The sequence below is a fragment of the Siniperca chuatsi genome, linkage group LG12 (assembly GCF_020085105.1).
Source record: "Siniperca chuatsi isolate FFG_IHB_CAS linkage group LG12, ASM2008510v1, whole genome shotgun sequence".
Classification (NCBI taxonomy): Eukaryota; Metazoa; Chordata; class Actinopteri; order Centrarchiformes; family Sinipercidae; genus Siniperca; species Siniperca chuatsi.
In genome coordinates, this window is record NC_058053.1 from 28,857,484 (window position 1) to 28,924,887 (window position 67,404).

At 45.0% G+C, this 67,404-nt stretch overlaps 3 protein-coding genes across 15 annotated transcripts in view; all 3 read right to left on the bottom strand.

Moving 5' to 3' along the window:
• Positions 1 to 3,128: 3,128 nt before the first annotated feature.
• Positions 3,129 to 45,234, bottom strand: ccdc141 (coiled-coil domain containing 141). 5 transcript variants are annotated; one of them, XM_044216166.1, is made up of 27 exons: positions 45,087 to 45,234; positions 42,703 to 43,316; positions 39,702 to 39,824; positions 38,157 to 38,378; positions 35,645 to 35,741; positions 34,736 to 34,869; positions 33,148 to 33,336; positions 29,447 to 29,529; positions 29,139 to 29,268; positions 28,727 to 28,846; positions 27,703 to 28,050; positions 26,302 to 26,490; positions 25,958 to 26,125; positions 25,589 to 25,711; positions 24,701 to 24,913; positions 23,798 to 23,971; positions 22,987 to 23,136; positions 14,659 to 14,799; positions 13,550 to 13,738; positions 13,170 to 13,353; positions 12,311 to 12,423; positions 11,199 to 11,348; positions 10,886 to 11,052; positions 9,698 to 9,974; positions 8,634 to 8,968; positions 5,951 to 7,693; positions 3,129 to 4,143 (listed from the first exon to the last, which is right to left on the bottom strand). In XM_044216166.1, exons 2-27 carry the CDS (start codon positions 42,862 to 42,864, stop codon positions 3,861 to 3,863), a joined length of 6,207 nt encoding a protein of 2,068 aa, XP_044072101.1. In that variant the 5' UTR covers positions 42,865 to 43,316; positions 45,087 to 45,234; the 3' UTR covers positions 3,129 to 3,860. The 5 variants fall into 5 exon arrangements, with proteins under 5 accessions (XP_044072101.1, XP_044072100.1, XP_044072102.1 ...); XM_044216165.1 differs by having other exon boundaries at positions 34,733 to 34,869; XM_044216167.1 differs by lacking the exon at positions 39,702 to 39,824 and having other exon boundaries at positions 34,733 to 34,869.
• Positions 44,725 to 49,931, bottom strand: LOC122885295 (trace amine-associated receptor 4-like). The gene is made up of 2 exons (XM_044216192.1): positions 49,757 to 49,931; positions 44,725 to 48,939 (listed from the first exon to the last, which is right to left on the bottom strand). The coding sequence occupies exons 1-2, from the start codon at positions 49,918 to 49,920 to the stop codon at positions 48,129 to 48,131; spliced, it is 975 nt and encodes a 324-aa protein (XP_044072127.1). The 5' UTR covers positions 49,921 to 49,931; the 3' UTR covers positions 44,725 to 48,128.
• A 7,362-nt stretch (positions 49,932 to 57,293) lies between these two features.
• si:dkey-230p4.1 (trichohyalin) overlaps positions 57,294 to 67,404 on the bottom strand; it is a 32,989-nt gene continuing 22,878 nt past the window's right edge. For 2 of the 9 annotated variants that reach the window (XM_044216155.1, XM_044216156.1), the window contains 8 exons: positions 66,003 to 67,404; positions 63,902 to 64,033; positions 62,796 to 63,374; positions 62,619 to 62,693; positions 61,509 to 61,661; positions 61,216 to 61,368; positions 58,351 to 58,536; positions 57,294 to 58,266 (listed from right to left, as the gene is read on the bottom strand). The exon at positions 66,003 to 67,404 is cut by the window's right edge and continues 1,441 nt beyond it. In XM_044216155.1, coding sequence (XP_044072090.1) covers positions 58,039 to 58,266; positions 58,351 to 58,536; positions 61,216 to 61,368; positions 61,509 to 61,661; positions 62,619 to 62,693; positions 62,796 to 63,374; positions 63,902 to 64,033; positions 66,003 to 67,404 — 2,908 coding nt within the window. In that variant the 3' untranslated portion in view covers positions 57,294 to 58,038. The remainder of the gene's footprint in view (positions 58,267 to 58,350; positions 58,537 to 61,215; positions 61,369 to 61,508; positions 61,662 to 62,618; positions 62,694 to 62,795; positions 63,375 to 63,901; positions 64,034 to 66,002) is intronic. The other 7 variants (XM_044216164.1, XM_044216162.1, XM_044216160.1 and 4 more) reach the window with 7 other exon arrangements.

A 67,404-nucleotide genomic window follows, 5' to 3' on the forward strand; every position in this document is an offset into this window, starting at 1 on the left:
GAGTTTCCCCTCTGGGATCAATAAAGTATTTCTGATTCTGATTCTGATTCTGAGTGAATGAGCCGGAGAGGAAGACTCACTCTCAGGTCTGCCTGTGGATCTGGATCGATTAGCCGACTGACAGAAAACGAACCTGCAGCTAATCTGGTTTTTAACTTCATGCTCCCAGAAGATTTTGGTTTTTTTCTGTGATGAGAAACTGAGTATCTTTGGGACTGTTTCTCTGTTTTCTCACAGTTCATGGACCAAACGATCAGTTAATCAAGAAATCAATCAGCAGATGAATCGATCGGCATTGTGTTTGTGTTTAACGATCTGTTGTCTCTGTGGAGCGAGCAGTGAAGTACGAACTCCTGTGTCTTTCACTTTGTGTTCGATTAAAAGTAATAAAAGTGGTTGTTCCGAAGAGAAACCCCGGCTGACGTTTGACCAACAGACTCACAACGGAGAGTTAATGAATGTTTGCGCTGTTGTTAAACTATTGATCTTTTAGCAAAATAACTGGCAATTCATTTTCTTTCCACCGTCTAATCGATTAGTCGACACGTTGTTTTAGCTGAAGAGGAAATTCCGGATTAGAGGAGCCGGAGACAAAAACAAGCAACACAAATGAAACTGAGAAGAACGGTTTGGCCCTGAAGGCACCAGAGGTCGAACTGAACCTTTAGTCCTCGGCATCACCAAGAACATCAAGTAAACCACTGCCGTACCTGCGCCTGCAGGACCGAACTGAGGGACAGCTTGCTCCAACACGGGGCCAGTCTGCAGTAAAAACCACACCCTCTGGTGATCAGCTCCCATGATCCTCCGCTCTGCCGGCGGCAGTGAAATACAGAGTCATTATATTATTATATATTACTCTTCGTCATCCTTCGGCGTCTTCTTCGATTCGAGTTGTGGACTCGTGTTGAACCGGATTCTGTGTAGATCCGTTGATCCGTGTCACAGCAGGAGCTTGCTGGATCGGTCCAGCGTCGTGATAGCAGTTATTATAACCCACCTGGGACATCACGCAGTTTCCCAGCATGCATGTGGTGGCCCCCTTCCTCTGTGCTCGTGTCAGAACCCCAGACCAGCCAATCAGATCGCTGCTCAGCTTACGGCGCTGACCCTGTCAATCAAAGTGACACGCAGACAACACAGAGGAGCAACGAGCCAATCATCTTTCAGATCCTCCGGCAGCTGCAGTCCCTGGTGACTTCACGCCTTTAAAACACGACGCAGAGCTTCCACGTGTTCGCGTCTCCTCGCCACGTTTCAGTCCGGGCTGTCGTCACTTCCTCCACAGACTCTGCTCTCCTCACAGAGCAGAGCAAAGTCCAAGAAGTGAAAGTTTGTGAATCAGACCTGCGTTTCTTCCTCGTTCCTCTCCCGTCAGTCAGTCATGTGGTGACCTTTGGAGGAATCAATATATCAATCAATATATTTATGTATTTATGCAGGGCCTTGTGATTTCTGCTTAGCTTATGTCAGACTGTTACTAAAGAGGACGCGTGTCCTCTCTGTCCACTAAATGTAAAGTGATTCCAGCGCGTTGAAGAGTTTTAAGCGGATTTTGATGATTATCGGATGGTTTGAGGATAAAATCTCTGACCGGGCTGAAACGCCTCGTTTCTTCGTCACTCGTCTACGTCGCACAGTGGCACGATGCCTGCCGTGGTTACCATAGCTACAGGTGTGTCCAGCTGATCGGGTAAGGGGCGTGACTTTCCCCCAAACACCCAGAGCAGACGGTGAACAGTAAAGCATGTAAACATATTGTAGCAGACCTGAAAATGAGCAGAAAACTGCCTCTTTTCTCTGCTGATCCTGTAAACTTAGACTTCTTGAACCTTAACGAGTCGAATGCTTTAGGGGTTAAACACTGTTTGACTACAACATACAGAAGAAAATGAGCCTTTTATCACTTTTAGTACAATTAACCTTTCAGTCATGTGAGACAGTGAAACTTTTAAAAGCTATTTAAGCTCTTAATCTTAAAATTAAGAATATGTACATTCAGAGACAATAATTAATAACAAAACTAACATAAGTTACACTAATATACAGACAAGTGTGAAATCCTGCCAAGGTTTGACCTTTTGAAATAGTTTAAAGTCAGAAAACAGAAGATAAGTGCCGTGTTTCCCTGCAGGTGTCGGCGTGACGGAGAGCCAGCTGAAGCTCACGAAAAGCTTCCAAAGCGAACCTGAAGAGTTTAAATGGAGACGTGACGGGCAGCTACAGCAGCAGTGTTTACTGCGAGCGAGACACTGGCTTTCCCACTCCAACCCTAGGGGACAAGTCAAAAAATGTCTTTTTTACCTGTTATCCAACAGGACAGTCACTATTTAAAGATCCCACAAATGTCTTGTGTCATTGTTTGTCAGCGTTTAGCTAACTGAATCCAATATTTCCGCAGACTACGCTCCAGAGAAAAAGAGCGCAGAGGAGCGGTGCGGTCTGTAGAAATATTGGATTTAAACGTCGGCCTTGTTTCGGACGAACATCGTGTCACACCGGGCAGAGAGGAAACGTTCACGGCATCACGCAGATACCCCTGAAGACGCGAGTTGCTGCTGGATGAACAGGTGAAAAATAAATGTTTTGAATTTGCCCCGAGATTTCTGGGGGAAACGCCATGTCACCGAATCACGGAGGCACGCGCGTTTGTTGGTGATTGATCGGGAATTCCTAACCTTTTCACTGACACCAGCCGTAATGTCCCAAATGGGAATCAAAAGGGGACACCAGTATTATTAATTACAAGCTGAACTGTCAGTATTATGGTTGGTTTGGTAATACTACTACCACTGCCATTACTTTTAGCTATTTCAACATTATTTACATAACCTGGGCATTGTTTTTGGAGACCGCCTTAAAAAAAACACTTCATTCTTGAAACTTGCCATTAAAACTCAATTTATCCCAAAAAAACCTTATTTCTGAGTTTCAGGGTTTATTAAAAAACATCAAACAAGAAATGTGGGTGAATCTTTCATTACATTCACATTAATGATCCTGTTCACCATGTGCATCGGAAAATCCCCTAATTACTGTGAAGCTGTAGCCTTTTAATTAAGAATTCATCTGGATTCACCTGAGAATTACCTGCCGAGTCAGTGATAATCAATGATACGCAGCACAAACACATTCAAGATGACTTTATTCAACAGTTATATTCGACTGAAGTCAGGACGTAGTGGCTTTACATAAGTCTGTTCTACATATTTGAAACCAGATTACATTGTTTTTCAGGTGAGGTGAGATTCTGAGAGCAGAGAGAAAAATCTTTATTAACACCAGCTATGATCAATGCCGGTTATTATTAGGATTCATCATCAGTGCTCTATTCAGATATGTAGACAGTATTAATCGAATAAATGATCGTTGTGATTGAGTCAGAGTGTTCAGCTGCTGATCCTCTATCGTCCACTAGATGCTGCTGTGATAAAACTTAACTGTATTGAAGTGAATGAGAAAACCTCCAACTTCTCTCTACAAATACAAAGTTTTCACACAAGTTCAGCTCTGAGGAGACAATTCTTCTAATGCGAGTCTGAGAGGAGATTTTCAGAATGAAAGCATCGTCCCATTGAGAGGAAACAGTATGGAAGCCCATTTCTGCCAAGAAGAAAAAGGCAAAATTTTAATAGAATTTAATTATTATTTAGTATAACTTACTTAGAAAGTCAAAACTATGAGATATTTAGTCTTAATTTTGAGATTGGTCCAAATTTAGACTTTTTAATGGCATTTTTTATGACGTATATCCACGGTGGAAACACAAGGCAAAACCCAGAACCAAAGGCTTACAGGTTCTTATAAGTTCAGGTAATGAAAGCTGCAGGTCGTTAAGTTCCCGTAGGGGGAAAGAGTTATTAGAGCACTATCAGGTAGAGCAGCCACAGCAGAACACACAGTGTACCAAACCAGGTCTGCCAGTCCACACTGATGATATCAAACACTTCGGCCACCAGCCACTTGTCACTGCTGCTGCTGCTGTTACCAGCTGCCCGCCGCGGGCCATGATGGTTGGCAGCCCGGGCCTCGTATAAGCCGCCATCTGAGTCCGACGCGTCTGGGATAAACAGGAAGTGTTTCTCGTCCTCGCAGGCCGGTGCTCGGCCCGGGCCGGTGGCTGACACCTCTCCATCTTTAAACCTGAAGCGACCATGATGACAGGAGGTCAGACAGCACACAGCCTCACTCTGGGCCAGGGGGGGCCTCTACACATGATGGACCCCCTGACAACAGCTCTGATATAATAAATATTTATGAGTCCTGTTACGTTACAGGACGCCTGACTGCGTCACCAGACAGCCAAACTAAAGATGTGAGGGTATTATAAATGATGTGATGTGTAACATAGTATGACCTGTTCATGCAGCTGTTGGATTGTATTTCAGCGTTCGCTTCACTGCCTTTGTTTTGTTACTGTGCGCACACACAAAATAAAACTATTACAGGAATCACAGAACACACTGTTAACTAGCAAACTTATGTTAATCAATTAATTATTAAAGTAAAAGTCAGAAACAACCAGTGACTTACCATGATGAAATGTTATTATCAAACTGCAATATAACATTAATACACATTAAAATCACTTCACCTCCAAACCACGGTGATTGATGAATCGGTGATACAATTAGTTAAAAGTTAATCAGTGGCGTGTGATGCATGGTGCGTCCACTGTTTGCTACGAGCCTCCACCGAGGGCTGGAACATGTTTCTCTGTCTGCACGTCAGTGAACTTGCACAGGTGTCATTCAGAGTCTTTGGGTATTGTTAACATTTTGAATCTACCTCCTGACAAACGCTGGATTAACCAATCGGCTTGTTTGACACGCAGGGCTGCACAGCACGTTGTTGAGATTTGGGGGTTACGTGCCGAAAACAATGAATCAAAACAACTTGGTACCACTGGAATACAAACTGCACTTGGTGAGCAAGCTAACATTAGTTAGTACTTGCTAGCTATTGTTAGTGCAATGTCTTCTAAAAAGCATGGCTATATAACATGTTAGCATGTTAACATTATCTGTTTCCATAGCTTTTGTTGTAGATATTTTACTTAAGCACATAGTTGCGCATGTGCAGTATAGATAATACCCCATTAACTGAGAGATAGCCGTAGAAAGGTATAATCTCTTAGGGACATAACCTTTCCAGCTAAGCTAATTCTAGCTAGAAATGTATTTTTAACTCATTAAACTTAAGTATTACTGTGTGGATGAAAACGGGACAAATGTTTCAATGCCTTACACCTGCATTAGCATGGGTCTTGATTGATCAGCTTTGTCACTCATAAGGCTATGCTCAAGGTGGGGTACAAACCACCGTGCAGAGGCAAAATGTAGTGTAGGTTTACATCACCAATGCACGCCGGGTAGCAGGAAAGTGCAACGAAATTTGAAAAACAACGAATGTATGATGTATTTTAGTTTAATGCAAAGATAGGCACTGGACGTTATGTTACTTTTGGAGAAGATGCGTAAGAACCAGAAGATCAAGATTAATTATGAGATCATGGGAATACAGAGAATAAGCTTTATGTCCATCGTCTCTTTCAGTTTACGCCATGGACAGCTTTACTCTCACTTGTTACCCATTACATGGTAACTGACAAGGTTGTCAAGGTTGAAACTGATTGTACTTTGAGCGCAGCTGCAAGATTAATAATCCAATCAGCACGAACTGTTGCCCCTGATGTTGTGTGGAGATCTTATATATTAATGTAATGTGCTCACTGTCACTAAATAGACAGTGCATGACAGTCATGTGAGGGAGACAAATTGGATAGTGGGACACACCTTAATGCCAGGTATAAATATGATCTAGATTTAGACATAATCCAGCTACAGGGCACGTGTAAATGTAGGTGTAAAGGGTGCCTCAAGGTAAATTGTATAGTTAATAATCTCATAAAGCGTGTGTGTTATCATGGAGCTGGTTATATGCTACCCACCAGGTGAGCGCGGGCTCTGGGTGTCCCGTCACCTCCACCTCTAGCGTCACTGGAGAGCCCTCCATGACGGTAGCTCTAGACAGGGGCCTGGTGAAGCAGGGAGGTTCAGGTTTAGAGGCTTTTCCCTGGGGAAGAGACTCTGCCTGGGCCTGGGCAAGAGGAGGAGGAGCAGGAAAGGCAGGGCCTTGGATCTGAGGAGTAAGCCTGATCTCCTCACGAATGGCCATGGGCTGACAAATGTTTGGGTCTTGGTCTGGAGTTAGTAGATGAGATGGAGAGGAAAGGGGGGTGACATGCAGATTAGCCTGCTGAGCCAAAGCTTGGGTCTGTGCTTCAGGCTGAAGAGGAGCAGTGGGCTTGGCAGGGCTGCAGGGGGTCATGCCAGGGTCATGCACACACTGCTGGGTACAAGTGGAAGTCAAGGACTTTTGGAGGGAGTAGACTGTCTGGTGGCTCTGCTTGCTGCTGAATCTATTATTGCTGGTGATGGTACTGCTGGATGTACTGCTGGATGTGCTGATGTTGCTGATGCTGTCTGGCTCTGGAAGAATGGGTGCATGGACCTCAGGTAGACCTCCACTACCCTGGGAGAAAGGGCTTTCTTGCTGTGACCTGAGATTGCTGCTAGCCTGTGGCACATTGCAATGACTGTTTGGAGGGAAGGACTGACAGTAAACGGTTTGTTGGGTGACAGTGGTGGTTGTGGTAAGGCTGCTGCTTTGGGGCATGGAGACTGTGGATGTTTCCTTGCTGGTTCGGGAGGAAAGTAAATCCTGATCAAGGCCTTTGCTGGAATCCAGGTAAGACTGTGGAAGATTGCTGTCTTGAGGGATGCTTGTGCTGGTTTGCGGGCAAGTTGCACAGGATTTGAGGAGCCCAGTGTCTCGGGTTCTGTCTTTGTGGAAAACAGAGTCTGTGAGGCTGGGGCTCTGAACAAACCCTCTGGCCTGGGGGACTGGATCTATCTGTGGCAAGGTCTCACTCTGGGATACGGAGCATTCTTGGGGTGAACTGAGGCTGGTGCAATGACTGTCTGAAGGTGAGGACTGAAAGTAGATGGTCTGCTGGCTAATTGTACTGGTGCTGGTGTTGGTGAGACTGTCCCTTTGAAGTTTGGTGACTGGGAATGTTTCCTTACTAGTTTGGGGGGAATTTATGCCACTCTCTGAGTAAGGGAAGGACTGTAGGAAACTGTTGTCTTGCCAAATGGCAGTTCTGGTTTGGGGAAGAGTAGTGCTGCATTTGAGAAACCTGGTGTCTTGTGGAGGGGTCTTGTCCTTGTGGGGATCAGGGCCTGGGCCTTTAAAGGACTGAGGACAATAGCTGGACTGGGGGAGGGTGGGGCTGTGATTGAGCTCTACAGCCTGGGGAATGGGATCAGTCTCTGGCAAGGTCTCACCTTTGGATGCAACATTTTGGATGATCTTACCCTGGGTATCTGTACTCATCTTATACTGACTGTTGTGCTCCTTTAATAAGGGCTTAGTTTGTGAGGGGCTACTCTGCTCAGGGACATCGTTGTCCTTGTTGGAACAACTGTCTTGAGTGTTGATCTTGTGGACTAGGTTAGATCCAGAGGGGAAGCTCGGTTCAAGGCCGCCCAGGAAATGGTCAGCACTCGTCGGGACGTTGGCTGTGCCGCTCTCTCCAGTCCTCAGGATGCTGCACAGAGTGCTGCTGAGCAAGCTTGGAGCAGGAACCGTCAACGGACTCTGGACAAACGAACTGGACCCTGATCTGAACCTGTAACACACACGACAGGAACAAACTCTCATATCTAGACGACCTCTTGGTGGATTAGTGGGCTAGTTTATTACAAGAAACTGCCACTTTCAGAATTCAAATGTAGCCTGTGACTTTTGTTACATGTCCTCACTGTCCTTCTCCTGCCTCACGTAAACATTAGATTATCTATTACTTTGGCTAGGTATCTAGTATTTAGTGGCAACTAGCAGTGAAATGGCAGATTGCAACCATTTGAATACTGCTCGCCTCACCCTCCCCTTCCAAGCGTGTAGGAGAAACGAGCCAGTGTTTAGTTTGTCTGTTCTGGGGATTCTTTGTTTGTCTGTTTTCTATTTGGGGATTTAGTGGACGGGTTAGCTACACTCTTTGGCCAAATGTATGTGGACACCCCTGTCCACATACATTTGTATACTTTTGGTCTGGGCCTGTTTTCCCTGGTTTGGTCAAGACCTCTTGGTTCTGATGAAGAGAAATGTGCAACATGACAATGCTCCTGTGCACAGAGCCAGGTCCATAAAGAAATGGTTTTCCCAGTTTGGTGTTAAAGACCTTGAACAGCCTACACAGAGCCTTTTCCTCAACCCTATCCAACACTTTTTGGGCTAAACTAAAACACCAACTGTGAGCCAGACCTTATCACCCAACATCTGTGTTGGACCTCACTAATGCTCTTGTGGCTTAATGCAGATTCAAAATCTGGTGAAAAGTCTGAAACCAGAAGAGTGGAGGCTGTTAGAGCAGCACTTTAATGCCCACGTTGTCACAATCACATGCTACTCTGTCACATATGGAGGAAATGTTCGGCTGTCCACATACTCTTGCCCACTTAGTGTAGCTTGCTAGTGATGTGGATAGCTCGCTGTTGGTGCCTAGAACCATAACAACATACAAAGGAATCTTGTTCTGATGTGAGTCTGTGATTTGTCCTAATACAGACCTGGTGCTGTTGTGAAAGCTGGTGGGAGGAGTTGGACAACTCTGGCTGGACTCTCTCTGTTGTCGGACTGCACCAGTAGCAGTACCAGTCCCACTGTGCTCTGACTGGGCACGGTACTGGTGGCTGTACTGGTTGACGTGGACACTGTGGGAACTGAAACAGAAGCCCTCCTCAACATCTGATTGAACCATGTAGGACTCTGGTGTCTCTGCTAGTGGCGGCAGGGAAATGTCGTCAGGTGACGCACACTCGTATTCATCATTGGAGAGAGAATCCTCAGTCATCACTTCCGGTTGCTGGAGCTCCGCCTCCAAAAGCCCTCCTTGTGATGCATCCTGGGTAAAAAGGATAGAGTATTAGACTGATGTATCACTGCTGCTTATATGTACTGCTCACTGTCACAGGAACAAGGATGCTTGTACTTTGACCATATATATCTGACTTGTTTAATTTATAGTTTGTACACTAACTCAGATATACTCATTGAAGTGGCTAACATTGCAGCTAAGCTAACGAGGGGAGATTTCTGTTTCAAACTCAAAGCCAGTCAGAGCTCATCAAGGTCTTGTTATCCCACAAATTTTACTGAGGATTTCTGCAGACCTTCTCAGTTTTACACAGATAATAATACTAGTACTACTAATAATAATGATAATATAATAAAAATAAATAAAAATATTTTTATTTTAGCTATCGTCCTCAGCTAAAGGAAGCATCATTTTACCACACTGGAATCTTAAATATAACCCAAGCAGACTCCTTTATATTAACCAAGTTGGGATTACAGAGGATCTGTCGAAGGGGGCAAAATAACAGAAGTTCAGGCTTTGATTCATTTACTTGCAGAAACTCTGAGCCTTTCAGCTCTTAGCTGAGGAAGCAGGCTACACTTTACAGTGTCACCAGGTTAAATGGCAACATACAATTGTGTATCATCAGCGTAGACATGAAAATTAAAGTTGTGTTTTTGAAATATGTGACAGCATGTTAATGGAAAATAAAAGAGGATCTCAAATCGCCCCTTGGGGGACACCACATTTGAAATTAACTCTTTGATAATTAACCTGAAGTGGTGCCATGTTTGATCCACAGGAAGCGGAGACCGCCTGCTGTCCCGTTTCTTGCGTCTCCTTCCTCTGAAACTCTCTCTGGATGTCAGAGAACGATGGGCCAATCACAGAGGGAGGGGGCGTGGCCTGAGACTCTATGGCGAAAGGCTGTAATTGGCTGTGGATGGTGTGGACCCGTCGGTTGGCCTCCACCGGGGAGCAGGAGAGGCTGAAGGTGTGGGTGGAGCAGTAGGAGGAGGTGAACCTCTCGCTGAGTAACTGCTGCCTGTGACTGAAGGAGAGACGACATGATGAACCTTTATTTATACAATCCAGTTTGATAAAGACAAGACTCGAGCCAAATGTTATTCTCCTTCTATAAACAAATAAAAGATTACCATATTTCTGTTTGCTTTAGCCAAAAGCAACTTCCAGTAAGTGCTTCTATCTTTTATGGTCTTTCTTCTATGTTCCCATTTATTTTAGTCTACATGATGTAAATAATTACATCAAATAACAGTTTTTATTAGCCATGCAAGCAGCATGGAATTTTGTACAGAAATCCATGGTTCCCAGAGGAATAATAATGATTACCTGACATTTAGTCTAGCGCCACCAGCAGGTCAAGTGTTTTTACTTATGACCTTTACTTATTTTTACTGTGAAATATCAACATCTACTTGATGGCACACAATTTGGTGTTGTTGTTCATGGTCCCCAGAGGATGAATCATACTGACTTTGGTGATCCTCTGACTTTCCATCTAGCGCCACCATCAGGTTGACATGTTAATGTGTCCAATACTTTGGTTTATGACCAAACACCTGCAGAGCTGATGTCAGCTCAGACGATGGAAACATGATAGAAACATGACGTTTCTGTCGGCTTCATGTGTTCATGTGAGGAAGGCTCCAGCCTCCTCATCGCTCCACACACATCTGATGCTTTCAGCTCTTCATGGACGTCAGCAGTTATTCATTCAGTCTGCTTCCTGTTTCATCCACAACCAGCTTCCACGCCTCAGACAGGAAACTCTTCTTACAGATATTTAGAGTTTTTTTTATTTCCTGTGTTTTCAGTCAGATTGTTTTATGTGCAAATTGAAAATGCGAATAAAAGCAGGCGGATGGAAACAAACTTATTGCCACCAGAGGTCATGTGATAGAAACCAGAGGGTTCTTCCTCTGGGGAGCCGGAATATACCTGCTCTCTGAGGTGACGGTCTGTCTGTCCGTCTGTCTGTCTGCTTCCTGACTGCGGCTCTTCCGTAATGGAGGCTTCCTATTGGCTGCAGTCTGCTTCACCGGAACCTCCTTCCCATCATGCTCGGCGTTCAGTTCGGGGGTGTGGCCTGTCTCCTTCAGCTCGTACTGGAAGCACAGGACAGATTCACATGAGCCTCAATATTTTAATAATTATGATATAATATTTTTATTGCAGCCTTACAATATCACTAAAAGTCAGACAAAATATTCTCTCTCATGTTTGTTTAGTTTTTCAGTTTGTGTGATGTTACCATGTCAGCCTCCTGTGTGCTGCGGTTATCTGTCTGCTCCTTCGTTTTCACCTTTCTGTTTTCCTTCAGCTTCGTCTCTGTCTCTTCGTCTGTCTCTTCTGTCTTTATCACTTTCTCTCCATCGCTCTGCTGCTGTTTGAGACTCTCCAGCTGAAAACACCAGAGTGATATTAGTGTGCATTTAAACATTCGTTAAGGTAAATAATCTGTAGCTCTTGGACCAGGACACATTTACCAAGTGTCTCAGAGAAGGAAATCACTCCTAACTGGCCGATAATTGAGGTCTAACACTCTTGTTGAATGCATTTCCCTACGCAGAAAACATCTGCAAAGCCCATTGTTTACAGTATTTTAAATCCAGCAGTTTACATCCATGTCTTCTTCCTCCCTGTGTTTGTTGGTGCACTGCTGGATATACTGGCGTGTTACCTCCACCTGGAATAATGTGAAACCATTGGCAGGACAAAACGGGGACTCGCTCATAGAAAAACAGCTCCACAGCGCGGCTACAGGTCAAAACCTCCACAGGGAAGCTTTAACTGTTCGATTCATTTGATTTAATTTGATTTGAGTGATGATTCTGTCAGAAGCAACACGTTTGGAAGTCATAAATCACACTTTGATCGTGTCAGCGAGAGCAGACTAATCATTTCATTTTGAACACAATCACGTCACCGGGTTATTGTCATGAAGGATACAACAGGTAAAATCAAATATAGGCTCTTGTGTCTTATTCATTTATATATTTCAAATAATAGCAGATCTTTAATGTTTGAGAGATGTGTGCATATTGTTATGGTGTATTTCCCAAAACTAATCGTCATCACGGAAAAAAAATATGAATAAAGATTTCGTGTTCTTCAGCCCACAGAGAGCATGTGACGCATGACGCAGCATGTTTTCACTGTAAAACAATGTGATTGGACGTTACCTAATATTTAAATGTTCATATACATTTATTGTTTTAAACCACGCGAGTAATTGCCAGTGTCTACTTACAGTCTACTAATGGCGTATTGGTAAACATTATGAGATGAAGTTATTTATTGTTTTTGCATGTATAATTGTTAATAGTTAAGTTATTTGTCTCTATGGTATGTTCTGTGTTTTACCTTCAGTTTGGCCTCCAGCTCCATCAGTCCGTCACTCAGCTGTCTGATGGACTCCACCATCTCTGAGTGTTTACTCACCGTCTTCTCTATGTACCTCCGCCCCTCCTCCACCCCTGAAACACACACACACACACACACACACACACACACACACACACACACACACAGTTTGTGTGTGATTATCAGATTTTATTTTGATTCAACTCAAAGTTTTACTCACAGAAGCCTTAAAGTCATCGTCATTAAGTAAAGCACTTTGTACTTTGTTTTGATAAGCGCTCTATAAATAAAGTTTTATTATTGTTATTATTATAATTTTAGATTTTAGTTATAGAACAGTTAGAAACAGTTACATCAAACAAGTTTCAATCAATCTGTGACATTTAAAAAACTGCTATGTGCTGATTGTCTAATGTGCACGTGTTAGTGACCCCAGCACAACAGCATTATAGAAACAAAATAATGGACCAAAATAAATCATTTTCGATGGAATCACTGCGATCAGATGATTCTGACTCGAGCGGTGATTCCCAGCCAGGCGAAGGAGAGGAGCTCAACCAGTTTGGAACCACAGTAAAAAGGATTTGATTACATATTATTACAGAAACATATTCGCATGTTGAGTCAGCTGTAACACCTGAATACTACGTGTTGCGATTAGTGTATGAAAACTAGTTAGCAAGCTAGCAGAGAAGTCTAAATAGTTCAAATAATAAGGTGAATGTAATGGTTAACAGTCAGGTAAGGGTAACGGATAAATGGTTGAAATAATTACTTAGCTGGTTAATTAACATCCGACTGAAGCGAATACTTGATTGAGAATAAAAGCAGCTGTTCCTCCAGCTGTGTTGCTACTCACCGTGCAGCCGGACAGCCAGCTCCGTGATCTGACTGATCCTCTCCTCCTGCTGAGGAACCGTCGGCCAGACGAACTTCTCAAACTGCCGGTAGAGAACAGAGGCGGCTTCTGTGCTGCGACACTCTGAGGAAAACTTCCCGACGCGAGCGATGGTCGAACTCGCCTCCTCGCACCAGAACTGATACTGTTGATACAAAACCACTCAATAAATCCCATATACGCACACAGTGATAACTTTATATATTTGTACAGGTGTTTAAACTCTACTGTGGATTTAACCCCCCGCTAACTACAAATACTATCATAAACAGTCTCATGTTTGGTCAAAATAATAATAATAATACAATTTAAAAAGAAAAACTGTAACCGGTCTTCATCACCTCCTCCATGGCTTGCTGCAGTCTGCAGGTCATCTCCAGTGTTTTTTGGTGTTCGCCGAAACTTCGCCCAAACTCTCCCATCTGTCTCTGCAGCTCGTTGACGGCGTCCTCCGCCTCCCGGGCCACGCGCCCGTCTTTGACCTCCGACCCCAGCCGGGCCGTCACAGCCTGCAGACGTTTCCTGAGCGCCTGCAGGGCCAGACAGAGCAGAGCATGACAGACCCGCCTCTCTCTTCTCAACTGCTACATTTAAGTTATTTATTCCATAAATAACATCAACAAAATCAGGTCAGGAAGATGTATGTAACGTTATAATTTGGGCATAAACAAATCTGAGTGGAAACGCCAGATATTTCAAGAGAACCCACAAACAATGCAAAAAAGTTGGCTGAGGTGGAAGAGTTGCTGTGAGACGTGAGACGCCCTGATGGACACAGATTTTTCTGATACACCTTGACATTGTGATACCTGTTTCTTCTTCTACTGTGCACAAAACATTGACGTCCTGCTGCCACGCACCTTTAAAGCCCTCCACTCCAACAGAAAGACCAAAAAATAAAGACGAAAAGATCGGCGCTGTCAGGACTTTACATAACCACAACGTCCCTAGTTTTAGTCCCTTGCACTTTCAGGAATTTGCTTGGAAGACTAATTACATATAACTTGCTCCTGAACCACAGAGATCTTTGAGTCTCTGGATGCAGTCGAGGTGCGGGGAGCGTCCGGTATGGTGGCCTCAGGATTGCACGTCTGCTTTTTCGAATGACGCGAATGAAGTCTTGACACTCTGGGTTTCAGAAAGACAGAGTGCCAAGACATGAAGGAAATGATAATACATGAGAGGCCCAAACTGGGGCTGTTCTTTCATTTTTGCCTTTACTGGCTTGATAACAGAAACAAGTTACACAGGAAACATGGAGAGAGAGCGGGGCATGATATGCAGCAAAGGTCTCGAACCAGCCACGCCGCTGATATGTGGCATGCACCCTGACCACTAGGCTACCGTGTCTCCCCCAAACTGGGGTTATTTTGACCATCCTTTTGCTTTCTAATGGAAAACCAGTTGCATTGTGTCCACATCACAGGCTCAGATCAGGAGCCGGACTCACCTGCAGCTTCTCCTCGTACAGCTCCACCTGCTGCAGCTGGTTCCTGACGGCCTTCATGTTCCTGGTCCTGTCGTTTCTCTTCACGTAGTTAAACTTCAGGTTGCTGAAGCGCTTCTTCAGCTCCTTAAACGAGTCACGAAGCTGAAAAATTAAACATCAGAAAATCAGTCACCTGAGTCCAACAGCTGGTTTTACAAAAAGACGGTCCTTGTTTGAACATCACGCATCCATCTGCCCAAATAGTTTTATGTTGACAGAAGGACTTCCAGTGGTTGGTTATGTAATTAGATCTGTGGTGCAGTCAGTAAAATAATTGATTGTTTTATTAATAAAATGTCAAAATATTGGCAAAGGCCAATTACAGTTTCCTTAAGCCAGAGGTTCCATGTTAAGATGTCTTACTTGGTCTACTAAGAGCAAACCCCAATGTATTCATTTCATAGCTATATAAAACAAAGGCACACAAGACGATCTTTGCATTTTTGAAGCGGTTACAAACAAAGGTTTGCTATTTTTAGCCATGCAAGCGTCATGGCTGTATGTATGGTAATGTCAGCGGTCGGTCCTCCAGATCAGAGCAGACCATCAGATAGTTGTTCACATATTTCAGACACTGCCATCCCTACAGACATGCTGGTAGCATGACTAAAAATAGTTTTTCGCATAATATCTTATTGTACACATCCTTTATCTTATCTTTAGTCAGAGCTGTTCTAGCTGCGTTTTGCTCATCTTGGTGTTGATGTAACTGCAAGTAGACAGAGCTTTCATAAGATTATTTTTAGAGCAGGAGGGTTTAAATCCAGAGGAACATTTCTGCCTCTGATGGGAGGAACAGCAGTGTCAGATGGCTGATCTGTCAGCTGAGGACAGCTGAGAGAGAGTGAAGCAGACCGAGACGGTGTAGTCTATTCGTTGAACAGATGAAGAAATTGAAATCAGAGGCTGAGGAGGGTAGACTGTTTTTCTAACAGTGAGGTGGAGGAGGAGTAAGGTTGTTGTTTCAAAAGTCATCTGGGGAAACCCTGGATTGAGCAAGAGTAAGGAGCACTAAAATAACAAAGGTTACAATCAATCAAGTTTATTTGTCACATGTAATCATATAACATGGAAGATTACCCATAACTACCAGGAAGTACCAGGAGGTAATACAATGAGTTTACCATGAAGTGCCTTAAAATAATGCTGAGAACCATGAGGTACCTCGGAGAGTTTACCTCCAAGAAGTACCACAAAGTAACATGAACTATCCCAGACTATCATGTAGTACACCAGAAGATCATTAATTACTCCAAAATGATTAACTCAAAGTACTACAAAATGTCCCAAAGTACCATGACGTAACCATAAAGGACCCCAGAAGATCGTGAAGTACCCCCAAAAGATTACTACAAAGTACTGTAAAAAAAAAAAAACAGAGTACCATGAAATATCTCCGAAGACCATGAAGTACATTGAACTACCACCCAAGGACCAAGGGACTCCAAAAGAGATTACCATACAGTACCAAGAACTACCACAAAACCATGAAGTACCCCAAAGAGATTACAAGATTACAGAAAGTACAAGAAAGTGCAGCAAAGTATCATCAATATCCTACAGTACCATAAAGTACCAGGAAATACCAAAAGAGATGACCAAGTATCATGGACTACACCTGATAAAGCACCCTATGCAAAGCACCCAATGGCACACTGTAATATCCAAAAGAGATAATCAGTATTTACCCCAATGTACCATGAATTACCAGGACGTTTACCATGAAGCATCATAAAGCTGTACCCTGTAGTACCTCAGATAACTATAACATGAAGTAACATGGAATACCCTCTTTACTGTACCCGCAGTGAACACTTTGTATACAAACATAATTCAAATATATTTCAGAGTTCAGCTGACGGACTCTGTGATGAAGTACTGTACCTCTGGGGACCCTTAATGAGAACCAAAAATACTCTGAAAGTCTGTGGTGAGAATAACCAACCCACCAATGAACAAAAATAGAACCAGTCCTCAACAACAAGACATGTTTTAAAAAAAAAAAAACACCTCATCACTTCCCTTCAGGTGACTCTGCAGTGTGGACACAAACAAGTCCAAAGGGTCATAGTCATTCTGCGTCTCACTTCTTCTATTTACCCTCGAGCTCACCCCTCATCCCTCTGATTGAGTGTTCATGGTAGGCCTAGTGGTGGTGTCTCATTACAGAACTTCCCAACTTCGCTCTGCGAAATGACAGTTAAGCCCTCCAACTGGAAATTTTTCACCACTGATCTTGTCATCGAGGGCTTCCCATAACACCTTGAGAAAAGTTCAAGAAAAAAGATGCAGCAGGTCGTAAGTGCACATCACCATCCCTCCAAGTCTTCAAGCGCGCTCGGCCTGAGATGAAACTGGAGACTTCACTCGTTGTCATGGATACTATCAATCTCAATCTCTCGACCCTGTAAGGAGTGTTTTACTGAATGCTTCTCAGCGTGATTCACATTGGCAATCTGTGCGCAATTTCAAACCTAACTACATAAATAAACTAAACACATCAAAACTGGGTCATTTGTGCATTTTAATTATGGGTAATCTGAACAAAGCCTGGTGAAGTCTACACCCGGACTGGACTTTCTGGAAGTCCATAGAAAGCCTGCATAAAGTGCAGAGACACTTTGCGGTCTTGATGAAAAAGTTTGTCAGACTCTTGACAGACCTTCACGGGTACAGGCCTGTAAAGTCTTCAAGTCTGCAAGTGCAGGGAAGTCCAGGATTCACCCTTTAGCTGTGTCTCAATTCAGACTTCACCTCCGCCAAAGGGCATGGTCTAGGAAGGTGTGTCCTTCAGAGGACTGAGTGCTGAAGTTGCCTCTCCTCATCCCCAAATGAAAAAGAAGAAAATGACTGATCCGCATGCATTGGATTTTGGGATACTGTAGACAACAAATGACACAGAAGTTGTGTCTTCCAAATGCAGGCAAAGGTCTTGACTTCGTCTTGACATATTGACTTGAAAAGGTGTGGTCCCTGAAGCTATGACACTGAATGATGCTGAATGATGTTTCACAAGCATTTCCCATTTTGTACTGAAGTTATCTGACCACAAACCCTCGTAGCTCTGTGACTGAAGGACCAATCCAAACCAAAAGTGACAAGGCCAAAGGTGACAAAGCCTTATTCTGAGCCTGCATTGAGGACATTTACTTTGGCAGTTTAATTGCAGTCGGGGACCTTTGTTGCATTTGTTGCAGCTGCTATCATGCTTACAGCTGAATCCACTGTACGTCCCTGCAGAGGGAGTGAATCTCTGCTAAGGTTCAGCCAAGGTCCAGTCTGGCTTCTGCCCACCATTCCCAAACTGAAACTTTGGACGCCACCACAGAGATGGTGCAAATCATGTGACCACATAATCATCATTGCTGATTTTTTTGAAAGTTTTATAACCTGCATCGCTTGAATTCACGTTTACATCAGCTAGCAGTCTCCTTTGCTGCGTTTTGCTGGCGCATTGCTTGCTACTCTCGATGCATCAAGGGTTTCACATAACACCTTGAGAAAAGTTATTTTTTTAAATGCAGAGGGTCATAATACAACAATAAACAAGATACGATATTAAACAAAGTTAAAAGTTCTTCTTACTTGTCTCTTAATGACGGCGCATCATTAAGTTTCTTGGTGTGTTATCGCCACCAACTGTTGATCAGATGAATAGCGTGAAATGTTGGCATGGTACTCCTGGGATAGTTTAAGTGCGGCCTTGTGAGTGTTCTGGTGGAACACAAGATACAAGAAAACATGGACCTGCTCATCAAAACAGCTCCATAGCACCACTAGAGTATCGTTAATTAGGTCCCCGGTCAGTACTGTGGTGCTTTAAAGGGGCAATATGTAAGAATTGAGGCTACTTTCCACCTATCGAATTCATACTCCAAATCAATAGGGGGCAGCATATCACGAGCAGGCAACGGACCGGGATCAACAGCCTCCCAGTGAACACGTCCAGACCAGGACAGAGATGATTTATGACCAGGACTCTGACTGCGGGGACGACGGAGACACACCGGGTTGAGGCGGGGACAGGAGAGGCGTCAAGCAGCAGAAGAGTGAGAGGAAGGCCGGGCAGAGAGGCAGTGACAACCTGTAGACCCAGAATATTTTTCACATCAAACGCGGTGGATTAAGGATTTATTTCGACCAAACCAGAGTTGGTGAATGTTGGAGTGGAAAGACTAACAAAGACGGTTTTGGTGAGTTTTATTGTGTTTCTGTCGAGTTTGAATGATGTGTGTTTTACGATGAGTTAACAAGGCAGCTGGTCTTAGTTCGGTGAAAGAGAGAAACGTGAATTCAGAAGGTGTACGCTTGTATTTTTCTGTTTGATAAGGAAAATAGGTGTAAGAATATTTCCTTTGACATTTTGTGAGTTTATTTTGTTTATTTATTAGACTAAAAAAGCTAAGAGCGTTTGTGTAACGTAGCGAACTCGCCGCTCGCACACATCTCCCAGCTGGAACTACCTGAGCTATACTTTCAAGTGGTATTACAACACGGGACGGGCCGGGGCTAGCTGGTTAGCATGCTAATTTCAGTTTATATCTCTGCAACACAATATGACGTCAGCACTGTTACTTCTTCACACTCTGTTGATCAGGTTAGTTCATTTTTTTTAACATTTTAAACTAAAATTCTGGCCAAATCTTACATATTGCCCCTTTAAAGACTGTGGAAGATCTGCAAACTTCAAGATACTTTGAATTTAATTTGAAAGCTGTAAAAACAACAAGCCATTCAGTTCCAGCACCCTGTTCTGTGAGTGGCTAGTGGCATTAACACAACACATGTTTCTCTGTTCCAGCTGCAAGCAGCAACACAACTTAAAGCTCCACAACAGAAAACCCTGCCAACAAGGCGGCTTATTTTTAACATTTACATAAATGTCACCGACAGTGTTTGGCAGAATACGTGAAAACATAATGAACGTGGAATACTTCATCCTAAATGTTATCAGTACTGTGCAGGTGTGGCCCAATGATAAGAGATTATCCACTCTGACTCTTCCACTGGACGGTGACATACTGACACACTGTCATAAAGCATGAAGAAGCCCAAACTACACGATGATTTCATAAATCCTATAATCTCCAAGAAACAAGTCTGTTGCTGCGTAGCAGTGAGCCTCTCATGTCCACCCCAGCTGCTCCTGCGGGTTTCAGTGTGCTGGTGACATGCGGCACCAGGTGCATGATGGGAAATACCCGTTGGCTGACTCGGCCTGTATTTCTGATCTGTCCAGCTGACGCTCCCTCTCTCTGTCATTCCCCCAACAGCTGCTGCTCCGCTGTTCAGTGACACAGCAGAGTGAACCGGTAACACCAGTGAAACCAGCAAAATGTCAAACTACTGAAAGTTTTACATTTTACAATTTCACAATTTACCTAATAAGGACGGCAACACATTTGGGTATATCACTCGCCACCATCTTTTCCTGGAGCCAGAAAATTGGTGCAAAGAGGGGTGGAGGCTGGGTGGTACTGAGGTGGGACGAGCGAGCAGCAACCCCTACCTGTGATGTCAGCCAACACAAACGCACCCCGGGGATAATTATTAAAGGCCTTGAGGCCTGGTCACACCAGAAAGTGGCACAGCAAAGTTCATCTGATGCCAGAAACTTGGTGATGTAGTGACCACTTAGCAAGGCTTGTAGGCAAAGCAGGCCGACTGTAGCTAACACGCTAGCCACCCGGGAACACGCTACTAGTACGAGTCAGTCACATTAGCTATCCAAGCTAGCTAACTGGCTTGCTAAATCGTTCACAAGCAAAGAGTATGTTTATCCAACACGTATTTGACTCCTTGTACTCTAACAATACATAACACAGACAAACAGTAACCGTTAGCCTGTACGCTGTTTACATGTACTGGACTTGCTGACTTTGCTGCTGCTAATCACATCACACCACTGTCACTTTTGCCTTGTAATTTTGTCTTTAATTACTCTTTTAATTACTCACAATTGAGAATGACTTCCAGATGGGAGCCGAAACGTCTTGATTCTGAAAACAGTGTCCAGACGACTACGACTGAAACCTTTTCTACGATTACTCTTGTATAGTTTCTATTTTTATTTCTCTTCTTATTTTAGTTTTATATACCTATTATCTATTTTGTACTTTCTCTAGTTATCTGTACTTATTTGTGTCCTCGTGCTGCTGCAACAACCGAATTTCCCCTCTGGGGATCAATAACGGCTCCTCTTATCTCACTGTATCGTATCTTAAACAGAGCAGGGTTAAATACAAAGCTCACAGGCCATGATAGTTTCCATTTTGGACTCTTCGGCTTTCTGTCCGGTCAAAGTTCACCAAAGTTGAAAAATGTGTTTGGACTCATTTCACCCCCGTGAATCGAATCCACTGATTATTCCAGTGGAATTAATTTAATTTGCTGCGAAATGTCACCATTTTAAATGCTGGTGTGACAAGACTTTAACCCTGCTCACTAACTGCCTGTCTTTCAACAATGTTCTCAACTGTTACACTCCGCAAATACACACAACAATGTCTACAGGTCACAGTAAAAAGCTATAAAGTACTGTAACCGTAACTGCTGGGGTGGACTACGTCAACCAAAGATTTGACCGTGCTTTAATGACTCTAAATGACCATTAATGCTAACCAGTAACTCCTCTATTGCGCTAATGCTACCAGCATATACACATATTTAAGCCTCGTGTGTAAACTCAAATTCACAGTATTATCTGGGAGCCGAGAGGTCTTTAGTGTTTACAAGACTTTACACTATATTCTGTTACTGTCACAGTTACAGTCTGATCTGTGCACAACATATTTATGACATCAGTCAACAACCCTGTTCATATCAGCGTTTGGTGTTAAGTCAATGTGCATCTTCTGAGGGATGAACTTGAGAAAAAAATGTATTAACTTTTAACTTTTTCATAGAAAAGTTTTCCATTCACTTCAGTACAGATGTCTTGGAGCAGCATCTAGTGGACATTAGAGGAACTGCAGCTGAACGCTACAACACAAACACTACTAACTTACTAACCCACCACAACTTTTAATTTTGCTCTGATAACGGCAAAGCCACTGCAGGAAAGTGAACCATCGGGTCCAGTTTATGATGCAGCGGAGACACTTTCTGGACTCCAGTCCAATCTAAATGCGTCCTGCTGACTTCAGTTATATTTAGACTCTGATAAACCCGAGCGAGTGGCTGCCTCAGATCAGTGTCCAAGTCAGGGCTGGTAGAAAGGTTCACTTAAAAAACTATCAGTCCATTTGGAGAAACATGTCTACTTGGAATTCAAACAATTTTATTGAAATCAGCTGTGCGGGGTTAAATTAGCTCCAAGGTGTTGAATACATCAGTTTAATTTATCGTCTAAGAGTCAGAGTATCTACAGAGTCAGCGAAACTCATTTGTACACGAGTCTAAAACATTTCAGTAGCGGTTTCTAACTTGGTACTAACTTTAATGAAAACAGAGACAGTGTTTCATTTATAAAATTGCAAGTTTCCGATAATAAATAATAAATAAATAATGAAAGAATATTTACTGGGGTTTAAATTGAGTTTTTATTAAGTTATTTCCTTCAAATCTTTCCAGGAAACACCCTATGAGGAAATTATTAAGAAACTATTTGGAAATTATAGACCTGTAAATAAAACAACATTTCATCAATCAATAATAAAATGAGAATGAATCTAAGTGATCAGAGTGTATACTGATTGTGCTACAAAGGGCTTGGCATCAGACTCCCACTCAGACTGTCAGCAGCCCCCTCTGCTGGTCATACTGATGAATAACGACAGAGTCAGTGGTTACCTGCCCAGGTACCACATGAAGGTAAGCTGACTCCAGGAAGGAGGGGTCAGTTATCATCACAGCTGAAATGTCCATCTCATTACCCATAATGCAGAAAATGTTGCATTTTACTTACTTTTTCTGCAATTCAATGTATTTAAATGTAGTAATTATCTCGCTATAAAGAAATGTTCACTGTTAGTGGCGGACTCAGATTACCTTCACAGGAAAACCATGCAGCCTGTAATCCACTGCTACTGTCAGCCTCTCAGTTTACTGTCCCTCTCCTACAGTCACATCGGAGCAGGGTTACAGTAAATTACTGCTAATGCTAACACATTTGCTACTGCTGCTGCTTCAAATTACAAGACTTTAACTGGACAAAACGAGTGGATGCCATCTCCCCGAAATGACGCGGTCCGAGGATGTCCCATTTGATAAATACCCCTCCATCCTTGCGCCCCCGCTGGAAAACAGCCACACTGTACGGTAACGCAAACCTGCGACAGGTGACCTCACCTGGTTGATGTCATCGATGAGCAGACGGGCCAGCAGCTCTCTGCGGAGTTTCTCCTCACGTCGAGCCGCTTCGTTCAGCCACGAGACACAGAGAGAGTCCAGAGAAAGAAGACGAGCCTCCAGCTGCTCCACTCTGAAACATGTCCAACCCTAACAAAGACTTCAGACCATTACTGAAGTTCAAATACTGCAGTGGAAAAATACTCTATTTCCAGTAAGAAAGTCAAAGTACAGAAGTATTTTCAGCTTCATGCAGTAAAAGTTCTGGTTCTGCAGTAAAATCTCCTGTGACTGATTCTGATTCTGTCTGACATTATTAGATTGTTAATATAAAGTTCACAAATCTGTTTTCAGTTTTTGGGCTTTTCTCTAATCTTTGATTTTTAGTGAAATTGTTATTGAAATGAAACCATGGGAGAAGTTTAGAGGAGAAATGTCGCTTTGGAGGAACTGATGACGACTCAGAGACTCTGAAACACGACTACGCACTGACTTTATAGAAGAGAGCCAGAAACCAGAACCACTGGTTTAAACCATGTGTTGTGTTTTATAAGCTTATCATGCTTTTTGTGTAAAATCTTAATTTGTAAAGTAAACAGCATCTAAAGCTGTCAGATAAATGTAGTTAAGTAAAAAGTACAATATCTCTCTCTGAGCAGTGGAAAGTAGCATAAAGAGGAAATACTCAAGTACAGTACTTGAGTAAATGTACTTATTTAGGATAGTAATGTTGTCTAAAGTGTGTGTGTGTGTGTGTGTGTGTGTGTGTGTGTGTGTGTGTGTGTGTGTGTGTGTGCGTGCATGCTCATACACTGTGGTTGATGGCGGTACAGATGTCTGTCTTCAGTGTTGAAGCCGTTTCAAACAGACTCTGGATCTGCTGCTGTTCCTCTCTGTGTCGACTCAGATCAGCCTCACTGGATCCACATAAACCGGCTGAATCAGTCAAAGGGCTCGCAAGGTCCGACTGCAGCAGCGCCTCCAGCTGGACACGTAGAAAACAGCATTTATTTATGTAACACATTTGAAAAAAGTCAGTTAGTTTTCCACAACACTGATTTTCACTATAAATGAATCTGTCGGGCGCCCCGGTAGCTCACCTGGCAGAGCGTGGTCCATGTACGTATAGAGGTTTGGCGACACAGTGACGACTCACATGGCTACGAGTTGGTAAACTACTGGAGCTGGTGAGCTAACCAGTAACACGCTAGCCAGGCAGGAACATGCTAGCACTAGTCAGTCACAGTTTCTCTCTGAGCCGTTTAGTCCCCCTGATATTTTGTTCATCATTTCAGTCAGTAAAGAGTTAATGAAGAGGGGAAAAAGCTCTGTCAGGACGGCTTGCGTGTCAAAAGTCACCGAAGTTGAACATGACGCGAGAAATTCATGCAGATTTACTTCACTCCTGCAAATGAATGTGCTGATTGCAGCAATTACATTGAAATTAATTTCTTTCCCCCGAAATGTAGTAGTTTTAAATGCTGTTGTGACTCAAGATCGACATCCTCAGGTCCACTTTTAGCAGTGATCATTCAGGATGTAGATCATTCAGCGATACTCAAGACTCGAAGGGTGTTTTGTCATAGGGCGGAGGTTGAAAGATTTAGTTTCTGAGTGTGTGATGCTAAAAAAATCAATTATCTGTAACAAATACTTGTAAAATGAAACATCTTCCTTACTGATGCATCTTGGCAGAACAACTTCCTCCACTGACCTGTTTGGATGTGAGGTGGAAGCTGCTGGTCAGGTCCAGGATTGACTCGCTCTGATGGATCTTGTTCTTCACTTTCTCCCGGAGCTTCAGCAGCTCTGACAAATCCTCCTCCTTCGCCGCTCTTCCCTTCAACTCCTTCACCTCCAGCCTGTCCTGGACTCGTCTCAGAGTCTCCCAGCTCTTCTCCATGTACTCCACCTCAGCGTCTAGTTGCTGGGGAAAGCAAGAGAGTGCGTCTGATGCTTGTAACACTGCAGCAATGAAATATTCACAACAGTGATGTTCATGTTTGTCGTGGTTCATTAGTAGTTGGTTTGCATTTCCAGCTTTACGTACTCTGTATCCAGAAAGATCAAAGTGACAGATGACAGTATGAACACATTGCAACACCTTGTTCACAGTTCAGTCATCAGCCCCGGAACAAGTCCCAACAGTCCCAGTGGTTCCAACAATCGCAGTAGTCCTAGGAGTCCCAATGGTCCAGAACCACTACCACTGGGACTCCTACACAACCAGTAGTTCCTGCAGTCGAAAGGACCCAATGTTCCCAAAAGTCCCAAAAGTCCCAGGAGTGCAAAAGTCACAGTGGTTACAGCAGTCTCCAAAGTCCAAAAGACCCAATCGATCCGACAGTCTTCACAGTCCCCATAGTCCAAAAGACCCAGTAGTACTAACTGTCACAGTCCCAATGGTTCTAGCAGTCCCCACAGTCCAACTTTCCCCAATGGCCCCAACAATCCCAGTGGATCCAACGATCACACCAGTCCCAGCAGTCACAACACCACCCCTCCCCACCCCACCAACAGTACAAAAGTTATAATGCAGTCCTCGTGATCAAAAAGTCTTGATAGTCCTCTATGTCCTGGCAGTTCAAGTTACAAGACTCACGATAAAATGTGGTCTGGCCTGGCTGAAGCGCTCCAGCAGCCTGGAAGTCTGCAGGTCTGAACCCAGATCCATCAGAGTGCAGGAGTCCAGCAGCTCAGAGACACAGTTCAAGTCCTGCAGGGTCTGAAAACAAACAGCATTCCAGTGGTGGAAAGTAAGTAAGTACTGTACTTAAGTAAAATGTTGAGGGACTCGAGCTTTACTTGTGTATTCCTATTTTATGCTATGTGATACTTTCCATCAATTAACTCCATTTTAAAGGAAAATATACTTTTTACCTCACTTCATTTATTTCCCAGCTATGGTTACCAGTTACTTTGCAGATACATCTTCACTTTTCTAGACTTTCTGGAACAGTGTAGTTAGTACCTTGAGCAGTCTCTCCCGGTATTTCCTACAGTACTCCTGCTGCTGCTGGATCTGGATTTTCTGGTGACTCAGCAGCTCGTTCACTTCCTCTTTGGTTCTGCTGAGTCGCTCCACCGTCTGCCGCACCACCGACACCACAGATTGCAGGTTTAAGCCTGCTCCCGACACCTGACAGACACAAAACATAAATATCACGCTTTTTTTCATCCACATAAGAACAGCAAAATTATTCTACATGATTCACATAAATGTACATTTATATTGTCCTCTTGCCATGTACTAATTCATGTCATCTCATCAAAAACAATTTAGTCCGAACCCCTGATTCCTGACAGTCTAGTTACCATGGTAACAGCATGGACGAAGTTGTTTCCCAGTTCCTGAACAGCGAGGAACCTCTGTAGTGGGGGTGACCTGGAACTGGTGGTTGTCCTGATGTTACTACTACCAGCTTCCCTCTCCTCCTCCTCCTCCTCCTTTTCCTCTGGTCTCTTTCTGTAGATCTCCTTCAGTTCTTCCAGCTCCTCCTCCACCTGGAGAACAGCAGCACCATTAGCAAAGTTACCTTCGCCTTCATCATAGACTTCTCTGACAGACTCCGTCAGAGCTCTATGCAATAGTGATGTGAGATGTGGCATATTTATGGATCAAATGCCAACACTTTGGTCCACAACAGGATGTTGACCTGCCAGATTTCCCTGCAAGCGCCCCCTAGAGGCTGCAATGTTCATTACAGCCCAGTGGTGCACAGAACAAACAACATACTGATGATTTAGATATTCTTAGAGCCCTTTTACACTCATTCTGCATACTGAGTACTTTTACTGTTAATACTTCTGTACTTTTAGTAACATTTTGAATGCAGTACTTATATTTTATATTTTTACACTGTAAATTTTAGATAGGCCGACTTTACTGAAGGTCTTATGTCCACTGGATCCGGCTGCGCACCGCCTCAGTCTAGGCTCTGTCGCAGTGTTCATCATTAAATATTAATCTTAAGTAAAATTGGCAATAAATACAGGCATTTATATACATTCACAAGTGAATTTCACACTTCAGAAACCCAAACTGCTCATGCAAAAATAAATATGGTACATAAAGATACACACTGAAAATCAGTGGGTCAAAACTGACTCAATTGGGGCGTCCCGGTAGCTTGCCTGGTAGAGCGCACCCCATGTACAAGGCTACCGCAGTGGCCTGGGTTCGAATCCAACCCGTGGCCCATTGCTGCATGTCAGTTTTACCCAGTACTCATGGGTAGAAAACCACCAAAGAAAGTGGTTTGTTTTAATCCAGTGCTGTTTTTTTTATTACTGTTGGGTTAGTTACCCAAACTAAAATATGGTTTGGATGCGAACTGTTATATTTTACTTGTTGCCACTATTTGTTACTGATTGTTAATACTATGTGTATCCTTTGCAGTTTTGAATGTCATGTGCGCATTGTTTTGTACGACTAACAATACATTTCCTGATAGTTTTAGAGTAAAACTTGAGCTTGTTGTGTAAATAATATTTTAGTTTGTGTAAATGGGTAAGGTATAGGTACTGGGTAAAGGACCCAGTGATATGTAGTGTGTAGCGAGGCGGAGAACAGAGCTGCAGTGATACACCCCGGTCACACAAAGGCTAGAGCGGCAGCGGGTCGTCTCCAGCAGCAGCGACGGAGCCGGATCCAGTGGACTTTGGCCACCACATTTTCAGATTTCCTCTCTGACGGACACCAGAAGAGACTCTGACCTGCTGTGCCGTCCTGAGGAAAGTGACATAGGGTTGCAGCAGCTGCAGGTTTGAGTCGATCTTCCTGTTCAGACTCTGCAGCTCCCTCAACACCAGATCAACTCGACCGGCGAGTTCAGGACTCAATAAACCAGTTGGGTCAGCAGCAGGCGGACTGCGAGTGGCGCTGGTTCTGGTCTGTCTGCCCGTGCTGCCTCTCTTCAGCTGCTCTGTCAGGGCCTTCAGAGGGGACAGCTGTCTGCCGGGTTCAGTGGGGGGCTGGGGAGCGGTTGTGCTGGTCGAATCTGTGTGCAGAGCTCTGATCTGGTCCAGGATCTGCTTCAGGTTCTCTGAATCGTGACCTGCAGACTTGAGACAAACACGGACAAAATGACCGTGGAAACGCAGAAATCAGGCTTCAAATTGTGTTGGATTTGTGAAGAAAACACGAAACCGTAGTTGCTGAATTCATCCAAAACTGATCCAGAATCCCAAAGTGAATTTAAGCTGCAGATTGTCGCAGACTGTGAACACAGGTGTTCGTCCTTTGCACTGCAGATCAGTCTCATAACACTAAGTATCATCATATCATCAGACTTGCAATCCATGCATTGTAATCACAAGAAATCCATTGAATCTGAGACACACAACACTGTAATAGTGGAAACATAAGACAGCTATGACATGAGGATTTAAAAATGAAACTGATTTCATGGAGCAGAGGCTTGAGGCTTTTTTCCACCGTCTCAGTTTGATGTTGGAGCAGAAAACAGAAAAGATGTCTGTGAAAACTGAAAAAGTTTAGGTTTTGTAGATTATAACCTTTATATTAATGAGATTTGATTACTATAATTTCAAATGACAGATTACAGTGTTGCATGTGGGTTCACAGGTGAGGTGCCACCACAGTGACAGCAGCTACTTTAACACGAATATTTGTAAATTTGTTGTTTTGAGCGGCTGCACGAATTTTACTTTACTTTTTCTACAAGGGAAGAAGTTTTTATATTTAGTTTATATTAGTGTTGTGTGTGTGTGTGTGTACCTCAGCCTGTGTGTGCAGCTGCAGGTGTGTGTTCAGAGTGTCTTCGGCCTCAAAGAGCTGCCGTCCCGCTTCGGAGCGGTTAGACAACACACTGCCGCCCTGTTGCACCCAGCGCCAGATCTGCAACACACACACAGTGGTGTTAGCATCACGTTCAGGGACAGCACACTAACACTAACCACTACTTGCCTAAACCTAACCTTAACCTAACCTTAAACCAAGTCTTGCATTTTGTCCCCATAAGGAAGGCGAGTCCCCGCAATGTGTAAACAGATTTATGTCCCCACAACATTAGTAACACCAGCCCACACACACACACACACACATGAAGTACCAGCTTCTGTTGTGTTTAGTAACAACAGCTGAAACAGTTAAATGAAGCTACTGCTGAAGAAGAAAAAGAAAATGTCACCTTGTCCACGAGGTGTTCACATGACGACAGCAGCTGTTGTCTCTTATTGGTCGGCAGGGCTTGGTGGGCGTGGTCTCCTCCACTTCGAGCGTCCTTACCCAGCATGCTCTCCGGCCCTGCCGCCTGCCCGCTACACCAGAGGAGAAGACAGAGTGACAGTTTTATGTGACTGAACAGTGAAATCCTTACACGTCAAACCAAATCCCGCTTCAGTTTACGTAAACTGCTGCGTAGAGAAAGGTGAGAACGTGGAGGCGGTGGTGGTGACCTACCTGGTGGTGGTGACCTACCTGGTGGTGGTGACCTACCTGGTGGTCGGTGCAGCAGCAGCTCCGTGCTGCTTGGTCTCTTCCTGTTTCCTGCTCCGTTCAGACAGACGGAGGCGTTCAGCCTGAGAAAAACACCAACACGTGAACTCACAGACAGAGCGCTGCAGGAGTTTCCGGATGTCTCAAGACCACAGACCAGGTCTGCGTTAAGTGTCCTGATCTCCTTCCTGAGGATCAACGCTGTCCTGCAGCGCCACCCTCAGGACAATTACATTAAGTCCTGGACCAGTAAAACAGGATCTGACTCAAGCCCTCAACCAGCCACTTACCTCTGATCTGGATCCTGACTGAAGGTCTCTGGTCTTCTCTGATCTGGATCCAGGCTGCGCGTCCCTGGTCTGTTCGGGTCTCGATCCAGGCTGCAGGTTTCTAGTCTCCTCTGATCTAGATCCATGCTTCAGATCTGATTCTTGCTGCACATCTGATCTGGATTCAGGCTTCAGAACTGATCTGGAATCAGACTGAGGGACTCTGGTCTTCTCTGATCTAGATCCAGGCTGCACATCTAGTGTCGATTCAAGTTGCAGCTCTTTAGTCTCTGATCTGGATCCAGAATTCAGGTTTGTACTCTCCTCTGAACTGGATCTAGGCTGTGGGTTTGTGGTCTCCTGTGATCTGGATTTAGGCCACAGGTTTCTTGTTTGCTCTAAACTAGATCCAGGTTTCAGATCTAACCTGGATCCTGGCTGCAGGTCTTTGCTCTCCACTGATGTGGATCCAGACTGCAGGTTTCTGGTCTCATCTGATCTAGATGCAGGCTTCATATCTAATCCGGGATGATGGCTGCACATCTGATCTCGATCCAGGCGTCTGGTCTAATCTGGATCCAGACTGAAGGTCTCGGGTCTCCTCTGATTTAGAATCTGACTTCAGGTCTGATCTGGATCCAGCCTTGAGGTTTAATTTGAATCCACACTGTAGGTTTCTGATCTCCTCTGGTCTAGATCCAGGCTTTAGCTCTAATCTGAATCCAGGCTGCAGATCTGACCTGGAACCAGATCGTGGGTCTGATCTAGATTCAGACTGCAGATCTCTAGTCTCTTCTGATCTGGATCCAGGCTGCAGATCTGATCTGGATCCAGGCCAGGTTTTCTAGATCCAGGCTACATCTGATCTGGATTCAGATCTGATCTGGATCCAGGCTGCAGGTCTCTGGTTTGCTCTGATCTAGATCCAGGCTTCACATCTGATCTAGATTCAGACTGCAGATCTCTAGTATCTTCTGATCTGGATCCAGGCTGCAGATCTGATCTGGATCCAGGATGCAGGTCTCTGGTTTGGTCTGATCTAGATCCAGGCTTCACATCTGATCTGGATCCAGGCTGCAGGTCTCTGGTTTCTCTTGTTCTGGAATCTGAATTCAGGTCTGGGCTCTCTGCTGATGTGGATCCAGACTGCAGGTTTTGGTCCAGGATCTTAGTGAGACTCCAGTCCTGTAGTGAAGACAGAGTTGTTGTTGAGTCTCTGATCTTCAGGTTCTGTCCCGTGAGCCCGAACCCCGCGAGTCTTCTTCGTGTGTTACTTCCTGTTAATGTTAACGATCGGCGGCTTGTTTCCTGATAACGCTCGATCGCAGAAGTGACGAGAGTTTCTACGAACGCCGTTAAGTTTCTACTCGTGTTTCCCAAAGCCGTCGTCCGTCTGTGGAGCCGAAAACACTTTAAAGTATTTAACTGTCTGTGAGCTGCCGTTTGTTAAAAACACATCAGTGTGAATGTTGTAGACTTGGAGCTGTTCGGTACGAAGCAGCAAACGGTCTACCAGCGGTGGAAGAAGAACTCGCTGTCAGTACGAGCGGTACTACAAGAACTAGACGCAGAAGTTAAAGTATAAATATACTTAAAGTACGAAAAGTAAAAGTAGTAATGATGCAGAATAATATATATTATATAACTCTTTATATTCTGCTGGTTGTGGATTTTCCCGTTTTATCGTAATTTATAATAATACATCATCATTTATTTGTTATATTTTGAATTATTAATAACTAAAGTTATCAAATAAAATGTAGCGGAGTAGAAGTCTAAAGTAGCATAAAATGGAAATACTAGTAAAGTACAAGTACTTGAGTAAATAGTTACTTTCCACCACAGCTGTCTACAGCTTTATAATTCATGTTCCTGGGTGGAAGTCAGTTTAAGAAACTCTGATTGGTTTATCTGCTGAAGGCCGACGTTACTCTGAAAGTGGTTCCTACAAGTTTCTCGAATATGCAGCTGGTCTGCGGTGATTCTGTATCAGAGCTGCTGGACAGAAACATGCAGCAACATACACACCATGAAACGAAAGAGACACCTGAACATGTATAACATTAGAAGAGACGAGGGAAAGGACGACGACACATCGGCAGATCAGTTCATGTGTGTGTTCATTCTATTTTCTCATTTAAACATTATCATTTTACATCAAATGTCACTTAACAAAGAACGTCAGTGTTCATGATAAACATACAGACTTAAAAATAAATCTTCAGGAGTCACTCGTTAGATGCTTTTGGGAGACGAGGCCCGGTTTCAGTCGGTTCGGCTGCTTGATATTATTAGTATTATTATTATTTAGTTTTTAAATACAGTCATCGGAGAGTGGAGAACGGAGCTGCGGGCAGGGCTTATATTTATATCCTGAACACAAGATGGATGCTGACAGAACAGACTGATGACTCTCACTGCTGCACGTTCATTTACTCTGCTCTCAGATCTGTAATACGCAGGACTTCAGTCAGCTGGACCGAGTCTCAGACTGACCTCCAGACTCCTGGGCCCTGCTGGTGTTCTAATGTGGCTCACCTCACTCAGGCTAACAGGCTGAAATCAAATGATTCTCATCCAGCTGATTAGATTCTTTGAACGCAGTTTGAGGATTGATTTGTAAATCCTGGAGGAAGTTATCCTGACTAACAGTGCGCTCTTATTTTGAAATAAAGGCAAAACGAGTAGACAGTTGAACCTTTGATTAGCATTCATATTAGTGGCTGAGTGCTGATCGTACATCAGAGCCTTAATCGCATCAAAAGCTGCATTTCGATCTGTAATAGTCATAAAACTGAAGAACAAAGTGAAAGAGGCAAAACGCAACATATGAAACCAACTAAGCCTTTGCTCTCCTGGTTCACTCGTCGCCCGTGTGCCTGTATAACTTGTAAAGCTGTATTTTTAATGTGTTGCTTTGTGGGTTCTTCTTCTTCTTTGGCGTGAGATTTGTTCGGGGGTCTCACAGCGAAAGCTCGAAACCCTGTTGTGGATCTCTGAAGTTAAACGTTAAATGTTTTCTTCTTTGAATCTGAACTCAGACGTTCACAAAGTCACTTCTTTCTTCTCTTTGTGGAACCTCACCGTCTTTTCTAACAAATTTCCAAACTGTTTTCCACAAGTTTGCAAAAGGCTGACATGCAACCGCGAGCTTTGAAATGATTTCATTTGACAAACGCTGAATCTTTGTGAAGGTGTTCCAAGTTAATAACTGTGTGTGCAAAATGATCGTCTTGTTTGAAATTCAAATGAAGAAGTTTAAATTAAAACAACTGAAAAGCTGACAGAAATGTTGGCCTCTGAGCTAAATGGCCTGTGCGCCGCTGCAGTCTGATGCTCAGTTAGCAGGAGCTTTAACTGTCTAACCACGTTAAATTACATCGTCACTGTCAAATCAAATTCAAATATAATAATAATGTATTTGTCTCTTACTTCAGACCCGGTCTCTCTGGACTCTTTCTTGTGGATCACGATGCCCCTCTCCGCCCGTTGGAGCTGCAGCCTGACAGCCTGATCCGCCCTCCTCCTCCGATCCTGCAGCGTCTCCACCAGCTCCTCCAGCCTTAACGCCATCCCCCTGCTGCACCGGGAACTCTGGGAACTCTGGGAACTCTGGGAACTCTGGGAAGAGGACGCAACATCAGCATCTATCCGCACATTCAACAGAGAGTAACTCAACAGCAGTGTCCTCTCTGGTTCAAAGTGCTCTGCTGCACCTGTGACCACACCCAGCAGTGATGTCACAGTGGACTGACACGCCCTGGAGTACACTTCTGCATCACTGCAGCCAGGTGAGAAGTTAAACCAGTGGAAGTCAGCGAACAGCAGTTACTGTTTAACCAACGAAGGGCCTCAGGAGGTTAAAAGCTTCTACAGGAGAGTCCTGCATCCCACAACAAGCAGCCAATACGAGTGCGTACCGACGTCTGCCATTTTGTCCGTTTCTATACGTTAACGTATTGTAGCATTTTGTACAAGAACAGGCACTGACATTGCTAACATGCTGATGTTTAGCACATATAATGTTCACCACATTCACCATCTTAGTTTAGCGTGTTAGCGTGCTAACATTAGCTAGTTAGCAGTAAACGCAGAGCGCAGCTGAGGCTGATGGGAGCGTCATCAGCTCTGCAGGTGTTTGGTCAGAAACCAAAGTGTCGGACACGTTAACATGTCGACCTGATGGTGGCGCTAGATGGAAAGTCAGAGGATCAGCAGAGTTATTACAGTTCATCCTGAGGGGAGCATGAACCATGAAGCACGTCTCATCACAGTCCAGCAGCTGCTGGTGTTTCAGTCTGGACCACAGATGTCGACCTCGTCCACGCAGCATCTCTAAAGTCCTGAACTCATAGAGGGGTTTTCAGGCTCTGTCCAAACTAAACCCAGCTGACTCTCGGGTGGAGTAGTGACTCGGGTGGAGTAGTGACTAGCTTATTGGCTACAAATTTCTGTCCATAACTTCTGTATTTGATTGACACTTCCACCGCCCTCTGTGTTGGGAAAGTTGTTAAACTGAAAGCACAGAGGATACGTTAACGTATTGTAGCATTTTGTACAAGAACAGGCACTGACATACATAAATCAAACTGTGACTTTGGACAGTAGTTGGGGGAAATAAACGTGAATCAAATAAAGCATAAATATACCTGAAAAATGTACCAGTCAGACGATTATTAATGAACGCAATATCTGATTACTGTGACGCAAAGGAACAGCGGACCGGGAGTTTTGGTTTGTGTTCATTAAACTTGAATTAGAAATTGATCATCAATGAACTGTACTCAAATAATTTTAAAAAATCTCTGCACACCTGAAAACGTGACAGGCGAGTCGCAGGAAGGCACGACTTGAATAAAAATTAAATGTGAACTCTGTCTCGCTTACTGCTGATGTATTTATTAGTTCACAACCTTAATCAGGTAAATAATACATGAAGCAAATTCAATAAAAATGACATTTTTGTAGTAAATCTGGCTCAGAGTTGTTAGATGTTGTGCAACTGAGACACTTTCACCTCCTCCTCCTCCTCCTCCTCCTCGTCCTGCAGTACTCCTCCTCTCCTCTGGAGGGCCTCGGTCCTCTGCAGCTGTCTGAGTTTCTGCATCAGAACGCTGCTGCTGGTTAAAACCTGCAGCGATTTTCCCAGAAGATCTGGAATCAAAACACAAAGACACAGCGACTGCCGCGTCGGTGATTCATAACATGTAACTCTGTCAACCACAACCCTCAGCCTACAACAAACCAGTTTATACATCATTTAACACCGTTTGAACCAGTTTTAAGGTGGATTAATCCAGTGTAGCCTAGTTTTACACCAGTTTAAAACCCTCCACCTACAACAAACCAGTTAATAGGCAGTTTATACCAGTTTATCTAAGGTTTCTGCCAGTTTATACTAGTTTAAATCTGTTTAAAATACCTGCAACCCTTTAACTATAACAAACTAGTTTGAACTAGTTTATACTCATTCAGACTGGTTAAACCACCTACAACTAAAACAAACCGGTTCAAATCAGAATCTGTGGAGTAAACTGGTTTAAAACCAGTTTATGTGCAGTTTAAACCAGTTTATTTATACCAGTTTATACTACTTTAATTCAGTTTAAAATACCTACAGCCCCCAACTATAAAAAAAACAGTTTAAAACAGTTTATCAGTTAACCAGTTGATCTTTTAAATAGTTTATACTAGTTTAAACCAGCTTAAACCATCTGCATGTCTGCAACCAAAGCAAACCAGTTTAAGCGAGAGAGAAAGGTTCAGGCCAGTCTATCTCACAAATAAAGACAGACAAACACATTCATACCTGCAGGAAATTTGAGGCAAGAAATTAAAACTAAATTAGTGATAATATATGTGCGCTGCAGCTGTGTATAATACTATAAATAATGCTACTGATACTGTGACTACTATTAACGCTAGTTACCTCTCCTCATGGAGTCATATGTGAGCTGCACTTCAGTCAGTCTGTCGTTGTCCGGTCTGATCTGTAGATCCTCAACTCTGTCGATACTGACAGCAAACTGCAGACAGAAAGACAGATGGTGGTTTTTCTCAGACGTGTTCAAAGTGGAGCGTGGAAGTAAAACTGAAGTACAGATACTGCAAACAAGAAAACAAATCAAAGGCAATCTGAGTCCTTACAACAATGTCAGGGTGACATCTCAGAGTGACAGAGTATGTACTGGTACATAAAGCAGGGTACATATGGCAATGAAAATTACTATTTTATTTGTGATTAACAAGATGTATAATTAAGAATTTTGATGGACCTAAAACTGAGCCTTGTGGCACACCACAAATAAAATTAGCAGTAAAAATAAGTAGAAAGAAGTGTCGCCTACCAGGACAGACAGTTCTATGGGCAAGGTGGGATTTTAACCACTGGAGGGCTGAATTAGAGACACCAGCCCACTTCTGAAAACAATTAGCTAAAGTGATAAGGCGCTCTGTGCCAGATGATGCTCTGACATTGGGTAATACCAGAATGAAGAAATCACCAGGATCAAACAACCAGGAGACCACTGGTGATGTTTAAGAAGGCAGTTTCAGGAAAATCCACTTGTTTTTTGTCTTACCCAGAGTCAGATAAATTTAGCCTAGCTTAGCACAAAGACTAGAAGTAGATGGAAATGGTTAGCCTAGCTTCATCAAAACAGAAACAAGACTAAGAACCTAGTAAGCAGATCACAGAGGCTGTACTAAATGCTAACATTAACATGCTAACATTCTGACAATGACAATGCTAACATGCTGATGTTTAGCACATATAATGTTCACCACATTCACCATCTTAATTTAGTGTGTTAGCGTGCTAACATTAGCTAGTTAGCAGTAAACGCAGAGCGCAGCTGAGGCTGATGGGAGCATCATCAGCTCTGCAGGTGTTTGGTCAGAAACCAAAGTGTCGGACACGTTAACATGTCGACCTGATGGTGGCGCTAGATGGAAAGTCAGAGGATCAGCAGAGTTATTACAGTTCATGCTGAGGGGAGCATGAACGATGAAGCACGTCTCATCACAGTCCAGCAGCTGCTGGTGTTTCAGTCTGGACCACAGATGTCGACCTCGTCCACGCAGCATCTCTAAAGTCCTGAACTCATAGAGGGGTTTTCAGGCTCTGTCCAAACTAAACCCAGCTGACTCTCGGGTGGAGTAGTGACTCGGGTGGAGTAGTGACTCGGGTGGAGTAGTGACTCGGGTGGAGTAGTGACTAGCTTATTGGCTACAAATTTCTGTCCATAACTTCTGTATTTGATTGACACTTCCACCGCCCTCTGTGTTGGGAAAGTTGTTAAACTGAAAGCACAGAGGATTAAAATAGGATCAAAAAGCTCATTGTTGGAATGTTTTAGATGACTGTGGTCAGGCAGCAGGTGTTGCTAGTAAAATGGCAGCCAGCCAATGAGCACGGCTCGACGCGGCATGTCAGGGATCCAGCAAATACACAGCACCGCCTGAGGACTGTGAGACTCAAAGCTGAAACAAATGTCCTTCATGGAGACACGAGACGGGGATAAATCACATCCAGCCTGACGATAGATGGACCCAATATTCCTGTGAGAGTCAGATTACACTGAGCTGTAGCTAGAATATCAACATGGAGTCTCCATTCAGCTTTCATACAGCTCAGGGCAGTAAATACACCATTTCATATTAAAACGTTAACAAGCTGTACATCTGGAAAACAAAAGCGCAGCAGAGGATTTCACATATAGTAGTCCCTGAGACTAAACTTAAATCAGGAACTAAAACAGTGTTTTTGCTTGTGACCCCTGAATATGAACCAGTGTCTCCCTGCGAGCCCTCGTCACAGGGTGCAGTGACTTTCCTGATCAGACTCTTTCATGCCTGAAGAGGTGAAACTGCAGTATTTCACAAGAAAAAGTAAAAGAAAATGGTCTGCAAAACAAGGATAGTTTTGTGCAGCAGAACTGTATCTTACACCCTAACCAGGAAATCATCTTGAGACCGCCTCAGTTTATTTTGTGAACCCTTGTAGGGCCCCGAGCCCCAGGTTGGGAAGCAGTGAACTGAAAGACCTGTTTGTGCATTCTTGTTTGTATTTTCTTTGCATCTGAAGAACTGGTGAGATAATGCAAATAAAAATGTTTGATGCACAATTTCGCACACAACAAGACAACAACGCAGTTAACGTGTTTGTTGTAATTCAGCGTTGAAGCAGGGACTTTTTTGGCTCCACTAATAGCAAAAATTATGGTACTGATTAAATTACTCACAATTATCAGATAAATGTTTGATATTTCAGTAAAATTGCGTATGAAGTTTTTAAAAAAACATAAAAACCTCGTTAGCAACAACGGCCGCTGTCGGCTCGGCTCTTGGGAATTTGAGACATTTAAAAGTTCAGTCTAAACTGTTAATAAAGTTGTTTTCTAAAATTGCCAGCTTTCCATATTTCTTCATAAGCCTTCTACCTCCAGTGCTCGGCGGTAAAAGTCTGCAGCCAGCGTCAGGACTTCCTGCCGTCTCTCGAGCAGACGGAGGAGCAACCACCATCCCTCCTTTAGAGACGCCACCATGGCCTTGTACACTTCCTCCTCTTCCTCCTGTTTGTTGTTCCTCTTCTGCTCCATCATCCCTTCATCCCTCCTCCGTCGGCGCTTGTCCACCACAGACAGAACTTCACTCTCGTGTTTCTGGAATAAAACAAAGAAAAACAACAGATTGTAAGAAGGAAGGTTGGAGCACAAATGACCCCACAATCCTGAACCAAATCAAATGAAAAGCGACACACAAACGAATGAACGAACGTGAACAGTTAAATTCGTTTTTTTAAATCAGCCACTTGTAGCTCCTCCAGTGACCCTGTTACGCTAGCAAGAATCAATGCTAGCCTCGAGCTTCCCAGTGTGTTTTGAAGCTAACAGAAATAGTTCGGTGGCTATCAAGCAGCAATAGGGACAACTTAAGCTAACATTAGCTATCTAACTTTGCTCAGTCACTCTGTACAGATACTATGGTGGTTTAAAGATGTATTCAATCATTTCCCACAGTCCAAAACTCTCCTAATTTTAAGCTAGTGTTAAGTTATTATTATCTGGTTGGCATCTAGCTATAGCAGTTAGCTCACTAGCTAGATACAACTGAGATTCGTAGATATTAACCGGAGAATTCTTAGCACTAGTATACGGAGCCTGTAGCGTAAAAACAACGTTGTTTTTTTGTGTTCCTATTACACTTCCACTCCTAACACTTTCCTTTTACCCAGTGTTGATGCACAGAAGTAAGAAAACAAACTTCATTCAAAATCCCATTCAATTCAGTTTTATTTACAGTATATAGCACCTATTCATAACAGAAGTTATCTCATTGCACTACAGAGCAGGTCGAGACCGAACTCTTTATAATATTATTCACAGAGACCCAACAGATCCCACCATGAGCGAGCACTTGGCCACAGCGGCAAGGAAAAACTTCCTTTGCGCGTTGACATTTGTAAGAACTTACTCAACAGTGTGTTGTCTGGTTCACGCCGTATGTCTAGATAAATATGGTAATTAAAATATATTTATGTTTTTAGCTGCCCTTAAAACGCCCAACGCCCGCAGACCACCGCGGTTAAACGCCACAGCTCGACAAAAGAGGCGAGATGCCGCGGCCAGTTCAGACGTGTCATAACAGCAGGACAGCGGTGCAGGTTTTTAGACATTAGAAGAGAGTCTTGGTGGATATTATGGATGCAGATAAAGCCAAGTTATGATGAAGTACATTTTCATGGGAGCTGTAGCTTTTAACAAAGTTAGAAAATTACTTTGTGCGCATCAAAGTGAGAATTTTTAAACTTTGTTCAATCATGAAGGTTTTAATTTCCAATATGAAGTCTGAGAATATGGAAAGTAAACTGCAGGAACACGCTTCACGTTGTCAGACCGATGAAAGAAAAGCTGAATGATGGATGCTGGACAGGAAGTGACGTCATGACGTGACGTGTGTGTGTTTGTGTTTCTGTCAGTTTGTACCTTGAGTTTCTCCATCAGCTGCTGCTGGTCCTGAATCAGTGTCTGGTTTTCTTCCTGGTTCGATCCAATCTCACAGAGGCCTGGATGGACCTGGACCAGCTGGAGGTGGACCAGAGACCCACTCTGCACACACACACACACACACACACACACACACACATGTGAGGTCTGTTCTGTTCTGCACTCGTCCCTTACTTTTAACTGTTGAGGCTCCTTTAGTGACTTTTTTAGTTTTCCAGAGGCCGGGTGGAGAAAACACCACCTTCATGCCGTCAGTCTGGTCTCGCGTAGTCGCACTTCCTTTTGATCTTGGACTGAGATTAGTGGATATACTTCAGGTTTTGGCTGTTAAAACAAAACGTTGTGTTTATCTTTGAGATTAGACAGTTTTCATAAATGTCTTCTTCTTCATCATCTTCTTCAAACTTCCAGCCGAGTGACAGAGGAGTTCGCTGCCCTCTACGAGAGGGAAGGAGGCTAAATACGTAATACGACGTTCATTAGGGCGCACACATTATTACATCGTGTGCACTCACACTTACTTCCTTGCACTACATGAGCTCTCACATACACCTTTCACACTGTATATATCTCACCTGTAGTGTTTTCATGTTAATACCACTGTACTGTATCTTATACATAATGTACGCAGGCAGCGTATTCATATCATCCAGCTGTTTAATCTGTATATGTCTCACTGTTAGCATTACTTCTACTATATATTTTATACTTACTACTGCTGCACATCTTAATGCTGTTCATACTGTTTACATGTCTAAGCGTATTCATATCAACCCCGCACTGTTTATTTACACATATGTTCATTACTCTGCACTTGATGCTTTTTGCACCTCTGGTTAAAAAACTTAACTATTGAACTCGTGTTAAATAAGATAAATAAGAGTTAAAAAGACAAAGATTTAGACGCACATTGATGAGGTGACAGCAGCTAATAATAAGTTACTGAAAGATGACGAAGCTGCTTAGAGTCAGTTTGACTTTTAGTGAAAATGTCACTTTCGACTGTTTTACTTTGTTTTTGTTCTCAGAGCGACCTGCTGACTGCTCTGTGTGTGTGTGTGTGTGTGTGTGTGTGTGTGTGTGTGTGTGTGTGTGTGTGTGTGTGTGTGTGTGTGTGTGTGTGTGTGCGCACGTGTGTATGTGTGTGTGTCTGTGTTTGTGTTGCAGCATTCCTCAGGATGATACAGTATCTCTGGCATGTCGACCGAAAAAGACACAACATGATGCAGGACCAAATGCACGCACACACACACGCACTCACATACACGCACACACACACACACACACACACACACACACACACACACACACACATTCACTTTAAAAATAATGACATTAATTCCCACTGTGAACACTTTTTAAATACACACACACCTTCAAAGCACTGAGAGGCATCAGCTGTTAGACACACACACACACACACACACACACAAGGTAAATAGTTCGTGCTATAACAGGAACACATGGACAGAATAGCGACTGACTGAACTGAAAAGCTCGTATGTCCCGACAGCCTCCAAAGCAAGAAGTCAAAGCTAACGGTCTGTAAGCGAACTAAACTTAAGTCAGATACTCTAATATCCAACTAAACTCAAAGCTTTAGTTTGACACTGAAACTGAAGCTGACAAAATAATACCAAACTAAATTCAAAACTAATATGTCGATATATCTATACAGCTACTTAAAGCTCACAGAAGTTAACAGTCTGAAAATCAGGGTTAGGGTTAGCAGATCATTTACAGTCTAACTGCCAATTAAATTGAAGCTAATAGCTCACGTAAGTCAAGGCTAACTGTCTATATCAAGCTAATAGGATGCTAACCATTTAATACCGACTTAAAGTCACAGATAGTTGATAGTAACTATTATTCCAACTCGCACACATTATTGGTTCCTCCTATATTAGCTTTGCAGAAACAACAGATATATGAAATTTAAGTCTAATTTAGTCATTTGTATCATGTTACTTGAAGCTAATTGCTAATAAGTGAAACCAGATGGACTAATTTGATTGTATGAGTGATTGTACTGGTGTTAGGATTTCATTTAGATGTAACTGCCAGTGGTGGTGGATTTGCAGACTGGTATTTGGACACTTTTATAGGTCTTTTTACCAAGTGGGAAATCGTAGCTGTCAGAAATTCCTGATATATCAGACTTGGAATTATAACTGGGAGGCTGTTTTCCCAAATGGCTGCATGTAATAACGGTCTGTGCAATACAATGTCAACGCCGCATAATACCTGCCAATGCTAGTTTGCAAGAGTTTGTACATCTGCATTGATCATGTGACCCTTTTCACCCACGTCATATCTTTTTCAGAGCTTCTTCCAAGTTAATCTGGAAACTTCTTCCCTCCGATCTGGATCCTCTGGGTTTTAGCAGCAGTGAGCTAACAGTGTCAGTTAAAGGTTGGGTACGCGATTCTGGAGAAATCCAACACCACGACAAATACCATGATACAGAGCGAACAACCACGCAGCAAGTAATATAACTAGCTTTAGTTAGGTTGTGGGTTAGCGTAGCTCGGTTGTGGGTTAGCAAACTGTCGCTGCAGCTGCTGCTGCTAAGCTAACAGCCAGAGAGGACGAGACGGTTTCCCAGAGGCAGCACAGCAGCTCCAGACAGCGACGCTCACAACTCTCCTGCTGCTACAGCTAACATCACAACAACAGCAGATCTTAGCTAACTAGAGAGTCAGCTGAGTGTCCGCGGGTCGTTTAACGTCACCTGACACACAAATCATGGCTGGAACAGTGTTGTGTGGCTCGGTCTGAGTCTCTTTGTGTTTCCTGTTTACAGAGCCGGGACTGAGTTCAAACACCGGAGGGTTTTTCAGCGCTCACACTGAACACACAGCTAGCGGACCGCGAGGAGATGTTCACTGAATCTGACAAAAAAACGTGTGTTGGATTAGAATCGCTGAGCCCGCCTTTAAGGTGGAGGCCTTGATATTACGGTAACCTACAATTTACATACCTTGAGGACAGAGACGACGATCAGTGATTGGCCGGCCTGGATGGCGATGGTGCTAAGAGTGGTGAAAGACAGAGAGGGCGTCATGTTCCCTTCTCCTCCTCCAACTCTCCTTCCTGCCTTCTTTTGTCCTCCACAGGTCTCTTCAGTCTCTCCGGTCATCATGAAGAAAAGTCTGAATCCAGGATCCCGTTACAAGTTGAGGAATTTCCTTTCCTTCCTTCCGTCCTACTCTCTTCTTGCGGGATCACTTAAAGCTCGTCCCTTACTTTTAATTTTTAAAGTGATCTTCTCTGGGTAGACATGAACACATTTTCTCATAGTTCCAACAGTATTTTCCTCATCAAACCACTCTTCCTCCAGTTTTCCCAGCTTATTCTTGTTCTCTTATTTCCTTTGTTCTCATTGTATTATTCTCTCACTTCTCATTGGCTTCACAGCGAACATGCAAAGTTCTCCCAAACAGTTCCTGAACTAAAGCTGAACCAGTTTGTGTTGGGAAGTGCCTGGTTCCCACTGTGAACCCCTCCAGCCAGATTTACTCCGGACCAACAGCTGTAGTTCAGTTGCTGGTTGTTGGGAGTTTCCTGTTCTTTAAAAGTTGACAGTCGAATCTCCTACAGGACATAGAGAAGATGAATTGAAGAAAAAACGTTCGTTATTTTGCTCCAGAGGAACTTTTAGAGAAACAGTTGCACACTGGGAACCAACCACAAGTCCAATGCGAAACATTCGTGTGCATAAAGGTCACACAGCAACAAGGCAAATTCGAATCAACATTGTACCACTTGAGGGTTTGAGCCAGAGCGCACCGTTGTGACAATGACCCCTTCAAAACATAAAATGTCCCATCACTACAACCACCCATCAGCCAACCGGGTGAGAGCTACGTCAGCCAACCGGGTGAGAGATACATCAGCCAACTGTTCAGACGGGTGAGAGCTACGTCAGCCAACCGGGTGAGAGCTACATCAGCCAACCGTTCAGACGGGTGAGAGCTACGTCAGCCAACCGTTCAGACGGGTGAGAGCTTCCAAAAGCTAACCGTGTTTTCCACTCTGCTTGTTCTGTCAGTGAAATGACAACATTAGCTAACATTAGCTCAACAGCTAAAGTGCAGACTGAGAGATTCAACCAGATTTAGATGATATCTGATAGCTTTAACTGTCAGATGTGACTTACCAGCAGTTTGTCATTACTACCACACTATTAATAATTATAAGTAAACATAATTACCACACATGGAAAACTACATAGCAGTCTTCACTAAATATAATGCCACTTTTGAATGTAATGATTGGAATAATGAAAAAGTAATTTTAGATGATGTAGTTATCACTTCATGTGAACTACAGTCAATTTGTCTGGTTTTCTAGATGCAGGTGAACTTTAAAGTTAACCTCCAGTAAAATACTTTACTAGTTTAATAGTTTCAGAGTTTCCCAGTATGCCTAAAATCAATTCTTGTATTATTTTAATACTATTTCGTGGCACTCACCGGGTCAGACGATCCTGACTCAAACACCACCTGTTCGTCTTCCATTTTGTTTTCTGTTTGCACATCTGGTCCAGCAGTGATGATGAAATTTTAATTCCTTTGCATGTTTTGGGTTCACCCAGTCATGGAGAGACGACATGAGGACGGTACGTTTGAGCGCCTGGCAGTGTGTTTGAGGTCACATCATAATGTTTTTAAATCTTTGTTGTATGCGAGTGAAAAGAAGACTCTTCCCTGTTCAAGGCGTTCACCTCTATCTGAAGGTTTGTGTTGTTGCGGTGACCTCAGCCTGTGATGAAAACTCAAATCATTCAGTAAGTAAGATGTGGACGAGTTCGGTTGAGAAATGATGACAAACTAATTTTATTGCCTCACCATCAATATGGTAACTATGGTAACCTATTTACTCGCATGAAGTTGTCTTTGGTTTTCGAGAAGCAGCAGAAACACCTGCTTGGTCTCCTGCTAACTGTGGAAATACCTTCATTCAGTCAACAAACATAAAAACAAACAGTTGCTCAAAGAACTACTTTTAAATTTGATAGTCAGATTTTATTGCCAAACAACAGCAGGATTTTAATTAATCAGATTTAATGTATAAAGATTTGGTACTGGGTTCATTTTAAAAGATGAACCAGAGCTTCTTGTTTCACTGATTAAAACTGAGTAACAAACAGCGATGATGGTGTTTTTGTCAAATCATATCACACAATTGTTTTTACCTCACGTGTGTTTTCACCAAATCCCTTAAAGGATTTATCGCTGACTTTTTCCATTTTCTCAGCCCTTAACACATTTACATTTATCCCTTATTAAAGTTTGACATAAAATAGCAAAGTAAGTTTCTAGAGAAAGAGGAGAAAAGATTAGAAACTGTTTGACACAGTACCTGAGACACGTTTATGGGGATCAGGACGTTTCCCTGCTGCGACTGCGGAGCCACAAAAACACTGTGAGAGGAAACGCAGCTGAGCGAAGGAGAGGAGGTAAAAATAGATGTGGTTTCCAGTCGGATTATCGCACCACTGAATGACAGAGAGACATCTGCCTTCCATAAACAAACACTCCTCTCTCTCTCTATTTCAGTGACACGGTGTGTAAATATATCTGCACATGAAGGCATCAAATCAAAAGACCTCGTCATTGGTTAACTATCAAAACCATCAATTATGATAATAAGTAATCAGTGGTGGAAAGTAACTAAGAACATTTACTCAAGCACTGTACCTAAGTATAATTTTGAGGTACTTTACATTTCATGCTACTTTCTACTTCTGCTCCTCTACGTTTCAGAGGCAAGTATTGAACTTTTTACTCGACTACATTTATCTGACAGCTTTAGTTACTTTGCAGATTCTGATTAATAATACAATATATATTCGACAAATAAATGATTATGTATTATTATAAATTCAAACAAACATAGGACTTTCACTCAGGAGAGCGGGGTTCATGTTTATTATTCTGAAACTCTAACCGGACGTGAGTTCAGACATGACACCAGAGCGTCACATTTTGAAGCAGAGGGCCGCTGACGGAGCGGCAGTATTCGACGAGCTGTGAGTGAGAACGTGCTGAAGATGCTCACAATAACAACGCAAACGTGCCGATGCTAAGCAGGTGGGATGTTTAACATGCTCGCCATCTCGGGTTGTGCTAGAAAACAAGTGTTTTGGTCGACTTGTCGTCTGATCAGATCGAGTGCTGATAGTCGATCTGAACGTCCGCGCTGGAAGGTGGAGTGGAAGAAGACGAAGAAGACGTGAAAAGTGACAGAAATTGTGTAAAGAATGAAAAAGAGAGCTAGAGAAAGAAGTTTAAACCCCGTCTACTTTCTCACCTCCACTCAGCTGACCAATCACAGTGTGAAGTGGGCGTGATGTCACATTGTCAGTTTCAGAAAGTTACAGATATTGTGGGCACAGCCCCCCCAATCCGACGTCAGAAAGGTGTGTAGGGGGTTAGCATGCTAACATTTGCTAGTTAGCACTAAACACAAAGTACAGCTGATGCAATTGGACTCCAAGCTAATGAGCTTGCTAATGGTCAGTTAGCAAACTCGTTCACTTGTTAGCTCAGCTCGGTCGTTAACGGGACAATAACTTAATATAGTTTATTCAAGACATATTTGTACCATCGACTCCTGTCTCCTAACTGGGTGTAAACCAAGTCTCTGTTGTGGAGCAGTTTAACAGAGCAGCGTCAATAAAACTCCCCACCCACCAACCTGCCCGACATCCTCTTGTGGTTACAAAAAAAGTGAAAGAAGTTAATTAAACAAATAGACAAACGTTATACAGTAAACCTTATTCAAGGAGAGCTACACCTACGGTAATAATCCTATTACAGACAAAGAAGACTATACTAATCCGGAGCTGTAACCCATTTTCTAGGATTGGTCATCCCAGTCCTACATATTTCAAGTTATCAAAATAATTTTTAAAAAAAAAGGTCTCCATACCTCGTAGAATTTGAACTTTCTCCCCTGCAGGGTGTATTTTATTTTAACGACTTTAAGTGAAACAGTACGTCTTTCAGCCATCTGGCACGGCAAGGAGGTCTAGATTTGCCAGAGTTTGCTAAACATCACGCTGCTCCGTGGTGGCAAACCTCTTATTGCAGAATCCCTGAGCTGCCTGGCGAGTGTCGAAAGAGTTCCCGACTCCGTTTACAGGCTGTAGTCTGTCTTGGCATCAGGAGCTTTGCTTTCACTGGGTTGAATGCGGCCCGTAGTTTGCTGACCTCTGGGCTCATGTCTGGGAAGATGTGCACCTTTGCTTTGTTTTGTCTCCGGCTCCGGTTCTCAAGGTTCATGCATTTGTCTTGTATTTTTTTTGTACTCCTTTGCCATCAAGTTCTGTGTTTGTTCTAGTCCGACAACTTGATCCACGGTGTCACTCAGAGATTTGCTCATTTCCAACTATTCTTTGGAAAACTCGGCGTGTACGGCATGGAGTGAGGGCAGCTCGTTTGCTAGCTCAGAGCAAATGGAGCATATGTCTTCTTTGGTTTCTTCATGAAGAGATGAGATATCTTTTTAAATTTCTTGCCACAGGCTGGCTATTTCAGATTTGATGTCACTAAGCACCGCCTCCCGCGATGATTGCAGCTCGGTTCTCAGTACTTTAAGGGAGATAGCTGGCCCTGTTTCGTCCACCATTTTGAGACACCCAGACGAAAACGGTGTTTTAGTCTGCTTTCCCTTGCGTGTAACTTGTTTCTCGCCAAGTATGCGTTTAGTATGGCCACAGTCAAAGTTGCTTCTTACAATAAATGGTTTGGTCAAGTCAGATGTAGATAACTGACAAAGTTAAGACGGAGCTTTTTATGGTCACGTCTACTCCATTGTAGCGCAACCGGATTTTGGGCTGAGAAGCTTCTTAACTTCCTCAGAGACCTCTGCCGGGGAAATGGGTAAGGGTTCCCAACGCTGCCTCCTCCACAGAGGACGTGTTGGTCGAGTTGGTCAAACTAGTGCGCATGCTGCCTGTTGCCGTTGCTCCGTCTCATCGTCTTACTTTTTCCAACCAAAGAGTTTCCCCTCAGGGATCAATAGGGTATTTCTGATTCTGAGTTCGTCAACTGCACTTTCCATCGCTCGACAATATCCCCTGTCAGTGTCAGCAATTCCCCTCACCTGCTGAGCACAGCCGAGGCATAACCCTGCTTCCCTTCCTGAGTCATCAGACGGTTTCCCAGAACTTCTTTAAGGCCAACCGAAAGTCCTTCTCCATGGCCGACCCAAACTCCTCTACATTGTGTGTTTGAATTTTACAAACATGAAACATCTTGCCGTAAATAAATCAGCAGCTGGCAGCAATCACACACATTTTCTCCTGAAAATACAAAAGATACAAAAAAGATTGTCTAGTAACATTTAATTGTCAAAGAGAAAAAAGGTCTCATTTTAACCCCAGCACAGCGTCTCTCTCTACAGCATGTTTGTCTCACAGGAGTCAGGCTGCAGTATCTGAAGAGTGACAATGAGTCTAATAGCTTTTCTAAACCAGGGATAGAACAAGGCATAGATCACAGGGTTCAGACAGGAGTTAAAATACATCAGAAAGCTCATAAAGGCCTCAGTCGAAGAACCGATCAAAATGTTGCGGCCTGTGAGAGAGAGACAGTAGTATGGAGAATAGCAAATCAGAAACACAGCTACAACAACACCGAGAGTCCTGGCTGCTTTCAGCTCAGATTTATTCGTCGTTAGAGTCCCTAAAAGCTGGAGTTTGACGGCTGCAATGTGAGAGCGCATGGCACGAGCCTGAGATACCGCCACCATAAACACTCTCATATACAGAATTACGATGACAGCAATAGGAATTATAAAGGTCACAACAAGGTCCACATCTCCTGCAATGTTAACCATACACTCTCCATAACAGGAATTATATCTGCCTGGTTCTTTAAGGTGATCATATAAAAGAAAAATGCTGTAGAAAACAGAACAGATCCAACACCCACAAACACTGACCGTAACTACTTTTTCAGTGATTCTGGCGGCGTAATGCAGAGGGTCACAAATCGCCACATAGCGGTCGACTGATATGAGCACCATATTTCCTACAGAGGCAGAGATAAGGATGACAGGTAGGAAAAAATACAGAGCACACATGAGGTCACCCAGGATCCAGCAGGTCCCTGTCATGAGGATTTCAACCGGGATCACCAAGAGGCCCACGAGGAAGTCTGAGACAGCCAGAGAGAGGAGGAGGAGGTTGGTGGGGGAGTGGAGCTGCCTGCAGGGAGAGGTTGTCATCACTGCGTATCATCACCAATATTATTACACTGTTCAATAAAAGCAGTAAGAATAGTTTACAACCAAAGTATATCAAATAAAAGGCAGGCTGAAGCCACTGATATGCGCTCAAATAAGGTTTAGTGAAATTGTAAGTTTGTGAAACGATGTCCACAAATAATTTCAAAGCCTGTGGTTGTATATCTGTAAACCTGTGGAAAAACTCTGCAGGAGAAGCTGAAGTTTGTCGATGTGCAGAAGTTATTCGACGATGAGGTTACACAACAACAACTGTGAACATCCGAGCACAGATTCAATGCAGAAAACTGTGAGACTGAAGTTACATATGCTCACATCTGGAAGTAACAACTAAAAAATGCTGGCCCTGATTTCAGCTGTAAAAACTGGGACAAAATTATTATTTGAAACAAAAGCACTTCTTTTTTTCCTCACAGTCTTTAAATAACCTCATTGTTGACATAATTTGTGCACAACACAAATCTTTTCTACGCGTCCAAAACCTTCAATTTCACAAACACATCACTGTGTATCATCACCAGTGTTATCAAAAAGAGCAGCTGTAAGAATAGTTTAAAACCAAAGTATGTCAAAATAAAGGGAGGCTGCTATGAGCTCAAATAAAGGGATTGTGAGTTTGTGAAATGATATGCAGAAGTAATTTCAAAGCCTGTGAACAAACTGAAATTAATTCTTAATAAAATCTTATTGAAGCTTATTTGAGCTCATCTTCCAGTAACTCTAACAACAGTATAACAGTAAATTCGGTGAAGCGGAGAGGTCTAACTCTTTAACTCTACCTGAAGTGGGAGATGGAGATGATGACCAGCAGGTTGAGAGCGGCAGTGAGCAGAGAGATGAAGAACAGCAGGATGTAAAGGAGCGCAGCCTCAGAGCGAGGAGGCTTCGGCTTCCTGCAGGAGGTGTTGAGGAGTAGCGGAAAGCAGAGTTCTGCTTCTTCCATCTTTACAGAGAAGCTGCTGAGCTCTGAAAGCTTCCTGACCAAAGCTGTCTGTCTGTCACACAGCTCATTTATCTCTCTTCTCACGCCCCTCCCAAACCCAAAGGGAGCGTGCATCTTACCAACAGGCGAGAGCTGGTAATGACAGGCCCCAGGTTTTTATGGCCACTACTCACCATGAGATGATCTTGGATTTAATACATAATTTCTTGTACACAAGGACATAAAACTTAATTAGATAAACAATAAAAAAACAAGCCTACTAAGCTTCTCTAAGTCCACAAAACACATATAGACTGGATGGGCAAACTGGCATGACCCTTCTGGTATCTGAGGTTTGAAAATCGGTTGCAAACTCCTTTCCAGCACCCCGGCGTAAGCTTTACCAGCGAGGCTGATCAGTGAGTATTTGACAGCTCTGCTCCTCTCTTCACCCAAGTGTCCTAGACTTACGGCCGCTAATCTCTATAACAGATACCTGCATATGAATGCAGAATCTGTAGGAAAGGGACAAGATTTTGGTATTAGAAGCGTTCTGGTTTACGTTTGTAGTCCGTTAGTTGCATGCAGGTACATGTGGAGAGCAAAAGAGGCAGAACGCATTGGCCGAAATGCAACCTTGGAACCCATCGGCTATCGACTGACGATGATTTATCTTTTTATCATTCTCAGAATCCTAGAGATTAGCTTTTTATTAGCTTTTTTTTTAAAATGTATCTGCATTCAAATTGTTGTGAGACGATAGCTGATGGGTTCCACGATTGCTAATCGGACTGTAAACGATGACTGGTGCACAGAAGAGGAAGTCTTGGCCCGGATAGCCGTTATCTGGATATCCGCTGGCTACACCGAAAGCCCCGAAATATTGGCCGAGGCCCCCAGAGGCTAAAACGTTGTCAGACGATAGCTGATGGGTTCTGAGATCGTACGGCCGCAGATCTGATGATTTGACCACAAAGTCAATCATCGATCTTTGACCCAGGGTGTTCTGGTACCAAGTACACTTCAGAATCACATTACGTTCGAACACGGTGTTTGTTATGGCCAATCCATGACTAACAATAACAAGGCAACTCTTGGGTTCAGATTGGGCAGGCATTCTTCCCAGTCACCCCTCTCCGGGTTTCTCCTTGGTTCCCCCATGTGAGCGTTGAAGCCCGCCAGCAGAACTATGGAGTCCCTAGGTGGTACCAGGACCCCGCCCAGAACTGCTGTTCGGTGCATAGGCACATGTAGCAGTCAGAGCCTTCCTCTCAGTGACATGTAGTTGCATACTCCAGCACAGCAGCGCTCAGTCAGGGGCTCCTGGGTATCTCCCCGCTCACCCAGCACCTCTCACCCTGGGAAACTCCAGAAAAGGAGAGTCCAGCCCCCCTTGGTTCCACACCTGGTGCTGTGTATAGAGGTAAGCCCAACTAAATCTTGTTGGTACCGCTCCATCTGCCACACTAGCTCCGGTTTAAGGTTCCAGGGGTCAGCACACTTAGGTCCCTGCCTGCCACTGACTGACATCACACAGGACCCCAATGCCTATCCCTGCGGGTGGTGTGCCCACAGGGCGGAGGCTCCTTGTAACTTTTGGGCCATGCCTGACCGGGGCCCAGCCACCAGATGCTTGCTGGTGAGATCACCTCTCTGTTCTGGCTCCAGGTAGGGGCCCTGGTCTCCCTGTTCTCAGCGAGGTAGCGCAGCTCCGATGTTGCCGTTCTATTTGGTGTCTGTGAATTACTCCTAGTCTGGCCCCTCACCTGAGACCAAATTGCCTTGGGAGAACCAACCAGGAGCTATTGCCCCCAACAACACAGCTCCCAGGGTCACAGGGCACAAACCCTTCAACCCCGATAAGGTGATGATTCTTGGAGGGGAACTATTTATCACTGACTTTTAACTATTTCAAACATTTATTCATCACTTTTAGCTATTTCAGCTTTTATCCATTAGCCTCCTTTCCCTGGCTCCCAGTATGTTTTAGAATTGATTTTAAGATCTTATTGATTACTTTTAAGGCTCTTGGTGGCCTGTCCCTGCTACATTTCTGACCTCTTAGTACCATACATGGGTGTGCACAGTTTGAGATCCTCGGGCAGAGTCTTTTATCTTTAGAGGGAACAGAGGTTCTTCGAGGCTCTGAACAAGACTCCCGGGCTACCATGCAGCCATCCATGTTCTCAAACAGCTCATCATGGCTTTTTCGTGTGATTTTTGTTCTTACTCTGCAGCTGATGCAACTTAAAATACAGCAAAGTACAATACTTGAAAAATAAGTACACAAAAAATCTTTGTTACAATAAATAGAGTAAAGACATACAGTAGTAGACATCCACCAGTTTATCTGCACACCAGAGTTCGGCCAGGGATGCCATCAGGTTCAGGTTCCTTGTGTGGATTAATCCTTTTGAAGGATCTGCACACATTTGCCTTGGATATTATTAGTGGGCAGGGGTCCTGGGCCTTTTGTACCTCCTCAGCTGGGAACTAGCACAGTCCTGTGCTTAGCCATGTACTCTGCTATGCTATGTTATGCCCAGTTATATGCTCAGTGGTTACGTTACCAGTCCTAAAAGGAAGAAGTTGCTTTCCCTACTACTACTTTCTACTCCTTGTTAGATTGAGCAGATCGGAGGAAGCCGGTTCTCCTTACAGTTAGCTCAGCACTAACCATCTTAATTTCTTCTTAAAGTTAGCTGGCAGACTTTGAGTAGTAACTGTTGGCGCTAAGCTTTGTTGCAGAAATCTTACGCAGGCACTCACGGCCCTTACGCTAGCTAGCTGGTTTGATGAGCTCAACCTGTTTTTCAACAGACTACACTCAGGAAGGCTACAGGCCCTGACGAAACAAGCTCAGGGCCATGCAGGTGAACACTCCACTTGTGTCGAGGTGGTTCACTCCTATAAATACCTCGGACTGTACCTGGATGAAAGGCTAGAGTGGGCTGGGAACACAGGGGCCCTCTACAAGAAGGGCCAGAGCCAGCTGTACTTCCTGCAGAGACTCTGATTCTTCAACATCTGCAACAAGGTGCTGCAGATGTTCTACCAGTATGTGGTGGCCAGCACCATCTTTTATGCTGCCGTGTGCTGGGTACGGACTCGGAGCGTGAGGGCGAGAGATGCTAACAAGCTCAACAAGCTAGTTAGAAAACCCGGCTCAGTGATTGGAGGAGGACTTGAGCTGGACTCTCTAGAGGCGGTGAAATGAAGACTTTGGAGCGGCCTAGTCAAAGTCCTGACCTGAATCCTATTGAGATGCTGTGGCGTGACCTTAAAAAGGCAGTTCATGCTCGAAAACCCTCCAATGTGGCTGAATTACAACAATTCTGCAAAGATGAGTGGGCCAAACTTCCTCCACAGCGCTGTAAAAGACTCACTGCAAGTTATCGCAAATGCTTGATTGCAGTTGTTGCTGCTAAGGGTGGAGCAACCAGTTATTAGGTTTAGGGGGCGATCACTTTTTCACGCAGGGCCATGTAGGTTTGGATTTTGTTTTCCCTTAATAATAACAACCTTCATTTAAAAACTGCATTTTGTGTTTACTTGTGTTGTCTTTGACTAATATTTAAATTTGTTTGATGAGCTGAAACATTTATGTGTGACAAACATGCAAAAAAATAATTATATTTGGTCTCAAAAAACAGATTTATTTTTTGGGAGAACAACTGAGAACTTAGTTAATGGATGGTTTTGTTAAGTTCAAACATACACTAGTTCGGGACGAGTAGCAGGATTTTGCGACAGAGCAGTGTGACGACACATCAAGACAAAACTATCTCAACTCAACTTTGTTTAAATAGCACTTTACAAACAAAACAGCTGAGTGATTTACAGCAAACAGAGGAAAAGAAACCAAAAGACGGAAGCAAAAAAATCAGTGATGATAGTAATAATAATAATAATGATAGTTATCTGAATGGTTTAATACCACTAATGCTAAGTGATAAATATGCTTTGTGTGTGTGTGTTTCATTTATTGAGGTAATAATCTCTACAAAAAACAAACTGATGAATCATTCGTCTCTAACGCAACGATTGCATCATGTGTTTGCAGCTCGTTACCTGTTCACACCTCTGATTACCATCACGTCTCCATGTGACACTAATGGAAGCAGGTGTGAAAGGTTTCAGTCATCGGGAGCTGCTGATGGGCTGTTTACATGCGAGTGTGTGTGAGTGTGTGTGTATTGTGTAATGTTTGTTGTGGAACTGCAACACTCTGAGGTAATGAACAGTGGAAAACAGAGGTGGAAGGTAATTATTAATAATAATAATAATAATATTAATAACTTTGTTTATATTAACACTTTTCAAAAACAAGTTACAAAGTGTTTACAAAGACATAAAACCAAGAAATACCAGATCAAAGTGGAATTTAAATAATTATAAGATTAAAACCAATACAGTAACAAATGAGGTTAAACAGTGTTCAGAGTTTGGACCACAAACACACTGAACGACTGACCTGAAGAACCAGAACCAGAACCAGAACCAGAACCCGTCACTTACTGCTGTTCGTACTGAAGTGCATTTGTACATGTTACGCTCCTTTCTACCTTTCAGAGGGAAATATTGTACTTTTTACTTCACGACATGTTTCTGACAGCTGTAGTTACGATGACATGATGCAGTAGTGAACTGCTGATGTGCCCAGCAGTTCACAAAGTGTCTAAAGAGACAAAGTTTTACAACACAGAGCCCAAGAAGTGCCCACCGGCTCAGAGGGTAAGAAGAAAGAGGAAAGGCATGTCCAGAATGCTCTCTCAGCCTGTGGTTATCCTACTTGGGCTATCAACAAAGTTAAAAGAGCCAAAAAACAGGACAAAAGTGTAACTGAACCAAGAAGGAACGGTGTCTCCATCCCTTATGTATCTGGACTGTCTGAAAAACTACAAAGGATCTTTAGACAGCACGATGTTCCTGTTTTCTTCAAACCAGGCAACACTTTAAGACAGAAACTCGTTCACCCTAAGGACAAGATGCCCACACAGAAACAGAGCAATGTAGTTTACTCCATTCAGTGCAGTGAGGAAAACTGCAAAGAGCGGTACACAGGTGAGACCAAACAGCCACTTCACAAAGACTTTATCAGCACAGACGACACGCTAACTCAGGATCACAGAGCGCCGTGCGTTTGCATCTAAAAGCTACAAACCACACATTTGAAGACAGCGAGGTGAAGATTCTAAGTAGAGAGAAGAGTTGGTTTGAAAGACGAGTCAAGGAAGCCATTTTTGTGAAAAAAGAAAACCCCTCTTTGAACAGAAATGGTGGTCTGAGATTCAATCTGCCCAAAGTTTACCACAGTGTATTAACACCGTGGTCAAGCCAATCACATGCTAATCAGGTACTTAACAGTGATGAGGGAGGTGCAGCCAGAAAACAATAGGCCTGATTACTGATTACTGGGCCATCATGGAAACTATTAGGTCAGTTTCAGGTGAAACTAGCTAATCAACAGATACTCAGGTAGACTCCTTCCTGAGGGCGGGGCTTATGTAACACAGAGTAGCTTAAATTCCTGAGTTCTCAGACCATTTTCACAATTGAGAATGACTTCCGGATGGGAGCCGAAACGTCTTGATTCTGAAAACAGCGTCCAGACGACTACGACTGAAACCTTTTCTACGATAGAACACTGCTGGACGAATGAGGGACGACACCGTCCTAAATAGACGAACTAAACATTAAAATGTTCCTAAATGTATTTGTTAGCAATAAAAACAGAATAATATAACGCTGAAAGGAGCCACTCGACATGCTGAGTTCTTTTACTTTTGATACTTTAAGTACATTTTGCTGATAATACGTCGATGTGAGCGGCAGCGGTCAGAGACATGTTGTCAGGGGCCAAACCCAGACGTTAAGTTGAAATGTAATACGGCGGAGGGGACGGCTGAGAAGTAGGTGCGTGTTTCCGTGGGACGTCTCAGTTTGTGGGAACAGCATCAGCATCTACGAAGCGGAGCAGCGGTCCTCTCCTGCGGACAAACTGCTGTCTCGCCGTCTTTCCCTTTGTTTCTTTCAGCATATTGTTTACAGAATCAGCTGTTATCTCATTTGTGTTGTGATCACATGGGTTTTATAAGTAAAGTTAGTACGACGGAACAGGAAACTGTCCTACAGTCAAAAGAAAAATCTGTATTTCTACACATTTCGCACGGGGCTGTTTTCCACTTCACACTTACCTGTGTCTCACCTGAGATCAGCTGCTGTCAGACCCTCGAACGCTCCTCCTCCACCTGAAACATCACACACACAGCACGCGCTCCGTGTGGGCAGGCGGCACCTCGTTAACCCTGAAATCCAGACCTCGGCTCTTCAGCGACCCGGGACGTCTGATCCCGTTCTGACCCGGCTGCCTGCGTTTAGCAGCGCTCTGGAGTCCGAGAGGATGGAACGGTTTCTACAGACCGAAGCCAGGAACGGGGACAGGATTACAACTCGGAAAATGCTCCCGCTGCTCCTCCCCTGCTCCCCCCGCTGCCCCTGCTCCCCCCGCTCCCCCCACTGCCCCTGCTCCTCCCGCTGCTGCTCCTCCCGCTCCCCCCACTGCCCCCGCTCTCCCCTTGCTCCCCTGCTCTCCCCTGCTCCTCCCGCTCCCCCCACTGCCCCCTGCTCCTCCCCCTGCTGCTCCTCCCCGCTCCTCCCTTGCTCCCCTGCTCCTCCCGCTGCCCCCGCTCTTCCTGCTCCCCCTGCTGCTCCCACTACTCCTCCCGCTGCTCCCACTGCTCCTCCCGCTGCCCCCACTGCCCCTGCTCCTCCCCTGCTGCTCCTCCCGCTCCCCACTGCCCCCTGCTCCCCCTGCTGCTGCTCCTCCCGCTCCCCTGCTCCTCCCCCTCCCCACTGCCCCCTGCTCCTCCCCTGCTGCTCCTCCCTCCCCCCACTGCCCCTGCTGCTCCTCCTCCCCTGCTCCTGCTGCTCCTCCCGCCCCCCTGCTCCTCCCCCCTGCTCCTCCCGCCCCCCTGCTCCTCCCCTCCCTGCTGCCCCCTGCTCCTCCCTGCTCCTCCCACCCCCCCCACTGCCCCCTGCTCCTCCCCTGCTGCTCCTCCCTGCCCCCCTGCCCCCACTGCCCCCTGCTCCTCCCCCCTGCTGCTCCTCCTGCTCCCCCACTGCTCCCCTCCTCCCCCTGCTCCCCCGCCCCCACTGCCCCCTGCTCCTCCCCTGCTCCCCTGCTGCTCCCCACTACCCCTGCTCCTGCCCCTGCTCCCCCTGCTCCCCCCCTGCCCCTGCTCCTCTCCTGCTCCCCTGCTGCCCCCCTGCTCCTCCCGCTCTCCCCTGCTGTCAGCGCCTCCTGCTGTCAGCGCCTCCTGCTGTCAGCGCCTCCTACAGGCTGTCAGTGAGCAGATCATGATGACAAGTAGGAAGTGAGAACAATAATCAAATTAAAGATCAAAACTTTGGTTTTATTGAACTTTACACAAACACGCAGCTGACCTCTGACCTTCATATGAGCCAGACTCACAGCTCAGACTGGAGGATCATGGGAAACGTAGTGTTTCACGGCTCAGGAGTCTGACAGGAATGAAAATATAAATACAGAAGAATAAATAACTCAGGAAGTTTTATGATAATAACTGATCAATAACTGGACATGAGGACCTCACGTGGTGAAACTGAAACTGGTTGCTCGGGTTTCAAACAGTTAAAAAATCTAACTGGTCTGGTGAACTGGTTTGTGCGGACGGCAGTGGGGGCAGAAGTATTCAGAGACTTCACTTCAGTACCAATACCACACAAAACACACCTTTACCAGTGGAGGTGCAGGAGCTGTGCTTTGTTCTGTGGATAAAACTACAGTAAACAGACATGAAACCCCCCAAAGGTTCGACACAAACCCGGATCCAGATCTCATGACAGACGGACTACACGGACACGGTGTCTGTTCTACGTGTGTCTCAGGTGTCAGTCACACCTGTGGTCCGGTTCGTGTTCACACTGTAAACGTGAGGTCATACTGCGTGCCGACCTTTGATAACTTCGTTTGTGCCGACTGTCCCACTGGTTCCTGAATGCAGCCTGCGTCGGGCTGTTTCCATGGCGACAGCAAACGGCAGATTGTCTTTGAGCTTGTTTTGGTTTAAAGTTTTTGGTCAAAAGCTTCAGTTAAGAGTTTTTATTTTTCAGACATTATGATTGGCTGAGGGACATCCTAAGCTCCTCCTCTCTCAGGCTGCGGTCCAATCGCTGTGTCTCAGACTCCAGGACGGACGAGACTGGACGGCGTGTGACGGCGGCCAGCGAATCGGTGAGGTCGTGTCTCAGAGAGAGCAGCCACCGGCTGTTTCTGGAGGACTGCTGGATAAACTCCGCCCTCTGCTGCTGATCCACAGCCAATGAGAGACGGAGCTGACTCACCTGAGGGGAGAAGACACAGTGACATCATCAGCATCCACCTGGCAACTCAAAACCTCTGAAACTCTTCTTCTGTGGTGCTCTTACCTGGTCCTCCAGCTCCCTCACTCTGCTCCTCAGGCGTTCTTCTTCTGTGGTGTCTGCAGACTCCTGAAAAAACCAGACAGCTTTACACACACACTCGCACACAGAGATATGCGTGTGTGTGTGTCTCACCTGAGATCTGCTGCTGTCAGTCAGCTGCTGTCTGAACCTCGAACGCTCCTCCTCCACCTGAAACACACAAACATCAAACACAAATCAGTGTGTGTGTACTTGTCTCAGTGTGTGTGTATACCTGTCTCAGTGTGTCTCTCAGTGTGTGTGTGTACCTGTCTCAGTGTGTGTGTACTTGTCTCAGTGTGTGTGTACCTGTCTCAGTGTGTGTGTACCTGTCTCAGTGTGTCTCTCAGTGTGTGTGTGTACCTGTCTCAGTGTGTGTGTACTTGTCTCAGTGTGTGTGTACCTGTCTCAGTGTGTGTGTGTACCTGTCTCAGTGTGTCTCTCAGTGTGTGTGTGTACTTGTCTCAGTGTGTCTCTCAGTGTGTGTGTGTACCTGTCTCAGTGTGTGTGTACCCGTCTCAGTGTGTGTGTACCCGTCTCAGTGTGTGTGTACCCGTCTCAGTGTGTCTCTCAGTGTGTGTGTACCTGTCTCAGTGTGTGTGTACCTGTCTCAGTGTGTGTGTACCTGTCTCAGTGTGTGTGTACCTGTTTCAGTGTGTGTGTACCTGTCTCAGTGTGTGTGTACCTGTTTCAGTGTGTGTGTACCTGTCTCAGTGTGTGTGTACCTGTTTCAGTGTGTCTCTCAGTGTGTGTGTACCTGTCTCAGTGTGTGTGTACCTGTTTCAGTGTGTGTGTCTGTTTCAGTGTGTGTGTACCTGTCTCAGTGAGTGTGTACCTGTTCAGTGTGTGTGTACCTGTTTCAGTGTGTGTGTACCTGTCTCAGTGTGTGTGTACCTGTTTCAGTGTGTCTCTCAGTGTGTGTGTACCTGTCTCAGTGAGTGTGTACCTGTCTCAGTGTGTGTGTACCTGTTTCAGTGTGTGTGTACCTGTCTCAGTGTGTGTGTACCTGTTTCAGTGTGTCTCTCAGTGTGTGTGTACCTGTCTCAGTGAGTGTGTACCTGTCTCAGTGTGTGTGTACCTGTTTCAGTGTGTGTGTACCTGTCTCAGTGTGTCTCTCAGTGTGTGTGTACGTGTCTCAGTGTGTGTGTACCTGTCTCAGTGTGTGTGTGTACCTGTTTCAGTGTGTGTGTACCTGTCTCAGTGTGTCTCTCAGTGTGTGTGTACCTGTCTCAGTGTGTCTCTCAGTGTGTGTGTACCTGTCTCAGTGTGTGTGTACCTGTTTCAGTGTGTGTGTACCTGTTTCAGTGTGTCTCTCAGTGTGTGTGTACCTGTCTCAGTGTGTGTGTACCTGTTTCAGTGTGTCTCTCAGTGTGTGTGTACCTGTCTCAGTGTGTGTGTACCTGTTTCAGTGTGTCTCTCAGTGTGTGTGTACCTGTCTCAGTGAGTGTGTACCTGTCTCAGTGTGTGTGTACCTGTCTCAGTGTGTGTGTACCTGTTTCAGTGTGTGTGTACCTGTCTCAGTGTGTCTCTCAGTGTGTGTGTACGTGTCTCAGTGTGTGTGTACGTGTCTCAGTGTGTGTGTACGTGTCTCAGTGTGTGTGTACCTGTCTCAGTGTGTGTGTACCTGTTTCAGTGTGTCTCTCAGTGTGTGTGTACCTGTCTCAGTGTGTGTGTACCTGTCTCAGTGTGTGTGTACCTGTCTCAGTGTGTCTCTCAGTGTGTGTGTACCTGTCTCAGTGTGTGTGTACCTGTCTCAGTGTGTGTGTACCTGTCTCAGTGTGTGTCTCAGTGTGTGTGTACCTGTCTCAGTGTGTGTGTACCTGTCTCAGTGTGTGTCTCAGTGTGTGTGTACCTGTCTCAGTGAGTGTGTACCTGTCTCAGTGTGTGTGTACCTGTCTCAGTGTGTCTCTCAGTGTGTGTGTACCTGTCTCAGTGTGTGTGTACCTGTCTCAGTGTGTCTCTCAGTGTGTGTGTACCTGTCTCAGTGTGTCTCTCAGTGTGTGTGTACCTGCCTCAGTGTGTCTCTCAGTGTGTGTGTGTACCTGTCTCAGTGTGTGTGTACTTGTCTCAGTGTGTCTCTCAGTGTGTGTGTACCTGTCTCAGTGTGTGTGTACTTGTCTCAGTGTGTGTCTCAGTGTGTGTGTACCTGTCTCAGTGTGTCTCTCAGTGTGTGTGTACCTGTCTCAGTGTGTGTGTACCTGTCTCAGTGTGTCTCTCAGTGTGTGTGTACCTGTCTCAGTGTGTGTGTACGTGTCTCAGTGTGTGTGTGTACCTGTCTCAGTGTGTGTGTGTACCTGTCTCAGTGTGTGTCTCAGTGTGTGTGTACGTGTCTCAGTGTGTGTGTGTACCTGTCTCAGTGTGTGTGTACCTGTCTCAGTGTGTCTCTCAGTGTGTGTGTGTACCTGTCTCAGTGTGTGTGTACCTGTCTCAGTTTGTCTCTCAGTGTGTGTGTACCTGTCTCAGTGTGTCTCTCAGTGTGTGTGTACCTGTCTCAGTGTGTGTGTACCTGTCTCAGTGTGTCTCTCAGTGTGTGTGTACCTGTCTCAGTGTGTGTGTACCTGTCTCAGTGTGTCTCTCAGTGTGTGTGTACCTGTCTCAGTGTGTGTGTACCTGTCTCAGTTTGTCTCTCAGTGTGTGTGTACCTGTCTCAGTGTGTGTGTACCTGTCTCAGTGTGTCTCTCAGTGTGTGTGTACCTGTCTCAGTGTGTGTGTACCTGTCTCAGTGTGTGTGTACCTGTCTCAGTGTGTCTCTCAGTGTGTGTGTACCTGTCTCAGTTTGTCTCTCAGTGTGTGTGTACCTGTCTCAGTGTGTCTCTCAGTGTGTGTGTACCTGTCTCAGTGTGTGTGTACCTGTCTCAGTGTGTCTCTCAGTGTGTTTCTGTCTCTCTTCAGTTTTTCTTTCTGATTTTCCAGATGAGAGTTTTTCTTGTTCAGTCGTTTCTGTTCCAGCTCCAGTTCAGCCACGAGACGCTGCAGGACCACCAGTCTGTCCCCCACACCCTGCTGCCACACACACACACACACACACAGACACACACAGACACACACACTTCAGTCAGGTGATTAGTTTGCTGCTGGTTTGTTTGTTTTCTCTGATTGAAACTGAATTGACAAACTAACCGGCCAATCAGGGACACACTGACCTCGTCTGGGTTAGAGCCCGCCCCCGGGCTCTGCTCCTGTTGGTGGGCTCTCTCCCTGTAGCCAATCATAGCTGCCTCAGTTCGCTCCAGAGCCAATCGGACACGATCCCTGTCTTTCTCCAGCTCCTCCGTCCTCTGAGTCAGAGTGTACACCTTCACAACAACAAACAGCAACGCCAACTCTTACTCTGTTGTTTCACTGCATTGTTTTATTGTTGTTTATTTCATACTCATTTTCGTTTCCTTGTGATTTTTGTGACATATTTTGTGTTTTCCGTTTTCTGTTGTCAGTTTCTTGGTCCGTCTCTCGTTTTTCTTTCTCTAACTCGTTTATTTGGGAGATCTGTGATCAGAAGTGAACCCTCAAACCGACGGCATCTGGTATCAGCGGCCTCTCCAGAGAACTGACAGGGTCTGAAGAGGACTTTCCTCAGGTGGACCACAGATTCTGTCACATCCACAGGTTTTGTGCGAAGCCAAAACCTCAAATGTAAAACTTGACGTTAAGTTGCTCTTTGACCCTGTCAGTTCCAGCAGAAGGACGGCATCCCGCTGATTTTTAAATCTTAACTGATTTTAAAAACGTAGGAGACCACGGACGTAACGACAGTTTAAAACGATTTTTAATATTTTAATCGTAAGAACGCACACACCAGGCGATTCAGTCAAGACGCAGGACCACACGCTAAACTAAACCGGTTCAGTGTGGCGATTCCCCAGATCTCACAGAAACTCGCGTGATCAAACGTGACTTCAGAAAAAAACAAACATGGCGGCGGACTGTCGTCGTCAGCTGGTTGTGTGCTATGTTCTGCATCGAAAGAGAGAGAATAAACTGTAAAGTCATGGAGCGAAAGCAACGCATGAAAGCGGAGACGGTTTCTGTTGAGACGAGCTTACGAACGGGCCGCGCCGCTCTCTCGCTTGTTAAAAGTCAACCTGGCTCACCCAGCAGTCGATCTCTCATTGGCTGCTGCGCGTCTCTGCTCAACAGTCCGTCGCTGTTCACACTACAGGATCATTTGGGCAGATAATCGGTTCGACCGGCGTCGACTCGGGAACAACCCGCGACTGTCGGGTCGGCGAATCGGAGTGTTGTTGGATTTTTACCTCAGCTTCTCTGTGCCTCAGCAGCCTCCTGAGCTCCTGTTTCTCCTGCAGCAGGGACATCTGCTCCTCCTCCTGCTGCTCCTCAGGAAATGATAAACAATCAAACATTTAAATGTATGTATGTTCTACAGTGTCTCGTCTTTCCATGAAGAGAAAGAAAGACCTCCTCCTGCTCACCTCTCCTTCTCCTTTCTCCTTGTCGTCTGTCTTTTGGTCTCTCGTCCTCCTCTGTCCGTCTGTCTCCTCCTCTCTCTCAGCAGCCAGTGAGGAGATCTGTGTTTTCTGCTCCTCCAACATGGCCGCCGTGGCTCTGACCTGGCTCAGCTCGGCCCGGCTCTTCTCCACCTCCCTCCTTGCCTCCTCCACCCTGGACCTCCACTCCTTCTCCGTGTCCTCCTCTCTCTCCTTCAGCGTCTGGATTTCTCTCGACAGAGCTTTCAGCTTCACCTCCTGCTGCTCCTCCATCTCTTCCATTCTGCTCCTCCACCGCTCCTCCGCCTCCCTCATCTTCTCCCCCGCCTTCTTCTTCGCCTGTCGAGCCTCCTCTAGCTCCTCCATCATCTCCCTCCTCCTCCTCTCCAGGGCCTGGGCTCTGGCTCTCAGCTCCTCCAACTCCCCTCGCTCCTTCTCAACCTCCTCCCTCTCTTGTAGCACCTCCTCCCTTACGGCCCGCAGGCTCTCCTCTCTGAACCTCTCCACCTCCTCCTTCTTCTCCTTCAGGGCGCTCCTCAGTCGCACCCCGTCTGCGTGGCTCTCCTGAACGACAGAATGTGGAAAATGATAAACGTTTAAAGGAAAAGTTCAATATTTTCTCTTTCTTTCGTTAAGTCAGGGTGCGGTTAGCTTAGCTTAGCATAAAGACTTGTAAAGACTATTTTCCTATCTGTACATCTTTAGGTGCTAAATGTGTTGCATCTTAACAAGTAAATAATCTTCTTAAGACGTCTGCTGCTTTGTCACGGCAGTGTTGACTGATGCGTCCACGCCTTCGGCAGCGTTCCTACGCAGCTATCACACGAGGTCATGTGACTTCTTGCATTTGTTCAGGTGTCAGGCTGCACTGAGGTAGATGCCTGTCATGTGACTGTTACCTGGCTGTGGTACAAATCTGTGGACAGTCACTACTAACTGTAAAATACAACACAAGAGGTTGCTGTTAATGTTTTGAACGTGTTTAGACGCTACAAATGAGTGACAACTACAGTCGGTTTGTTTATTTCATCTAATCACTGACGCTAAGTGAAGAGCGACGGTGTCACTGCGCCCAGCAGGAGGTGCTGTACCTGCAGGAGGAGTTTCAGCTTGGTCATCTCCTCCAGTGCGGCCTTCAGACCCTCCTTCATCTGCTGCTTCTCCTCCTCCTTCTCCTTCACCTCCTGCCTCACTCGCTCCCTGCTCTGACTCAGCTCACACACCTGAAACACGGAGAGAATTAACGTGCTAACATGCTAACATGCTAAAATACAAAGTGTTTCACGATGTTGGCACTGCTATCACGTTAACATTAAGCACAGCTGAGGCCGAGGATGAGCTTTAAACTACGGGAGGACGAGATCTAAACTGCGGGAGGACGAGATCTAAACTACGAGAGGACGAGCATTAAACTACGGGAGGACGAGATCTAAACTACGGGAGGACGAGCTTTAAACTACGGGAGGACGAGATCTAAACTACGGGAGGACGAGCTTTGAACTACGGGAGGACGAGATCTAAACTACGGGAGGACGAGCTTTGAACTACGGGAGGACGAGCATTAAACTACGGGAGGACGAGCTTTAAACTACAGGAGGACGAGCTTTGAACTACAGGAGGACGAGCTTTGAACTACAGGAGGACGAGCATTAAACTACGGGAGGACGAGATCTAAACTACAGGAGGACGAGCTTTAAACTACGGGAGGACAAGCTTTGAACTACGGGAGGACGAGCTTTAAATTACGGGAGGACGAGCTTTGAACAACGGGAGGACAAGCTTTGAACTACGGGAGGACGAGCTTTAAATTACGGTAGGACGAGCTTTGAACAACGGGAGGACGAGCTTTGAACTACGGGAGGACGAGCTTTAAACTACGGGAGGACGAGATCTAAACTACGGGAGGACGAGATCTAAACTACGGGAGGACGAGATCTAAACTACGGGAGGACGAGCTTTAAACTACGGGAGGACGAGATCTAAACTACGGGAGGACGAGCTTTAAACTACGGGAGGACGAGCTTTAAACTACGGGAGGACGAGCTCACAGAGGAGCAGCAGGGTGAAACACGACCCACCGCCTGAATGCCATAAAACCGTTGGGCCGCGTGACGGACGAAGACCGGCCGACCTGGAAAGGCCAAAGCCTTCACTAAGAGGCTCGACTGAGAAACAGAGGACAGACAGCAGGAAGGCGCCGTGCCGACACAGCCGTTAATTCGCACCTGAATGTGAAAGTGAGACGAGATCTCGTTTGAACCCAACGCGAGATCTCAGTTGAATCTAAACAACGGACTCCCGTTGGGCGAGACAGCGCATGAAATCTCGGCGCACAGCTATGACGACACCAACTCTTTAAAGCCTGGCGCTCCACAATACCCGTGGCCATGTGGCCATTCCCACAGTAACCCGTTTACTAAAGGAGGCGTCTCTCTCCACGGTAACTGCCGTTACCACAGGAAGACGCTTTCACGCGAGCGCTAATTTACTCGCTGGACAAGAAACAGACTGTTTTGTGTTTGCTGAACACTTTTGAGCCGCTCTCCCTACCGGCGCCGACCGCTGTCTTCCTCTGCTGCCCCGAAAGCAACGGTTTCGCCAGTGGACCCGGCTTCGTCGGCGTCCGAGCCTGAGAGAAACTCCGCCGGCTTGTGTCCGGCAGAGACAGATTTTAAGTTTCACTGTTGTTAATTGTGCTTTGCCTGCTGGAAAGTGACGGCCGCTGCGTCTCGTACGGACGTCTGCCGCCGGGTTACCGTGCGATGGAGGGAGTTATTACGCTTTGCCGCGGCATTCGAGGTTCCTTGCGCCTTCCTGTCTCTCCACTAACTCGCACCTTTACACGTACATTCGCACGCTCTCACACCTCGAGCGGCGCCGGTAACGCGCAGCTCAGCCGGCGAGGCTACACGGTATCCTGAGGACTAATAGAGCTCGTCCTCCCGTTTCAGCTCTGTCCCTGTTTGAACGCCCGCCGTTTGGCTCGGCGAGACGCCCCCCCCACACGTATCTTACATGGTGGCTGATTGCTGTATGCTTATTGTGTCTAGACTAGACGACAGTGGTTATTGGCTGAAGTTATTGATTGTTGATCTGTATCAATCATTCTGATCTGTGTTCATAAATATCTTTGATGTTTCTGCTGATAACCAAACCTTTTATATACAACCTGATGCTGTGGTGGGACTGTACCTGACTCTGCAGGGAGCTCAGGTTCACCGCCATCACCTCCACGCTCTGCTGCACTCCTCTCAGCTCCTCCTGGGCCTCCTCCCGCCTCCTCCGCTCCGTCTGCACCTCCTCTCTGAGAGCAGTCACCTCCTTCTCAGTCCTCATTAACTTCTCTTGTACCTGCTCCTTCTCCTTTTCTTCCCTTTGTACCTCCTCTGTGATGACTGTCAACTCATTCTCGGTCCTCCTCAGCTCCTCCTGTATCTCCTCCCTCTGCCTCCTCTCCGTCTGCACCTCCTCTCTGAGAGCGGTCGCCTTTTCTCTCCTCTTCATCAGCTCCTGCTGGGCCTCATTCTTCTCCATTTGTTTCTTTTGTACCTCCTCTCTAAGTACAGACACCTCCCTCTCGCTCCTCCTCAGCTCCTCCTGTATCTCTTCCCTCTGCCTCCTCTCCGTCTGCACCTCCTCTCTGAGAGCAGTCACCTCCTTCTCAGTCCTCATTAACTTCTCTTGTACCTGCTCCTTCTCCTTTTCTTCCCTTTGTACCTCCTCTGTGATGACTGTCAACTCATTCTTGGTCCTCCTCAGCTCCTCCTGTATCTCCTCCCTCTGCACCTCCTCTCTGAGAGCTGTCGCCTTTTCTCTCCTCTTCATCAGCTCCTCCTGGGCCTCATTCTTCTCCATTTGTTTCTTTTGTACCTCCTCTCTAAGTACAGACACCTCCCTCTCGCTCCTCCTCAGCTCCTCCTGTACCTTGTCCTTGAGGACTGTCATCTCCTCCTGTGCCTCCTTCTTCTCCCTTTGTTCCCTTTTCACCTCCCCTCTGAGAGCTGTCACCTCCTTCTCAGTTCTCCTCAACTTCTCCTCTATCTCCTCCTTCTCCCTTTGTTCCCTTATTACCTCCTCTCTAAGTACAGATACCTCCTCTCTCCTCCTCCTCAGCTCCTCCTGTACCTTATCCCTCTCCCTCTGCACCTCCTCTCTGAGAGCTGTCACCTCCCTCTCCCTCCTCCTCAGCTCCACCGACAGTCCTGCCTTCTCCTCCTCCAGCTCCCTCACTCTGGACCTCCCTCTCTCCTCCACCAGGAGTTGCTGACCTCTCTCAGACTCCACGAGTCTCCCTCGCTCCTCTTTAGCCTCCTTCAATTCATCCTTCAGCCTCATCTTCTCCTCCTCTTTACTCCTCAGTACCTCCCTCTGTCCCTCAATTTCTTTCTCCTTCTCTATCAGCTCATCCTCCAACCTCTTCTTCTCCTCCGTCACCCTCCTCAGAAGCTCCTCATCTCCCTTCCTCCCCTCCTCTGTCTCCTTCAGTTTGTTTTCTAGCCTCCTCTTCTCCTCCTCTGTCCTCCTCAGCACCTCTCTTTGCTCCTGCACCCCCCTTTCCATCTCTTCCCATCTGTCCTCCAACCTCCTCCACTCC

What these genes read in the sequence shown, in the direction of transcription:
- ccdc141 (XM_044216165.1), bottom strand. Translation starts at nt 42,864, where the DNA reads ATGATGACCGGAGAGACTGAAGAGACCTGTGGAGGACAAAAGAAGGCA. An exon ending in ATATGACTCCATGAGGAGAG is followed by an intron (nt 34,870 to 35,644) that starts GTAACTAGCGTT and finishes TTTTGATTCCAG; the next exon opens with ATCTTCTGGGAAAATCGCTG. An exon ending in ACCGGGAGAGACTGCTCAAG is followed by an intron (nt 25,712 to 25,957) that starts GTACTAACTACA and finishes GTTTGTTTTCAG; the next exon opens with ACCCTGCAGGACTTGAACTG.
- LOC122885295 (XM_044216192.1), bottom strand. Translation starts at nt 49,920, where the DNA reads ATGGAAGAAGCAGAACTCTGCTTTCCGCTACTCCTCAACACCTCCTGC. An exon ending in ATCTCCATCTCCCACTTCAG is followed by an intron (nt 48,940 to 49,756) that starts GTAGAGTTAAAG and finishes CTCTCCCTGCAG; the next exon opens with GCAGCTCCACTCCCCCACCA.